General features: G+C 45.9%; 3 protein-coding genes across 4 annotated transcripts in view; 1 reads left to right on the top strand and 2 right to left on the bottom strand.

Moving 5' to 3' along the window:
- The first annotated feature begins 5,200 nt into the window (after window positions 1-5,200).
- Window positions 5,201-28,067, top strand: CYTH2 (cytohesin 2). 2 transcript variants are annotated; one of them, XM_081837450.1, is made up of 12 exons: window positions 5,201-5,643; window positions 9,404-9,551; window positions 11,202-11,268; window positions 12,089-12,207; window positions 12,451-12,531; window positions 13,495-13,607; window positions 14,663-14,811; window positions 15,151-15,263; window positions 19,834-19,912; window positions 20,662-20,733; window positions 21,408-21,562; window positions 24,373-28,067. In XM_081837450.1, coding segments are annotated over exons 1-12 (1,185 nt in total). In that variant the 5' UTR covers window positions 5,201-5,642; the 3' UTR covers window positions 24,461-28,067. The 2 variants fall into 2 exon arrangements, with proteins under 2 accessions (XP_081693576.1, XP_081693575.1); XM_081837449.1 differs by having other exon boundaries at window positions 5,205-5,706; window positions 15,151-15,262; window positions 19,836-19,912.
- A 3,830-nt stretch (window positions 28,068-31,897) lies between these two features.
- Window positions 31,898-51,443, bottom strand: LOC309327845 (neuronal pentraxin-1-like). Its single transcript, XM_081837419.1, has 5 exons — window positions 50,181-51,443; window positions 40,413-40,593; window positions 38,129-38,376; window positions 34,273-34,452; window positions 31,898-33,626 (listed from the first exon to the last, which is right to left on the bottom strand). The coding sequence occupies exons 1-5, from the start codon at window positions 50,937-50,939 to the stop codon at window positions 33,417-33,419; spliced, it is 1,578 nt and encodes a 525-aa protein (XP_081693545.1). The 5' UTR covers window positions 50,940-51,443; the 3' UTR covers window positions 31,898-33,416.
- Window positions 51,444-54,145: 2,702 nt separating this feature from the next.
- Window positions 54,146-56,863, bottom strand: part of LOC309327823 (uncharacterized protein) — a 4,773-nt gene continuing 2,055 nt past the window's right edge. Inside the window, exons 1-2 of the mRNA XM_081837353.1 lie at window positions 56,076-56,863; window positions 54,146-55,046 (exon numbers count right to left, since the gene is read on the bottom strand). The exon at window positions 56,076-56,863 is cut by the window's right edge and continues 2,055 nt beyond it. Coding sequence (XP_081693479.1) covers window positions 54,884-55,046; window positions 56,076-56,863 — 951 coding nt within the window. The 3' untranslated portion in view covers window positions 54,146-54,883. The remainder of the gene's footprint in view (window positions 55,047-56,075) is intronic.

Here is a 56,863-nt window from a genome sequence, read left to right as displayed (position 1 = left end):
ATTCCCAGACCATCCGTGGGCCGGATTGAGAAGGCGATTAGTTTGCCTACCCCTGGCCTAAGGAGTAAAACCAACACAAACTCAGAGTCCTTATGACAGTAGGATGGTGCTTGTTGTACGCCTCCTTTCAGCAACTCCTCCAACCAAGCTGGCACCAAATGTGTTGCTCTGCTTTCCTTTGAACCACAACAGCGAGGCCGGGGTGGGGTGGGGCGCGTCTTGTCATCTGTGCAGCCCAGGACCTCCATACACACCACCCAACCTTGCACTGCAGGGAAGGCACTTGGGTGCTGCTAACACAGCGGTTTTGACTTCACCCCTGGAGGTCACATGTGTGAAAACAAACATAGGTGCAAAGGCAGCTCAACTGTTGAAGAGATGGGATACATAACTGGGCAGAGAGTTGCCAGGTCTCCTGACGCTCATCAGAATCGAGAAGAAGTGGTGGAGCCTAGGAGAAAAGGGATGGAGCCTTAAGGCACCTGGGGTACCTAGCCACCAGGCAAAATGTCTGCATCGTGGAGAGGGGAGATGGCAGAGCAAAAGGCAAAACCTCTCGAGCCAAGCAGAAAATAATTTCTCCCATGTGTTCAGTACCTTCACTTACACTGGAGACCCTAAAAAAAGCACTGGAACAACAGGTCAAACCCTGAGACCTAGTAACTTTAGCTATAGAGAGGCTTGTGAGTAGTTAGATTTTCAGCATCCCTGCTCCTCCATCAACTCCAATAGCTTTGGTGATGCCAAGCGCCTTTATTCCCCTCCCCAGATTAAGCACATTGGTGTTGTGTCGCATTAATGGGCAGCTGAACCACCTCTGTCTTGCAAAGGAAGGGTCGCAAGGTGGAGAACGGCTCAGGCCCTCTATCCAAGGCACTTCCAAAACCTAAATTCAGTCCTGGGTGTCCCAGGGTGGCAAAGCTTAAGAGGCCCCCTCTTTAATTCTCTCATTCCAACTCAGCCTGAAGGTTAAAAGTACTTGTGGAAGGATTGAGCAAGAGAAGGATCAGAAATACAGATGCTCAAGAAAAAGCACAGCAAACTGTATCCCCGCCCTAAAGAATTGCTTTTGGAGGATATGTAAATACATGTGGGGCAAGGAAGAAAATTAAGGCCCGGGGGGAAGGGTGTGGATTTGCTCCATCTCCACCCTGTGTTAGCACTAAATCCATTGCTGGTAAACTTGCTTGGCCTCCATCCAACTAATCAGCATCCACAGAGCAACTTATTAGAGACAGATGGCTCACAAATGACTCTTTGCCCTGACCTGCCAGCTGCCCCTTGACACTTGAGCCTCAGCCTCAAAGAGTCAAGACTCACACACAGGATAATATTCAGTCAGTCAGTTCCCCTTCAGATCTGTCAGCACCCCCATGAGAGTAACCCACAGCAGCCTGCTGATCACCTGCATTTATTCCCCATCCCTCTGTTTGGAGAAGTGTAGGGTTTAATATAATTATCTTAGCACCCCCTCTGGTGTCCACAGCTGGAATAGCAAGGTCATATATATGTATGTATGGGACGCTGGTGGCGGTGTGGTCTAAACCACAGAGCCTAGGGCTTGCCGATCAGAAGGTCGGCGGTTCGAATCCCTGCGATGGGGTGATCTCCTGTTGTTCAGTCTCAGCTCCTGCCCACCTAGCAGTTTGAAAGCACGTCAGTAGATAAATAGGTACCTCTCCGGCGGGAAGGTAAGCGGCGTTTCCGTGCGCTGCTCTGGTTCGCCAGAAGCGGCTTAGTCATGCTGGCCACATGACCCGGAAGCTGTACGCCGGCTCCCTCGGCCAGTAAAGCGAGATGAGCGCCGCAACCCCAGAGTTATTCACAACTGGACTCAACGGTCAGGGTTCCTTTACCTTTATGTTAATATAAGAACCCTGAATGTAGCCCAGGAGCACATCAGCAGCCCATGCAGATATTTTAGCAGAGACACCACATGCTGTCAGCTGTCAGCTCCCATCAGCTGCTGCAGTTTGCACTGGCTAAACTTTCAGATCAGGCCTAAGGGCAGTCACACATAGAGCACATTGCAGAAATCCAGACTGAAGGTCACCAATGCATGGACTACATTATTAGGGATACATACCCCTATTTTCTTGTCTGCCCCGATAAATCATGGTCCCTGCATTGTTCCTACTTTTGCCCTTTAAGGATGCCTTGTTAAAACATTGTTAATTGGAGTTGCTAGATCTGCCCATTCTTCAGGTTTCTGCATGTGCATGGGCAACAAGGCACCATATTGGGTACAGAGAGTATCATTTCCCACACAGGGAAATCACATTTTGAACCACTGATAACAGATTTTAGGGCAACTATGTTTCTCCAACATATGTTTAACCAAAGCAGCAAACACCAAATAAGTCTCCACTCCTATGCTCACTTACTTAGTAGTAAGTCCCACTGAACTTAAGGGAATTTACTTCTGAACCTGCATGAGATTTCATTTATTATTTTTGAACAGGAATATTGGAGAACAAATCTATATACAGAGCAAAGTGTTCAACAAGAGGAAGAGCCATTGCTCAGTGGTAGGGCACCTGCTTGCATGCAGAAAGTCCCATCTTTAATCCTCAGCATCTCCAAGTAGGATTAGGAATGTCTTCTGTTTGAAACTCTGGAGTGTCTCAGTCAATCAGTTTTATCTGGGTGGACCAATGATCTGACTCAGTAAAAGGCAGCTTCCTATGTTCCTATGCGGAATAATAGGAGTGTTGAGGCAGGACTCAGAGATCCTTGGTATGAAAATAGGGGTGACAACTGTGTGTATATTTTTACACATTCACATATTAGTAATGTAAATGTGCTAATTTAGAATCATGCTGTATATATATATCTCACTCTCCACCACCACCCCCATTAAGCTTTGAGAGCAAGAAAGAAGGGAGCTGGATTATGGAGAAAGACAACTCTAGCACACTTGCCTACAATGCTAACAATATTATTGAAGTTATTCACAAATCTGGGAGAGATCATATCAGAAATACATTTGTCCACGGTAAACAGGGATACTTAGTTGGGGGAGTGCATGCCCTCATACAAAAATGAACATGAAAAACCATTAGAGTTATGAGATCGTAATTATGGTGCTAGTGGTGAAATCATTTTCCAAATTATTATTTGGGAGAGAACATTGCTTCCACAAATATATTCAAACAAATTTCTCCCTCAGTGCCCAGCTTTATCAGATATTATAAGATTCTATCTAGAGAGAGTAATTTTCTTGAAGAGGTGATGGAAAATTTGGCTTTTATTGTAAATCTTATGAGGACTGGCACCTATTAAATCAGTGACACTTCAATATACAGTGAACATGTTGTAACTGAAAGCCAGATTAATGCCATCTTGAACCAGGCAGACACCATTTTGATTTTGATTTTTGTTGTTGCCATCATGCAAGTTTTAAGAGAGGAACCAAGAAAGAACAGAGAAGTGTGTAAATGAAAGATATAGACATGTGCAAGGGCTTGACCTTTAGATGTATAAACAGGAAAATGCCTAGATAGCTCTAGTGTGGAAACACCTGTATTTGCAGTTAGCATGAGCTGTTACACCATACCAATGAGTGCTTTGCACGTCTAGTCTGTATTGCTGTATAAACTATGTGTGAATGAAGATTGAGGTTCTAGCCTCTGATAGTTTTCTTGATTGTTTGCTGTAACCTTTTCTACACATGTAAGAAATAAAATGTTATGTACTGAGTTGAATAGGATCCAAACTGCAGCAGTCTGATTGGTCCTAGAACAATAGGATCCAAACTCCAACAGTCTGATTGGTCCTAGAACAATAGGATTCAGAATGCAGCAGTCTGATTGGTCCTAGAACAATGCAGCAGTATGATTGGTTGGCAGGAACCACCCAATCATGCTCCAGATATAAGTGAATCCACAACCTGATTGGCTTACAGTAGAATTCCAGAATTAGCCAATCATGTGCAGCCCATTGTGTAAATAATGTATATAAAGCAGATACTTTGAGGGGACTTTCATTCATTCCTCCTCACCACTATGAGCTGAATAAAGAGCATGAAATCACTTTGCGACTCTGAGTATATTTCATAAAACTTTGCTTCTTGGAGAATTTTCAGGTGTCACTTGTCATTGCTGGTGAGTAAAAGGGACTTGGCTGTACAATGGGCCTCAAGAGGAGTTTTCCCACATCACCAGCAACTGAGGATATTGACTTCGTGCCCATGATGCAGTGGGCTGTGTGGTCCACAAAAGCTCATGCCTAAATACTGTATGTGTGTTAGTCTTTAAGGTACAGCACGACTTTTTGTATTTTTAATATTCATAAAGAGGCCTGCTTTACCCAACTGAATTACTAGGTAAGGCTGCTGGGGTCTATGGCAACCGCCTAGGCCCCTCTTAGCAACAGCGTGTTCCCTTTCTAGTCCGCTCCGTTGGCCATGCGTCAGGCAGAGCCTTCTCTCACTCTCTTATTGGCTTCTTTGCACATCACTCGCCATGACTGACAATAAAGCAACGAGGGCGGGACACCAAGGGTCTCTTTTGGAGTGCATAGACTTGTGTCGTATAGACTCTCAAACGGATATCGGATTTCCGGGTTTAAAACTGGAATAATATTCTTCCTACCCTCGGGCAGAAGCGAGAGCTGCCAAGAGGAAACAAACGGAGACATCGAGGATTCTAGCATACTTGAGACTGGGCGTGTCCTCCCACGGGGGAAAAATGTCGTGCTCTTTTTTTCTTTAACCCTGATCGTTGGCAGGGTGGATGTGGATAGGGATTTTACATAAAGCCGCAGCACTGCTGCATGGAAGTCAGTGGGGCGTCGTTGCAGTTATGCAACCGAGAACTGGATTCTGGCAGGAAGGCTTAAGGGGGAATTCGACGACCAAGTGTTTTGCATGGGGAATTTGGGGCCGCAAATCCAAACCACCCCGGCCTATAACATAATATGAACAATAGGCTACATTGCAGGGCTGTCGTAAACCTCTACCCCCCCCCCCCCGCTGCGGCCACCTATACATAATCAAACCAACCAGTGATGTGGGAATGGGCTGGACTTGCGCCGCTGCCAGTGTGGATTTTGTGTTTCCAAACGTTTAAAAGCTATACACGCGTTATCTTTATCGCGTGAAATAAGGGCTGAGATATAAAGGGCACGACGGATTTCTCTCTCTGGCGCTGCCTTTTGTTTGGCTGTCCTACTGCATAATCAATGGTCCACGAAAAGGCTCGCGTTCTTCGTGGTTTCCCACGGATGGAAACAGCGTGGAAAGGAACCAGGAAGCGCCCTCTCAGACATCGTGAGTTATAACTCTGCTTTCTAGGTAAGCGTATAGGGTGGGACAGCTGAAAGTCTATAGCGTCGACTGCATATCCACAGAAGGATATCGGGCGGGCTGTTAGGAGAAGTCCCAGATTTCATTGAATAGCTCCCCTGTCAATATCATCAGGGAGGTGCCTATTGGTTGAAATGGACGTACATCCCAATTCTGAGGAAAAGCACGCCATGTCTATTGGCTCCCTCTCCGAGCTGTCAAGTGGCCTTCCGCGGGGTCTCTCTTTTCCTATTGGCTACGCCCTTCGCACGGGGCGGAACGTTCCTTTCAGTGCAGGACCAGGCTGCTGCGGGAGGAAGGCGCAGCCGTTGGGAGCCCCGAAGAGAGACACGGAGAAAGTGAGGAGCTCTCATTTCTCCCCTTTAGGGGCACTCTGGCCACCATGGAGGACGGCATCTATGGTAGGGACCCCTGAGACCCGGCCACGGGGAAGCCTAAAGAAGGGCGAGGCAGGCGGAAGGGAGCATTGTGAGACCGTCCAGTAACTACAATGGGAAAAGCGGGTAGGCGGGCCGAGCCATTCTGAGCGAGAAGACTAGGGGGCGGGGCCGATCCCTTACAAAGAGGGGTGGGGCTGGGCTGAACCATACCAGTGACAGGGGGGAGATGAGCGAGTGGGCCATCTAATTTTATTTAAGGGGGAGACATGGAAATTGTATGGATCTGGTGACGTGAGCCATACCCGATGTACAGCATTCGATTGTCAGGGCGGAGGTGTCTTTTTTTAAGGCTGTACCATTCTAGTGGCGGGAGGGGGATTGGGATGTACCATTGCCGTGAGCAGCTGGGAGTACCTATTACAATGTAAGGAGGGGGCGTGTGGGTCGGACCAATTGGCTGAGTGGCCGGGGGGGTGGCGTTAACCGGCAGAGCCATTTCAGTTGGCGGAGGAGGGAAGACTAAATAATAAAATTACAATAATTTAAATAATGGTCTGTACCATTTCTCTCTTTGGGAGGAGGGGTGTCTGTGTCCCGGGGCTAAACATTCTGCGGGGGTGGAGGAATATTTGGAAAATGAGTCAGAGAGGATCTTATCTCTTGGAGGGGCTGCCTTTTATTTGCAGTGCACAGGAAGGTCAGGCATCATTATTACCAATAACAAATTGGTAAATAAATTGATTATTATTTTATTTTATTTATTTATTTATTTTGAAGTTGCTTTGTGAGCCCAGTGCTGGATGAAAGCTCAGTGTGAGCACAATTAATTAATTATTAGTGCCGCCGATTAATTGCGCTCAGGAGTTTATATAAGTGCTTCAGAACTTGTGTCATCTCAGGTTCCCCTGCAAAGCATTTCTTCCCTCACCTCCAGCAGCTCCTGAGAGATAAGGAACATATCCTTTTCATTAAAATGAATTTAATTTAAAATTCGAAGCACAGTTTGCAAACACAGAGGGAGAAAGTGGGGAAAGCTTAGTTTTACTGCATTTAAGAATAAGAACAACCCAATCTCAAAAGGCTATCTGTGGCATACACACCGCTATTCTGCAAAAGCTGCTGTTCCAAGTGTATCTCCCTTGCTCTGAAGGTCCTCACCAAGGCCACATCCCCACCACACATTTATGATTTATGATGCCACTTTAAACAGTCATGGCCTCCTGCAAGGAATCTTGGGAAGTGTAGTTTGCTGGTGTGCTGGGAGTTGTTAGGAAATCTCCCATAATCCCCTCACAAAGCAACAGAACCCAGCAACTCATTCCCTCTTCACAGGGAACTCTGGTCATTGTCACTCAGCAAGGGAAATATGGAGATCCCTGGACCAGTGTTTCCCAACCTTGGGCCTCCAGATGTTTTTGGCCTACAACTCCCATCATCCCTGGCTAGCAAGACCAGTGGTCAGGGATGATGGGAATTGTAGTTCAAAAACAGCTGGAGGCCCAAGGTTGGGAAACACTGCCCTGGACAACTCTCAGCAACCCTCAACAAACTACACTTCCCAGGGTTGTTTGTGGGAAGCCATGGCTGTTTAAAGTAGCATCGCATTGCTTTACATGTGTGGGGTGACTGTAACCCAAGTTAAGTGAGGCTACTCAGGAGAGCCGTCTCCTTGGTAATGGTGCCCTGGTTGTGGGGTAGCCTCTACAGAGAAGCCCGCCTGACACCTTCCTTATGGTTTCTTCAGAACTAGATGAGGGACTTTTTATCCTCCCAGGCTTTTTAAACCCGCGGTCTTGCTTTATCCCACTGCTTTCATGGTGTGTCGTGCCTCAGCTTTGCTTTTAGGTCTTTCTCTCCTGGAAAGGTTTACGCTGCAGCTGTTTTTTATGATAGTTTCATCTTTATATTTTTGAGATACCCAGAGAACTACGTTATTGAGCAGCCAATATAATTAAGATAAATAAGTAAATGTTGCAAAGGAAGCCATCTTGGAGGAAGCCGCTCAGGCAAAGCTTATTTATTTATTTAATATCCTATCTTCCCATCAAGGGACTTGAGGCAGCCTACCTCGTTCTCTTTCTTTCTTTTTTTTTTTCTCGCATAATTTTTATTGTTTTTTAAATTACCTCGTTCTCTTTCACATGCACCTATTTTCACCTTTGTAGGTAGGTTAGGCTGAGAGATAGTAAGTGGCCCAAAGTCACCCAGGGAGTGACCTAGATCTCTTAGTCCTAGTGTGGCGTGTTAACCGCAACACCATGCTGTCTCATCTGAGGACAGTTAATTTTGCCACATCTGGGTATTGGGAGTGTTTGGATGATCCAGTCACACCCAACTGCGAGACCGAGAAGAGTTACTAACTTCTTTCCCTGATTACCCCTAGAGGCTGATTAGAAAGGAGACAGGCCCAGAGGGGTGAATCATGCACTGGCCACCCCCTTTTGTGGTTTGATACTTTAGACCTACAGGCAGCAACAGGCCTTGCAACTATCTTGCGTGCAACTATCTGTCCTCATATTGAAGACTGGAGGCTGAGGGAGATTCACAAGTCTGTCTCTTGATTGCTACACCACATTATAAAACTGGAAGCACCATCACCCTCCACATCCAGATGTTTGCAGCCACTAACTCAGATCACACTTCGCTCCTCAGTCCTCACTGAATGGGGATCATTATTAATGTGATGGGGGTGGTGTGGTAGTAAATTAATTGAATGTGTGTTCTCCAGTGTACAAGCTTTGTCCGACCCAGAGAATACTCTTGGAGGTTTAGGATTATTAAATCCATACATCTCTTCCTACTGAAGTAATCCCAAAGAATTTTACAGCCAAAGTAAAAATACAATGATAAAATTGCATCAACGTTATTTAAAAAAGATGTAACAGTAAAATGTATCATTGGTGCTGTCCGCTGCCTGGTGCTGAAACAATAACAAGGTTGGCTGCAGGCAGGTTTCCCTGGGGAGAGCATTTCATAAATGGGGGACTGCTGCAGAAAAGGCCCATTTTCTTGTCACCATACTATAAACCTCCCCTGGAAGTGGCATGCAAAGAAGGGTCTGGGCAGGTTCAAATAGGGAAAAGCCATCCTTTGCCTGAGAATCCTATCTGGAAGGCTGCAGTCCTATCTGGAAGTTAACTTACCAGTGAACTCACTGCCACTTCCGAGTAAGATTTATTTATGTGCTGCTTATATGTCAAAGGGGTTTCTGTAAGATAGGATTGTACAGTAGACATAGAAATGGAAATCCCACCTTCTTCAGCTTTCCCCATTCACTCTGCTTCAGGGGCAGTTCTTCCTTCTTCGCCAATCCCATGAACCATCTAAAGTATTAGTTACCCCTAACCTGCCACATGGAACCCCCTTTCTATGCTTTTTCTATTTCTTTACCATGCTTATCTGCCTCCGACCCTATCCAGGCATTCTGATCCCTCCCACAATGAGGGATAGCGGTGGGGGGCAGGGAATACACTGACTCTGCACCCCATCGCCCTCTGCAAGTTGGAGAGAGCAGTTCGGAACCTTTCTCGACTTGCATAGGCTCCCTGCTTGATTTATAACACTGGTCTTCCAGGGTGCAAAGCTGACTCTGTGCCCATTGTATCCTCTGACTTGGTGCCCACCTCCATGCTGCAACTTCCATTGCCACCAGCAGAGTAGTGTGATCAAAATGGCTAGAATATTACACTTCTTCCCATCTTCTCTCCCCCTGCCCCAGTGCCTCCAGACCTGACGCCAGAGGAGAGGCTAGAGTTGGACAACATCCGCCGGCGGAAGCAGGAGCTCCTGGTGGAAATCCAGCGGCTGCGAGATGAGCTCAGCGAAGCCATGAATGAGGTGGAGGGGCTGGAAGCCAACGAGGGAAGGTGAGGGATTCCCTTCTTGTACAGGTGGCAGCTTACTGGTAGAGCATCTCACTTTGGTGCTAAAGGTCCCTTGCCCCCAGTGTCTCCAGATAGGGCTGGGAAAGACTCACTGCCTGAAGCCCTGGAGAGCTGCTGCCAGTCAGTGTAGACAGTACTGAGCAAGATGGATCAATGGTCTGGCTGTATGAAGCAGTCTCCTGTGTACTTGGACATGGCCCTGCCTTGGCCACTGGTCAGAGATTCCTTAACAATATGTGTGGGGAACCTGTGGCACTCCAGATCCTACAGGACTACAACTTGCATCATCACTGACCATCGGCAACATTGACTGAAGCTGATGGGAGTTGGAGTGCAATAACATCTGGAGGGCTGCAGTATAGAGTGTGGCCGCTTCCAGAATGTTGTTTATATCATGGTGCCAAGACAAGCCTTTCTGGCAGCAACTAACCTCATTCCTGCAGCATCTTTCAAGCTCAGAATGTGCTAATCCCAATACCTCCTTGCCTGCCATTCTTTGATTGCCTGGGATTTTCTTGCAGCATTTAATCCATTAATCAGTTAGATTACTCCATGTTGGAAAAAACAAACTGTCAGCTGACCAAAAGGATGTCCCTTAGGAATCAGGCAGCATATATTTAAGTGTGTGTGAATACAAGAGGTTTTAAAAAACATCTTAAAAGAAAGCTTTCCTCCACTCACACGTACATCTTTGCCTCAGAAATAATTGTTTCTCCCCATATGCAAATGTGATTGAAAGCTTAGTCAATTAATCAGCCCAAACTCAGGTGATTAATGGATTAAAATGACTTTGATTAGGTTGCAGCCCTAATTGAAACCAGGAGTGGAGAAGCCTCCAGGTGTGCAGAAATACATTTACTGAGCTCCACAAACATAAATGTATGTTTATATTATATTGAAAAGGGATTCCTATTAATTCAAAATACTAGCTTCAATAAATACTTGTTTGTGTAGGAGATTTCCTCTCTTCTTTTCCAACAGCTGCTAGAGACCATGGTAAACTATCAGAGAAATATCCCAGAAAACCTTGTGCTACAGTCCCCTTTGTATGCAAGGTACATGATGGGGAAAATGTAGCTCCTTGTAGAGTGCCCCATAGAACCTCATGCTGACCATGCTGTGAACACATCCTGATTCCTCCCATGTCAATGCCAGCCTCAAGTTAGAACTTCCCTGCTTAATGAGTAACATAGGGTAAACAAATGAGTTCTCTGGTTCCATTTTGCTGTTTACAAGTGCTTGTGAACTTCACCACTTTTACAAGGGCTTGTGAACTGCCAGGCAGACAGTGTTGGAAACCAGGTCCTGGCCGTAATGGATCTTTGGTTGGCTGTGGCACGAGGCTGTTCTTACCACTTATTTCAATTTTCCAAAGAATGTTCAGTGTCTGCTACCGTGCCTGTCATGGTGAAGAGTGTCACCTCTGATAATCCATCGTTCAGAGCCAGGTTGGCCGCTTAGGGGTAAGCATGTGATACAGTCCTTCTGAGACTGGCAGTACCATTTTTGGAGTGCAGGTGGGAAGTAGCATGTACATTTCCCCAGAGTTTCCATTTGCTTCTAGAGGTTTGCAGCCCCTTTGTTCTTTCAAGGGCCAAAGGACTGATGGGTGCGCTTCCTTGTCTTGTACAGTAAAACGCTTCAGAGAAACCGGAAGATGGGGATGGGCCGCAAGAAATTCAACATGGATCCCAAAAAAGTAGGTGGCTGGGGTGTGGGTGTGTGCATGCAGTGACTGTTTCTGGTACCAAATATATGTAGCACCTTCAGCCATCCACCTGGAACAGGCGGAACACAGTTCCCCTCCCCACCCCACCCCCCGGCTGTGGTGATAGTTATTGTTCTCATGCACCAGTTGGATTCTGACATTGATCAGGCATTACAGTTGGCAGGTGGGTGGGGGCTAAACTCTCAGGAACTGCATGATAAGTGAGGGCAGGGCTAGAGTCACAAGTGGGATGGAATCCCTTCTCTTCCCCCCGCCACCACCTCCGCTATCTTTCTGTCGCCGCCTCCCTTTCTTTCCCCCTCTCCTGTCCTTTCCTCCCTCCTCAGTGGATTGACAGAAAATGGACACTTGACAGAGGTCAGAACTGACTGCTTTTGAAATTAGGCCAAGGGGTGCAGGTTGTCTGCTTCTGTTCTGGGGTTTGTGGCATAGGAAACGTGTGGCCCTTTGTATGTTGCTGAACTACAGCTCCCATCATCCCTGGCCATTGGCAATGCTTGCAGGGACTGATGGGAGTTGGAGTCCAACAGCATCTGGAAGGCCAACTGTTCCCACCCCTGTCAAAAGGTAGCGGAAACTTCTTTTCTTTTTGCTGGACAGGAGAATTGTGAATCCTGAGTTCTCTGCAATTGCCTCAGAATTGCAATTTAGTGGGTTAGGGAGCCAGTCCTCCCAAGTACTCTCTGGGAAGTATCTCTATGACTTAAATGTTTTGTTAGGTTGGGGGCATGCTTGAGCTCTGGATCCTACGGTTCTCAGCTTCTCTGTTTTGTTTTTTTTTTTTTTGCAGGGAATCCAGTTCCTGGTGGAAAATGAACTGCTGCGCTCCACCCCCGAGGACATTGCCCGCTTCCTCTACAAAGGGGAAGGACTCAACAAGACGGCCATTGGCGACTACCTGGGCGAGCGGTGAGAAGGATTGGGGAATGTGGGAGGAATAGCCTCACAGAAGTGAGCATTTATACCCCACCATGGTGGTGGAGCTTTGGAGTCTCCAGGACCTGGGAAAGGATCATAGGGATGGGATGACAAGTAGCTTTGCCTAGCAGAGGGAGTGTAGTCAGCAGGAGAGAGACAAGGGTGTGGGCCTTGCTGAGTGAGGTGGGTTCAAAGGGGAGGTCTTAACTGTAGCTCTCTCCACCTTTTATTCAGGGAGGAGTTTAATATCGCAGTACTCCACGCCTTTGTCGATTTGCATGAATTTACTGACCTCAACCTTGTGCAGGCACTCAGGTGAGTCTGGGAATACTCAGCCCCTCCTCTAGAATAGAAAGCCCTGGCCTGCTGGAATAGGTCTCCCAGTCTTTTAGCTGCATGTTCTCGCCTTCTCCCTTCCTGTGCTGGGTGGGAGAGAGGCGGGAATGGCACCAGCAAAGTGGCATTTTCCTCAGCCAGTGATGGGCACTCTTGGCTCTTTTCCTCTGCCTCAAAAATCCATCCGAGTCTTGAAGTGTAATGGTTGCCTTCCCACAGACACACCACATGCCACAAGCAAAGAAGACATGGTGGGGTCCTTGTATGCTCAGGCTTCGTACACAACATACATTTAAAGCACATGACTTCCCTCAAGAATGCTTGGGGACTGTAGCTTACCCCTCACAGAGCTACGATTCCAGGCACCCTTAACAAACTACAGTTCCCAGCATTCCTTGAGGGAGAGAGAGAAACCTCCTGTGCAGTCACATGTCCTTCCCGTTCTCCTTGAGCACAGCTTTTTTATACCCAGTACACAGAATTCTGTTAGCTGCATGTGTATATTTCTTGTGTAAATGTGACTATATCGGTCACCTTCATTGGAAAGCTGCTTCTCCACAGGAAAGCAGCAAATGAAAGGCACCATAAGGAGGCTTTCAGGCATTTCTTTTCAACAACAATGTTTTCCTCCACACACACACAAAAATCAGAGTAATAGAGCTAGAAAGGGATTAGAAAGTCATCAGTTACAACACTGTCCTAGAGGTCTGTTCTGTTACATTTGCATTAACTTGCATGACCAAAATTACGAAATATTACATACAGAGAATAAGTATAGGCACAGTGTTTACGGAGTAGGCATAAAAGCATAGAATTGTAGAGTTGGAAGGGTCGTCTAGTCCGACCTCCTGCAATGCAGGAATCTTTTTTGCCCGACATGGGGCTCAAACCCACAACCTTTAAATCATTATTTTCTCTGTCTTCCCTCTAAACCCAATCTAGGCAATTCCTGTGGAGTTTCCGACTGCCAGGAGAAGCCCAGAAAATTGACCGTATGATGGAGGCCTTTGCCCAGCGGTATTGCCTGTGCAACCCGGGAGTCTTTCAGTCCACAGGTACTGGGTTCTCTGGAAAAGGGAATGCGACTCTTATCTGGTGCTGGGAATTGTGGGGCTCCTGTGTTCTCCGGGATGGAAAATAAATTCAGTTCTGTCGATCACATTCAGGCAATCCTACCTTGGTTTAATAAGACAAGAGAGGAACGAGCCTCCTTCACCTACCTGCCTGCTGCTGCTTTGCTTCTCTCTTTGCAAAAGCTGGGAAACAAACCAAACCAAAGCCAAACAAATCCAAACAAAGGAAACTCTGGCTGAAGGCGGAAGTAGAACCATCCGCAATTGCACTGCCTCCTCTGTATTTTGTAGGATCAGCACAGAAATCAGTCAGAAAACTGTTAGAGCTGCAGAGCAATCAGCTTTAATTGACACCCCTCACAAATATTTCATAGAATTAAAGCTTTTATTACTGCAAAGTCAGAGAGTCTTGGCAGACTACTTAAAAGATTTTTCTGCCTGTGGTAGCAATTGTAACAAGATGTTCTAGATGCTGCACAGTTTTTAATTCTTATTGCTTCATTTATTTCGTATTGTATTTTATCATCTTCTATTTTGCTCAGATTGAAGAAATGCGGTATACAAGAAATGAAGGAAGCCACAAACATACAATTAAAAATCTGCACAAATAGTTGTTTGTGCTGTTTTAATTATCTATACAGTGGTACCTCGGGTTACATACACTTCAGGTTACATACGCTTCAGGTTACAGACTCTGCTAACCCAGAAATAGTGCTTCAGGTTAAGAACTTTGCTTTGGGATGAGAACAAAAATTGTGTGGCGGCAGCAGGAGGCCCCATTAGCTAAAGTGGTTCTTCAGGTTAAGAACAGTTTCAGGTTAAGAACGGACCTCCGGAACGAATTAAGTACTTAACCCGAGGAACCACTGTATATTTTGCCGCTTCAACCTAAATGAGCAGGGCTTTGGCGGGGGAGCAAGGCAGCCTGGCTGCTAGCCCCCCCCCTCCCCCCAAAGCAGAATTAGCTGCACAAGATGGACATGCCAAGACAGGTACTGAGTTCTTTTCCTCTGTTCCTCCCCCCCCCCCCGCTGCAGATACCTGCTACGTCCTCTCCTTCGCAGTGATCATGCTCAACACCAGCCTCCACAATCCCAACGTCCGCGACAAGCCCACTGTTGAGAGGTTCATCACCATGAACCGCGGCATCAACGACGGAGGGGACCTGCCTGAGGAGCTGCTGCGGGTGAGAGGCCTGCCGGAGGGGAAGGGGAGGCCGGGGGGGGGGGGTTCAGTGGGCCTGCTGCTTTGTTCTTTGGGCGTTCTTCTGGGAGAGGGGGAGGCTGTCGTAGTCGTCTTCACCACTCAGGAATCCTCCGCCGGCTCGTGAGACGCTTTGACCTCCTTGATTTCAAAAAAATGCCCTTCGTCGTGAGCACTTTTTCTATCTGGTGTTTTGTCTTCTCTGCTGTATCTATGGTGGTCTCCGTGCTGTACTGAAAACACGAACACACACCCTTTCTCTCTGCCTTGGGAAGGGCTGTATCCTGCCTGTAACTCCTCCCCTTCCTCCCCATCCCCCCAGAATCTGTACGACAGCATCCGCAACGAGCCCTTCAAGATCCCTGAGGACGATGGGAACGACCTGACCCACACGTTCTTTAACCCTGACCGCGAGGGCTGGCTCCTCAAGCTGGGTGAGAGGTGGCCCCCACCCCCCACTTCCCTTTAAATACTGTGGTCTCTTTCCTCCCCCCTTCCGTTCCCCGCTGCCCTTCCCCTTGCCCTCCCCCTACCACCACCGCTACCCGCTCCCCCCCCCCGCGATCTTTGCACGTCTCTGCGCTCTCCTCTCTTCCCCCCCACCCGCCTGTTGTGTCATTTAAAGCATGACCTCTCTCTTCATCAGATCAAAGGGATCCTCCTGAAATCCACCCCAATAGCCCTTCCCCCACCCACCAGCAAATACATCATGACCCGTTTGGACCCACTGCTCATCGGATTGCAAGGATTTGGCGGAAACCGGGATCCTCCCTCCTCTTCCCTTCCCCCTCCCCAGCTCCTCATTGAGGTGGATCTCCTCTGAAGGATGATGAGAGGGGTCTGCTGGGATTTCGGAATCCCTATAAAAGTAGGGAGACATCAGCTACTGAAATGTCTCTTAACCCTCCTCTCTGGCGTCTTAATATTTCGCCAGTGGCTGTGGATAAGTTTTCAAGCCAACCTGAAGCGCTTGAAAGTGGCCTTCTTAAACAAAACCAAAAAAACCCCACCACCACTATGGGATTTGCAGAATGTTGAAGCCTAAATCTGGTCCCATATTCAGTGTCTGACGTTCATCTGCTCCTTAATCATAATAAGTTCCCAGAATCGAGTTAGGGGTTACTAGTGAAATTCCCACTGGAATAACTTCTGCCAGAAAACCATCACATCTCTGTAGTTCCAAGACACACTGTTTGCTGGATCTGTTGCCTCGGGCATCTTCCCAAGTACTGTGCTGTCTGTGGGTGAGGTGCTCCCAAAACGCTGATGCCATTGCAGAGCTTGAATTGTAGAACATGGGTGTCACTGTCCAAGCAGCCCTGTAATAGATGTGCTGCCACAAATGGGCAAGGATTGCGTTTCAGAGCAACAGATGGGTCAGAAACGGGGTTCTTTATCTAAGGGAGGGAAAGGAACTTGCACCGTATCCTCACACCAGAAACAAGTAACTCAGATGGAAGACTCCAAGGCCAGGGCTTTAATAGGCCCGGTGAGGCTGCAGTTGGTCCTTGAGATGATTTAAGTGTCCAGAATAGGCTGCTACTGCTGTCCAGAAGCATAATGTGGCAGCTTTGCGGTGGCAAGGCATAGGAGTGAGTTATTGGGTCCTGACTTGTGGGAGCCCTTATTCAAGAGCTCCATCTGTTGTCCTCCACAGGGGTATTGGCATGAGGGTGGCCATGCTTGACACTGCTCTTCTAAAGTTAGAGCAGCTTCAGTGAGGGCAGACCTTCCACCTCAGCCACCTCCTGTTCAGCGTAGAGGGCAACATGGAAGCCAAGTTTCATTACCACCACATCCTCCTTTCTGCCCTTAAGGGGGGGGGTGTCACCAGTACAATCCGGTTGCCCATTGGCTGCCCTTGGCTTGGAGGCGAGCCAATCAAGAGCAAAGAGGAGGAGTGTTAGGAGGCTGAATCAGCATGGCTTCAAGATGGAGGCATCTGAAGAAAGCAGTGTTATATTTTTTTTGAACCCCCTCACTCCCCACACAAAAGTAGGGAGCATAACACCTTTTTTTTAAAAAAAAAAGAGGAAGTGGACTTGGAACCCCGATCCCTGGCCTGGTTAAGATGTCAAGATTCACCACAGCTTTTCCACAGCTCCCTGCGGAGGCTGATGTTTTGGAAAACCATTGCTACAGTCGCTACTGCCAACCTCATCTACACTTTTAGCAATAGGTTTTCTTGTGACGTGCCAGAGTTTAGGGGTCTACGTTATTTAGCCAAGTGATGCCCATCACCTTACATCCACCCCAATAAAATTTTAAACCCTTCCTCCCTGTGCCTGCCCCTCCCACCCCACTCCTGATGCCCCCAAATGCCTGTGTCTGTGTCGGAGGATTTTTGATTTGACCATGTACTTCTACCTTATGTTGATGTAACTTGTTCTCCTTTCTCTCTCTCTCTTTCTCTCTCCTTCTTTTCCTCTCTCTCTCTCTTGCTCTCTCTCTCTCTTTCTCACCCCCATTCTCTCTATCCTGACTCCCCGGTCCCCACCTCTCTTTCTCCCCTCTTTCCCCACCACTGCTGCCCTGACCCCCCTCTCTCCTCCACCGTCCCACGGCGCGGACTACATTTGTTCCACTGTCTGAATTCTGCCCCCCAACCCAGGAGGTAGGTGAGAAGAGGGGGGCATGTTTTGCTTTGCCACCGAGAGCTGGTTTGCCTGGTGCTCTTTGGAGGGGAGGCGGGGGGGGGGGTTGGAAATGAATTGTGCTGGGTGCTCAGGGACAGATTCAGTGGGCTAGGAATGGAAGACTAAATATGGAACTTAGATTCCTTTGTTGACTGGAAGGAGTACACATCTTCATGCATTCATCTTCAGCCAGTCGATCAAATGGGTCACACTATGACCTATAGTGGGTTTCAGTAGTAGTATCCTGACAGAGAGAAAATCAGAGAGAGGGTGACCAGATGCAATGGAGGACAGGTATACCATACCTTTTAATACAGTGTTTCTCAAACCTGGGGCCCCTGCTGTTGATGGACTACAACACCCATCATCCCTGGCTACTGGTCCTGCTAGCTGGGGATGGTGGAAGTTGTAGTCCAACAACAGCTGGGGTCTTAAGTTTGAGAAACACTGTTAGCTGAGGATCTTAGGTAATAAATTGGAAATGAAGCTGCCAGTATCATAAAGGCTTCATATAAATCTGTGCTTCCACTGCCCTTGGAAGGCTGGGTGTAATTCTAGTCACTGCACCTCAGAAAGTATATTATGGTGCTGAGAAAGGGCAGCTCTAATTTTCAAGAACTAGTGTGCTCGTGTCCTACCTGTGGAAACAGAATGCTGGGCTATCCCAAAGGCCCCGCTAGCCCAACATCCTGGCCTGATAACGGCAGAACTCTTGTTATGTACTTGTTAAAGAAGATGACTGTGAGCAACCTGGAGGCACAGAAGCAAAACGCCCACCGCTGGAGAGCAAGAGCAAGAGAAGGCTGTGGCTTTCAAGCCCTGCTCAAGGGCTCCCCAGAGGCATCTGATTGGCCATGGTGGAAAAGCAGGATGTGGGGTCAGATGGGCTCCAGTAGCACTTTTCTGAGGGTCCCTAAGAGGGAAGGAATATCTGCAGCCCATAGCCTAATCCGTGAAGGCATGGGAGAAAGCAAGGGAAATTGAGAAATTTCACACACACCCAGTTTTTCAGAAACAAACAGGGGTGGGGAAATGGAAGGGCAATTTGTCCAGGGTTTTTTTCCAGGCCTTCACATCCCTAGCTGAAATACCCTCTTCGTAACTGTTAAAAGCAGAGGAGCCCTCCCCACTCTTGCATCTGGTCACCCTAGAGAGAAGCAGGAAAGTGGGAGATGTTTATTAAAAAGAAAAAGAAGAAAACAATGGAGAGTGGGTCCCATGTTAACAGGGGGTCCTGAATCTGAAAGACAGAGGACTACTCTCTTAATGGGTAAGGTGGGAGGAGCAGAATGAAAGGAAGTGTGTGTTTGTTTTGGATCGAAATGGGGAGCTTAAAAGGGGGGGTCCAGAATGAACTGAATTCTTTCCAAAATTAGCGTCCCCCAAGGGCTGAAACATTTGCCCAGCGGCATATATGAGACACCTCCAGCTAGACGTACAGACATGCGAGCATATTCACCTTGCCTGAAGCCAGGAATGTCTGTTGGCTTTGTGGAAGCATCTGGGAGTAAGAATTTGGGGATAAGTCTGAGCTTTGTAGAAGTAGTTGGCCTTCAAGCCTGTAGCAACCACTTGCCTTGCATGCTGAAACTGGTGGCGGTTCCCTGGAGATCCATATCATGAGGAGTCCTTTTACTGAATATGTGAAGTGGTGTTTATTCAGGAAAACCCAGTTCATCAGCAAAATCTGCCTCCCATAGAGGTTGAAAACGCATTAGAAGCATCCTAAGCTGGCAAGTCCTCTCCCTCCTCTCCCGGAAGAACCTTGCCTAGAGGCAGAAATGCCTTTTTCAAATTGCAGCTCTGTTTTCTTTTTGAAGGGGGTGGGAGGGGTCACCACAAGGCTATTCCTGCCCCCCCACCCCCCCACCCCCAGTTGCAGAACAGCAGGACATAACTTGCTGGGAGGCTGCCTTAGAGGATGCTAAACGAGGCACAAGCCCTCCACTGGTCACTTTCATCTCAAAGTAGCCTGCTGGGATACCCAGTGCTTGCAAAGCAAAACCCACACAAGGATGAAAGAGAGAATATATCCCACAGACTCCCATTCTACAGGAACTTCCTCCCACACTTGCAGTTGTGCTTTGTGGTTACTTTGAGTGTTTGCTGCCAGTTTCCTTCTTCCCACCCTGGGGTGCCATTTTCAGATTCCCCTTTGTCGTTTGCCTCCCCTCGTCAGCTTTTTGTTTGTTTATTTTGTTTCCTTTTCTTTTCACACTTCTGCTGAATCTTTTTCGTTGCGTCGGCTCTGTCCGTCAGCATGGCTTCCCACCCCCCGAGGCTCCACGGGTGGGGAAGGGTTAAGTGGCGGAAAGAAAATGCATCAATGCGAGCACAAATCCCTCCCCCCTCCCTCCTCTTTTGCTTTCAGGAGGGCGAGTGAAGACGTGGAAGAGACGCTGGTTCATCTTGACTGACAACTGCCTCTATTACTTTGAATACACAACAGTTAGTACAGTTTCTCTCCCCGCCTGCTCCCATCCCATGCTCCCACCCTTAGCCAGCAACCTGGCACCCAAGAGACCCAGCCCAGGGCGGTATCTGCCGCCCAAGAGTCCCAAACGGCCAGGGTCGGGAGGAACAGCCACCGAGGAGGGCACTGGAGGAAGCTGCCTTATACGGAATCGGACCTTGTGGTCCACCTAGATCACTGTTGTCTACAGTGATTGGCAGGGGCTCTCCAGGGTCCCAGATAGGGGACATCCCCAGCCCTGCCCTGGAGATAACCAGGGAATGAACCTGAGGCCTTCTGCCTGCAAAGCAGATAAATGCTCTGCGGCTGAACTTTTGGCCATTCCCAAACCCGGAGCACGGCAGCTCCTCCAGAGTTCTTTGCTTGGGGCAGAGAGGGCAGGACACGGGGAATAGTCCTGCAAGTTCAGCCCTGTCTGGGTCAACAGAACCAGCAACAAACACACCACCCTTCACATCCCCCCCCCAAAAAAAAAGCTTGGCCACAAATAAAAGAATGGGAGTGCCATCTGGCATGCCAAGTGCTGCAAAGCTTGAAGAAGGTGCCAGGCCTGCTTGTTTGCAGCAGTGGCAGAGGGCTGAAGCTGGAGGAGCCCTGAGGTCTGAGCTGCACCCTTCCCCCAAGTCTTCTTGGATCAGGCCCTTGTCCTCCTCTCCATTCCCTTCCCAGCTCAGGTTTCAGGCACCTTCCATTTCAGCTCCATCTCTCTTTGATCCGCTGACAGGACAAGGAACCAAGAGGAATTATCCCTCTGGAGAACCTGAGCATTCGGGAAGTGGAAGACCCTCGGAAACCAGTGAGTTGGTGCTGCCGTATGCTGTTTTTGCATCTTGGCTGTGATTCTTTTATTGGATGCCCCATGTAAATCAGCATAACTACTGGGTTGCAGCACTGCAATTGTTATTCATTCCTCTTCTGTTTTTTCGTTGTTGTTGTTTTTTAAAATCCAAAAGATTCCTTTAAATTTCATGCATTTAAGCTACATTAGGAATTATCCCAGGAACTGCACTAAGATATAGCCAAATACATTCCTAGAAATTCCCAATGCTTCTTTTATATGGCACTCAAGTTCCAGTTATTTAAGAATCCTATGTGGTTTTCATTATTATTTTTTAACTCTCTCATTAATTTAACAATGTTACCAAATTGCTGCTTTAACGTTTCCTTTGTTTGGTGGGGGAGGAACTTCCATTCCGCCTTTCTGCTGTCACAGAAGATGGTGAGGAGCTCTTAATAGTAACAGCAGCAATTTTTGAAAACACAAAATGTTAATCCCATGATGTTTTCCTGCCCACTTGCTGGTTGCGAGATCCCGTGCGGTCAGCCTCCCCACCTGCCTTCTTCCTCCTGTGTCCTGCCCAGCCCTCTTTCTGAACTGCTGGAGAGGCGCAGGGGGTGAGGCTGCTCAGAGACACCTGCCATTCTCAGGAATTTCTCTCTCTCTCTCTCCTCCCTTTTCTTTGTTATTAGAATTGCTTTGAGCTCTACATTCCCAACAACAAGGGCCAGCTTATCAAAGCCTGCAAGACGGAGGCAGACGGGCGCGTGGTTGAGGGGAACCACATGGTCTACCGCATTTCGGCGCCAACGCAGGAGGAGAAGGATGAATGGATCAAATCCATCAAGTGAGGATAAGGCACCATTCCATTCGGGGGGTGGGGGGTCCTAGGAATCCTACCCCCATCAACAGCATTTTCTTCCTCCATCTCTAGCCAAGGAATGGAGAACCTGTGGTCCTCTAGAGGTTGCTGGACGTACAACTACCATCACTCCTGGTCATTGGCTGTGCTGGCTGGGGCTGATGAGAGCTGAGCATCCAGAGATACCTGGAGGGGGCCATAGTTTCTGCAACCCTTCTTAAAACCTTAAGATACCACACTCACTTCCGGAGAATTTGACACACCACCTTCAGATTTCTAGACCTCACTTATCCTAGGGCATCTCTCTTTAGGCTCCCCAGGCCCATCCTTAACCTCAACCTGAAATATACCTTGATCTTTTAATTCAGCCTTTTGGGGAACTGCTTTAATTTAAAAATACATTGGGGGACCACCACCCCCCATTTTTTCTTTTTCTTTTTTTACTACTTGTTTTTATTCCTTTATTGTTAGACTCATCTCTCGCCCTTCATAAGATCTCAGGGCGGTTCACAAGGTAAAAATATAAGGTAAAAGTACAAATAAATAGTTGAAACAAAAACAACCCAACAATCCCCCCCCCAAAAAATAAACACATTTAAAAGGCTATGTGGCGATCACGCAGGGTCCTCGGACGTTGATCCCTGTGCCACCACTGTGATTGCCTCCTCGCTGCCACCAACCCGTTTCTCTCGGGTACACACGGAGTCCAGACAGTTGTTAACATTAACAAATAATCAAGTTTATTTTATAAGCATGAACACTTTTTCCCTCCTAAAAAGTAAGGGGAAATGTGTGTGCGTCTTATGGAGCGAATGCAGGCTGCGCAGCTATCCCAGAAGCCAGAACAGCAAGAGGGATTGCTGCTTTCACTGCGCAGCAATCCCTCTTGCTGTTCTGGCTTCTGAGATTCAGAATATTTTTTTTCTTGTTTTCCTCCTCCAAAAACTAGGTGCGTCTTGTGGTCTGGTGCATCTTATAGAGCGAAAAATACGGTATATCTTCCTTGTCCAGTTTTTTACTTTCTCTCTCCAGCTTTTTCAGGGCACATCTGGCATTGTGGACATGCTGGTTTATGAGATGCCTTTTCCCTAAGAAAGCCTGGGATATGATGCTCAGGGGAGGCAAAGCTGCTGCAGATCTTACATTCCCAGCGAGCGTAGGCAAGCTGCCTTATACTGAACCAGACCATTGGTCTATCTAGCTCTGTACGGCCTGCACTGACTGGCAGCGGCTATCCAGGGTTTCAGGCAGGAAGTCTCTCCCAGCCTTATCTGGAGTTGCCAGGAATTGAACCCAACACCTTCTGCATGCAAAGCAGAGCTTCTGCCCCTGAGCTGCGGCCCTTCTGCAAGGATTCCTAGGAGTTGATGGGCAGGGAGGGAGAAGGCCATCGCAGTTGAGCAAGTTAGAACTGGTACATTTCGGGGAGACCCTGGGGCTATGAACCGAGAGCTGCTCCCAAGGCTGGCACATTCATTTAAATTTCCTTTGCTCATTTCCCCCCAGCCATTGAGATCGGGAATCGGACAAAGCTTTTAAATGATGGTAAAACTATTTTTTTTCTCAGATGAAAATGAAATTAAAGCATCTCCCTCAGAAATCTGACCAGCAGCATTGCAGGAAAACTTGGGGTTGATCGGATGAGAATTAAGTAGATTTGTCAGTTTGAGAAGAGTTGTGTTAAGAGTGTAGCTGTGACACCTCTTTTCTTAAGAGGGTGGGTGGTGTAACAGCTGCGGTCAGAGTGTGATGCGGCTGCGGAGCTTAGGTGTGATGCATTTGCTGTTTTGGAAAAAGCGACACAGATAGTGAGTCACCCATTCTAACCCTTACTTGGAAAACCCCCCAACTTCACAGGCTCCCTTTCTCATTACACTAAAGATTTCTCAAAATGTTCCTCTTTTGCTCTGACCACAACAAATATAATTTCACCCTCTCTCTTTTTTTTCCCTTCCCCTGCCCCAGCTTTCTACTCCTTTTAAGCAAATGTTTCTATACTACTCTTACTACGTAACTTAGGCCAATCCCATGTTACTAGCTGCAGACCACTGACCTGGAGCAGATACAGTGACTCTCTGGCCCTCCAGAAGTTGCTGAACTACAGTTCCCATCAGCCACAGCAAGCAGGGCCAGTGGCCAGCGTTGATGGTGTTGCAATTTCAGCAACATCTAGAGAGTCAAAGGTTCATCAGGCCTAACCTAGAGAATCCAGGAATCCTGGCTCTCCGGACTTCCTTATTTCTTCTGTTGAATCACAGTCCTCTTCCAAGAAGGGAATAGACCAGAAGTCTTGCGTCCTAGCTATGGCAGGGACCATTCCCACCATCAGGAGCAGGTGTGCAGTTTCCTGCTTCTCCCTGCTTTCCCCAAATGACACATGTCCAGCCTGTGTTCTGATTTCCTCTTCATCCCATCTCCTACACTTCAGGCAGTCTGTGTCTCCCCCACCCCACCCCCTGCTTAAGTGTTTATCATGCTTACCTTGTCAAAGATCCATAAGTTACCTGATTTTGTTCCTTATGGGCTGCATGGAATGCAAGCAAGGAGACAGACAGGTTGCTGGCAGCAGACCAAGGCTAGGGCAGTGCTTGGTTCTTCCTGATGAACCAGACTCCACCAATCCCAGAACTCCTTGACCCATCCAAAACAAGGTGTGCTGTGCCACACCAGCTGTGACAGAGCAAAGTGCCATGCAATGCCAGAGGCTTTCCCCCCAGGCACACACATCCCTCCTGACCTGGCAACTCCCTGATTGGTGGCTGACCTGTCCCCATTCCTCCCTTTGCCCCTCCCAGGGCTGCTGTGAGCGTGGATCCGTTTTACGAGATGCTGGCCGCCCGCAAGAAACGGATCTCGGTGAAGCAGAAGCAGGAGCAGGCATGAAGCCCCTCCTCCTCCCTCCCTGCGCTGTACCTTCCTGCATCCCCTCTAGGACCTGCCGACAAACCCACCTGCGTTGAGCTCCATGAAACCAACCAGCCAACCCCCTGTCCCCTTACCCTTTGGATCGTTGGACCACCATGCAACTCTGCCAGCCTGATGGCATGCCAGCACACCCGGCGCCCTCTGCCCGCCTTCCCCTAGTTCAAGTCTCCAGAGCTTCCACTTGGCCTTCTGGGATTTGCCTACAGGGGCATGAACTTTGCGCCAGGGACTCTGCAAGAGTCTGAAGTGGGCCTTCCTGTTTGGGGGGGGGGCAGCTTCTCCCTCTCTGAGCAGTTTCTTGTCTTAGGCCCCCCAGCAGACTCAGGCAGATGCCTTTGAAGCCCCCTCTGCAGCTTGACCCCACCTGGACTGAGAGGGCGACACGCTGGGACTACATTAAGGGAAGGTTCCCCACCTGATTGGACCTTCAGACTATACCTGTTTATGCTTCCCCAATTTAGAGCCAGTCTACATGCTCAGAATAATAAGGAGATGGGAAAGCTCTCTCAGGACTGTACCACTTCAGAATGCAGGCGGGAAATTGCACGTTTCCCCTGGCCAGCTGCATACAAACAGCACCCTGCACACCTAAGCAGAGCATGTGCAAGAGTAAGCTAGTGTGTCTCTCTGATACGCTAGTTTTCTCTGTAGGGGGAAGTTTTTTTTATTTTTGTTTTTACTGCAGGGGAATATTCGGTCCCCTGATTTCCCCCACCTTCATTCTAGTGCTGGTACAGTCCAGGGAGAGCTGTTCCACACCCATTTCCCTGAAGGTGTAGGCCACCCCTTAGAGTCTGTTGCCAAACCAGCTACACTGTGTCTCCCCATATTCCAGCTCTGAGCCTCTAGTGGGTACCAAGGGCTGTGCTGCTACACCCCGTTAAGTTGGCATTTGCGAAAGGAAGTGAACATAACTGACAGCCACGAGGGGGAAGCAGAGAGCCAGGCAGACCAATGCGCACACTGACACAATTTCAAACACTACCCAGTTCCTCTACAGCAGGAATAGCCAGCACATTTGTGTGACTTGACAGCTCTTGATTCTTCACAGCCAGGGGACAGGGTCGGAAGAAACCTTCAGTCCCTCTTTACTGCCGTCACTGCCATTTCCAAGAAACTGAGCTGCTACTCACAAACCTTTGCAGAGGCAACTGGACCTTTGTCTGCAAAATCAGTTCTGCTTTTCCCCGCTCCAAAGTCCTTCTCTTTTCAAAGACTTTGATGCTCAAAGACTACCATCAAGAAATCTGGGGCTTCCCTCTGGAGTTTTGTCCCAAATGTCTCCATACCTTTGAAAGAGGAATCTGATAGGGAACTTTGACTTCAGACCAGCGATCTCTGTAAGAAGGCATCTCCTGTGCTGAGGCGACACAACACGGTGGAAGTGGTTGATGCCAAAGTTCTGCCTGGAATGAACTGAAATTTGAAGCAACACCCTCTTCTCTTTCTCTCCCCCCCCAATCCCATCCCATCCCTACCTAAACAGTTTACTTCAAGGTTAGGACTCCTGTATAAAACCAAAAGGCTCTTCCATAACGCAAAACAGATGAGCATTCCCTGAACACACTTTGACCTCTCGTGGCTGAAAAAATCGGGATGGTTCAATGTTGGATATTCCCCACCTTCCCCAATACCTGCCGCAGTCAAACCCAAATAAGTGATTGATGAGGTCAGAAGCCAGGATGTGATGTTTCCATATAAATTAACCCAGAGTAAAAGAGAGTGACCTTTTGAATGTGCTGAAGATCTAGCTTCTGCAGCTTCTAACCAGATAAAGCTCTAAATTATTGGGTGGGACATTGTACCTCCACGTCCCACAACTTTCTAACTAGAAATCTCGTCTTCCACCACTTAACTTGCCTCAGGCAAACCCTTGGGTATGGCAGCTGGGGTCCTGCAGGACTTATTACGGTCCTGAGGTGTGATTGCTAGAGCCACATGAAGCGCTTTTCAACAAAAGTTTATAAACTCCTTTGCGAAGACGTGGTGAGATTTGCTGCAAAGTGCTTGTAAGCCTGCAAAGGTCTTTGACTGCAACAGGAGTGTGGCCTTGTCTTTTTCTGTTGGGAGCATTTTAAACTTCCCATTACCCGCAAGCCAGGGATGAAGTGCATTTTTTTAGGACAGCGGCCATTTTAAATCTTGTTTAGTTGAAACTTGAAGCATAGGTAGATCTGGTTTGAGACATCCTGGATTTAAAAGGGATGTAGTTTGGTCTCAGTCGCAGTGAGATCCACTCTTTCCATATGGAAGGAAGGCAAAAGGATTCGAGGCAGGACAAGGAAAAGAAAACTGTTTGGTATTAATTTTCAGTTAATATGGGTGTGAGAGAGAGCGCTATTCGGTTTGGGTGTAACTGACATGGTAAGGGCCAAGTTTAATTAGAACTTAATAGAAATTATGTGTCATTGACTGACTGAATCTGGTCACTTGATATGAAAGATGGCAAACCAGCCGTCTTTATTCTCTCAATTCAACTTTTCCAAATTTATGGGAAGCATATATTTACAATTATTCTGCTGAACAGGCATTCCCCTTGCGCAATTAAATTATTTCATTGCTCCCAAAGCGCCTGGAAATTTTGATCCTAGCAGCTGTCATCAGTCACCCACTCTTCCCCGAAATCCTAGAAGCCTGTATTCTATACTACTAGAACCCAATTCTAGGAAATTCCAAGTTTACAGCCCTTTTCCTGTTAGATCTCACTCCCTTGCCATAGTCCCTTTTTAGTTCTGAGAAAAACTCCTGACTTTAAATGTGCCTGCATTGAACAGGCACATTTTTCTAAATGCAAATATCAGCTACTCTGGAGTGGGGTGCTGATAATTATCAGGATTGCAGCAGGGAGGGAGGGGGAGTTTGACACATCACCTGGCAAAAAATTGTGCCTCCCAAGCTGCTGTTTGCATTCGGATGGCAGCTCCCATTGCACATTTTAATGACTACAGCAAGAAAAGGAAAATATTCAATTCCTCCTCCTGCCCTACTGCGATCTTAATAATTATTCGCCACAATCACCGTGGCTGTTTGCATTTTTTAAAGAGTGCATATTAATTATAAAGGTGCATTTAATGTCACTGATAGTTTGGCTCTGAGTCCCAGTTTTTCTCTCTGGCCATTTGTAGCTAGTTTTCTCTCCAGCATCATTTGCAGAAGGCTTCTCTCTCTTCCCCTTCTTCATCCCACCTCCAAATCATCTCATTTTTTGACTTTTACAAGAAGCTATTCACATGGTAGCTCTGGCAACGCCCAGAATTGGTGCAATTGAAAGATGAGGACTAGTTCTACAGCAATATCAATGGTAAAATTTTACTCTTACCACCCCTCCCATGGCAAACTTCTCATTGTGGATTTGTATACCTGTGTTGCTGGAGTGGGGGCAATATAGCAGCCTCCACCTGTTCCAGAACAAGAAAGAAAGAAAAGTGGGCATTTTTTCTTGTTTTTAAATCCCATTTCCTTTTATGATACGATGTCTCTTTTTTAAAAAAGAAAAAAATGTTAATTATTATTTAAATTTTAATGTATGCATCGTTGGATGATATGTAAACACTGCAGACTTGTCTATGTGTTGCAGGAGTCTTTATTATTAGTATTAATTGAACCTGAAAGAGCCAAAATGGAGCAATTGCACACAGTTGGGGGGAAACTGAATCATTTTTCCCAATTTGGGGAATGGTGAGTACAGCTAAATGTGGGCTGGACTGGGGGACCTGTGGCCCCACAGGATATCATTGAGTTTCACCTCTCGTCAGCCTCTGCCAGCATTGCCAATGGTCTAGAGATGATGGGGGTTGGAAGTCCAGCAACATCATGGTTTCCCACCCTTGAATCAAAGGTTGAGAGAACAAGGTCTTCCTTTGGGATCTAACTGAGGAAGTAAGCTGGTTTTGGGGGCCCAGCAAATGTACAACCTCACCCCCTCTCTGGCGTAGTGATAGGTGAGCTCCACTCTCTTCCCCATTCCAAAAAAAATGGGGAATACAGTGGTACCTCAGGTTACATATGCTTCAGGTTACAGACTCTGCTAACCCAGAAATGGTGCTTCGGGTTAAGAACTTTGCTTCAGGATGAGAACAGAAATCGTGCTCTGGCAGCACAGCGGCAGCAGGAGGCCCCATTAGCTAAAGTGGTACTTCAGGTTAAGAACAGTTTCAGGTTAAGAACGGACCTCCGGAACGAATTAAGTACTTAACCCGAGGTACCACTGTAGCTCATCTTATTTCCAAATCCAAATTTGGAGTGAGTCTCCTATGTATCAACCCAGTCCTCTTCACATCCATCCACTGATCTCTTCCCTCCATCCTCTCTTATGAAGACTGGTGCTTTGAAGTACTCCAGTAGCAACAAATGGGGAGAAAGGAGGGAAATCTCTCCTACCTCCCTGCTGTGAAGCAGCCTCTGAGAAACAGCCATTCCAGGGTTTACTTTCAGCCAGATGTTGGCCCTCTGCATAGCAACGCATCAGGCAAAAGGATGGGGGACTTTCACAGAGCACCAGCTCTGTGCAATATGGTTCAAGGGTGTGGCCCATGAGTGGGGACACGGATTCCTCTCTGGATCAGATTGAACTTTCTCCAGCTCAGTTGAAAATCTGAGCCAGAGAAGAACCATGTGTACTGCTCACTTTGCATTTGAGCTGAGCCTTTTGGGTCCAGACATTGTATTGATTTGGGAAAGCAAAAGGGAAAATGTCAGATAATATCTAGGGTGGGCATCAACTACAGCTCCTGAGACCAGCCTGCTGTGGAGAAGCAGAAGGAAGATACTGCCTTTCTCCCCACCCCCTGCCCTGCTTCCTGGAGCCAGACTAGATCTCTCTATTGGCCTCGGGGTCACTAATGCATCCTTCCTGAAGCTATTAATACTTTGCTGCTCTGCTGACCTTGCATGTCCATCCCACAGCTGAGGGGCCAGATCTGGCCTGAGCCACTGCTAATGAGATCAAGAACAAGTGAATGACCTGCCTGGACACGAGCCAAAGCAATGCTGAAATCACTTTTCTCCAAATGAAATTCTCAGGTTTTCCCCTTGAGAATTTTGATGCAAGATATCCACTGGATATTCTCTGAACATTATTAGCAGTTGCTCATAATACCCTTATTCTTCCCTCCATAGCAATTCACACATGTTCCTGGAACATCTCCCATCTGCTCAGCGGACAGGGTCAAAAACTGCTAAGCTCTCTGCATTGCGTTGCCAAACGTTGACTGAATATTTCATATCTCTGTTCAGTACATCTTAGCTGACGGTATATGAGGGATGGTATTCAGTATTTGATAGCTGAAATGCAATTAGGACTGCATACACTCTTCTCTCCCTGAAAGGTAGTCAACTGTCAAACTCCGTAAATGACATTCAGTAGTTAAAAGCATGAGCTGTAAATCTGGGTGGGAGCTCAAATCTCCCTTTGGTCATAATCTTACTTGTGTGTCCGTGTCCAGTTCTTACTTGCAGCCTCCATACCCACAATATAGGGATAACATATTCCCCCAATAATTTTGTCATTTAAAAAAACTTGAAAATCAGCCTCGGAGGCAGCAAAAGCAAGTTGAAAAGTAAAAAAGAAGCCTCAGAGGCTGCAACTGAGAACAGCAGAATGGGGGGGGGGTGCTTAACCCTTTCCAGCTGGGTTTCTGGTCAATCCCTGCCCACTTACTCCACCTGATTTTCCATCAACAAGAGAAAAACCAGAGGTTTCCCTTCACTCTTAAGAACTATTTTAAGAGCACCATATTGGGGAGGGGTATTTTGAGGTTGGAAAATAATTCCTGGAGGAAAAACGCAGCATCTCCCCCACCCTGAGTGGTAGTCAGCCTAGCAGCCCTGCTAAAACTGCTTGTACAGTGGTACCTTGGTTCTCAAATGACTTAGTATTCAAACAACTTGGAACCCAAACACCGCAAACCCAGAAGTAAGTGTTCCGGTTTGTGAACTTTTTTCAGAAACCGAATTTGCTCCGTTTTGAGTGTTACACTTCCGCTTTGAATGTTACGCTGAGGTCTGTTTTTGCTATTTTGTGTTTTTGTTTTTGTGGCTTTTTTGTTTTGTTTTTGTGACTGTGTGGAACCCAGTTCAGCTACTGATTGATTGATTGATTGATTGATTGATTGTGTGACTGCAGTACATTGTTTATTGCTTTCATTTCATGGATCAATGGTCTCGTTAGATGGTAAAATTCATGTTAAATTGCTGTTTTAGAGTTTTTTTTAAAAAAAGTCTGGAATGGATTAATCTATGGGAAAGCACATCTTGGTTTTGGAATGAACTTCTGGAACAGATTAAGTTTGAGAACCAAAGTACCACTGTATTTAAAAGAAATGTGTAGGAAAGTCAAGGTCTAGTTTGATCATGAGCTAATATCTGGGGTCTTGGACAAGTGCTATCTAGATGCAATGTGTGTTATGAAAGAAACATTTGGAGTCTTAAAAGCAAAGACCAAAAAGCATGTGGGAAAGGGTTGCAGTTTCTTTGGCAGGTTTATTGCATCCAGTTTGAAGTATGAAAATTCAAGACAATTAACATCATACCCCCATGTTGCTACGCCCATTCCACAAATGAACGCTATCAAAGCCCAGGAAAAAAACAGTATTTACAAAGAGAGAGAGTGTGTGATAGAAAAACCTATGCTAAGTTTTTATATATATATATATGTACACACATACACAAGAGAAGACATTTGGTGTTTATTTGGAGCAAACATTAAAACTCTGGTCTGCATCCTTCACTGATTCCAAGAAACCTAGGATTTCTGGCTTCTAGGCCCCTCCCTTGAAAGCCAAAACAGATGTGATGTGAGAGATCCCTGATCTGCTGTTACTGTAGATCTACAATGGATAAAGCTAGCTGCTTCAAAATGATTTAATTCCAACATCACATCTGTTTCCGCCCTTTCTCCCTTGCAGTCCCAATCAGGTGTGGGGAATCTTTGCTGCTCCTGATTCTACTGAACTACAACTCCCATCTGCCCCAGCAAGCATGGTCAATGGCCAGGGGTGATGGGAGTCGTAGTTCACCAGTATTGGGGTGGGGAGGCAAAGGTTCTCCACACCTGGTGTAGGCAGCCACCCAGTGTCTCCTCCAGAGATTTTGGACATCCTTTCTTCTAGGCACACCTGCTCTCTTGCACTGGACCTCACTTTTATACTCTTATCCACAACGTAGTTGTATTCCTCTTTCTATTTATAATGGAGGGGTCCAATATATTGCCCTACATTTACTAAAATGACAATACAGATCCGTACAACCATTTTGCCATTGTTTTTCTCCAGCACATACTGTGTTTTTGCAGTTAATCTGTGTCGAATGTGTGTATGAGACTAGTTCATGGCATTCTCCATGCGACCAAGCACTTATTTTCTACCTGGTCTGTGTCTTCCATCATCCTGTAACTGTAATGAAGGTTGAGAATGTGAAGCACTGAACTGGGGTTTGTATATATGAGCAAATGTAGCAACCAGGCATTCCCTTTGTCGCAGCACATCAAAATCTGAGCTGCCACCAACAACAAAATATGCTTTTATGGTGATGTTCATTATGGATTTATGGTGTTTGCAGAATCTGACCAAATCCCACCAACCCACATATCAGCTTGCTTCTAGACTTTGGCCCATGGCTTTTGTGTTTCATTCAGCCCATGTCCACGTTACACATTTGGACTAATTTCCCCCAAACAGTTGATTTTCTTGATATTGATGAACATATCTTGAAATATTTACAAATTAGCCTAAGATACGCAGACTAGTGGAACTGGGTTAAAAACCTTTAGAAAAATGGTCATGTCAATCCACCTAAGCAGAGAAGCAACAGTGTAGAGGCACACGTTTTATACATATTGACAAAGAGAGCAAAATATTCCTACAGGTCCTCCCCAAATCTTATAGGAAGGCCTAGATCCTGGAAGTTGTTCCCAACGAGCGGAAAGGAGATGTTAAAATCAACAATGGTTCCAGAAGCAGGCTCCACCAAGTTTTGGGATAACTCATGGACGGGCTAAGATTGATACACAGAACTTTAACTCTCCTAATAGGATGTGTAGGGTGTATTTAATTGGTCAGTATCTTTGGGATGAAGGACGGAGGTCTTCCTGTTTAGAGGAAGCAGATAAGCTGAGGTTTGAGTTCACAAATGGCTATTTAGTTTAGTAAAAAACAGCAACACAGGATCTTGTCTTCTGAACTGAGGAGGGAGTGTTAGAGATCTCCAAGACCAAAAAAAAAAAAAGGACCTAACTGTCCCTCCAATTCCTGCCAAGCATATTTCACAAAGGCAACAGAAGAAAGCTACTATTTAAAAACAGATTTAGAGATGGCTGGGAAACTCAGTTTGCCAGAGATTGGATAATCTGACTATTTCCAATCATCTTCGCGATGAACCAATGCTGTGTTATTAAGGCCTTACAAAAGACCTCCATATGCAGTCTCCTCTATTTTACATGCATCTACCTTTATGTTCCACCATGAGAATGCTGTTTCCATTTACTTCACATATTAAGGAAGTGCTCCATTCCAAAACATGATGGCGCCATTTTACAGTTGGGACAAAAGTCCCTCACCTCGACAGAACAGACATCAATGCTCCAAATGTTTGCTTGCTTTTTAAAGGTAAAATTTTGATCAGGCACCCTTGTTGAAAATCCAGGCATGCTAGATTCCAGATCCGAAGATCTCCCTACACAAAACTTGGCTACATGCATCCCACCCTCTCCTAAGAGATCCAGGAGTACCCTTGTCCCAAATGGAAAGGTCCCCATTATTTTCCAAACCCTAACCTCTTTTATAAAAAAACCAAAAAAAAAAAACCCACTAGGTATCTTTGTCTCTCCAGAAAATCCTGGGGGGCTTGTGCCCAGCCCCACCCTCTAGATTTCACTCTCCTCTCGAGAACCCAGAAGTCCCTCTTCCTTCGTAGCCTCTCAGTGGCAGGCATTAAATGGTAGCTTGACTACTCCTCCGTGAAGCTCCATGGAGGCTTCGGCCCAGTTGATGATGTCACCACCGGTGTAGCTGGTGCAGGTAGCCATCTTGTAAACCTCACCTGGTGTCAGGATGTGGCCCCACATGTTGAAATCTGAGATTTCCCCAATGAAGGCTTGAGTGGCGTCAAAGCGGCCACCCAGAGTGTCCTGTAGGAAGAGAAGTGGGGAAAGAGAATGAACACACAGCAGGGGAAGAGAATCTGTGGCCCTCCATGTGGTGCTGGACTCCATAAGAACATAAGAAGAGTCTGCTGAGCCAGGCCAAGGGCCCATCCAGTCCAGCTTCCAGTTCTCACACTGGCCAACCAAATGCTTCTGGAAAGCACACAAACAGGACCTGAGTGCAGAAGTAGTGTCCCCTTCAGTGGTTTCCAGCAAGTGATATTCAGAAGCATTTACTGCCTCTGAGAATGGAGGTAGAACATAGCCTTCAGGGATCGTGACCTTCTCCTCCATGAATTTGACTCTGGCTCTCATTAGCCCTAGCTGGCATGGCCAAATGTCAAGGATGAAAACACACCTTCCAACATCTCAAGACCCCAAACCAGGACACACGTCTTTCTGCTTGTGCTCCTGCGTGAGTCACATGACCTGCGTGAGATCACATGACCCATTTGAGATCACACAACCCAGAATAGACACTTTTTTCTGAGCCATGCTTGCACAGAACCCAAAAATGCACGTTTTGGGGCACCGCATAATTCAGCAACACTTAGAGGGCTTTGTGTTCCCCACCCCAGATTTAGAGGAACCAGAAATGGCTCTCTATAAGTAATAATTGAGGGGTATTTACCTGCTCCTGGCCCAGTACGAAAACACCCCCAGGCTTCACCGGATGCCAGGGAGCCAGGTTCTCTCCGCTCCCTCTGCGGACTCCATCCTGGTAAGACTCCCAAATGCCATCCCGGGTTGACCAGGTTACACAGATGTGGTGCCACTTAGCATCATTAATGGTCAGTGGTAATGTGGCGGCCTGCAGAGAAAAAATGTTAAAGTGGGGTGAGCAAACATGCTGAGCCCTAAGAGTATTGCTGCAATAAGTATATCATGATCTGAATGGCACCAGCTATGTTGAACCTGCACAGCCTTGGACCAAGAAGAAGCAGGTTATAGCTGATATCCAGATAGCTATAAAGCCTTGGGAATATCTCTCTATGCTGCACCTCCAATGTTTTTGGGAGGGAGATCAATACAGTGGGAGAGGATAGGCAGGATGGAGCACAACATATTTTGCCGATCCAGTCTCAACGGAATCCAGAGGCATGCCTCAATATCCCTTCTGAGGTCTTTGCTGAAGGCTGTGGCCAAAGGACAAGCTGAAATTCAAGACACGTAAAAGGCAAAGGTTGTCAAAAAGAAACCAAGTCCATAGTGGGGTAAATTCTTAATAGGGCCAACCAAAAATTCACAGCAATGTGGCAACTTCTGAGTTCTCCAGAACACTTCATCAGGCAATATAGGATGGTGGGGTGAAGATTTTTATCTAAAACTAAGCTAGCTGTGTAGCTTGCAATCTGCATCTTGGAAATGGCAACCTTGTGGCTACAACATCTAGTTGTGTACTTTTTGTTTCAAACTTTTCCTTGTCTCTTTGTGTGATATCCCATCTGGTGAAGAGCTATGGAGAAGCTCAAAACATTGCCACATGTCTGGGACTTTTTGGCTGGTTCCAATAAAGACACAATGTGGCTGTGGACTTTAGAGTTGTAGCTGTAGGACTTCCGGGTTAGCGCCTCCGGCAATGGCGGAGCTCCTCCGATCGGGAGGGACCGGCTCCGTGAAAAACAGGGTCTGACCGCCACAGCGAAGGCGGAGACCCTCAGAAATCACAGATGGAAGATGTCTGTGAACCTGGGATTCGGCTGGCACCTTCTGCGCCCCCCCTACTCACGGGGAGACCCGGTATCGGGAATCCAGAGCGACGTGGGGTGAGAGGCGCGGTGCTTTGAATCGACCGCTTATTTCACGGAGCGAAGCTGCATTGCTGCTGTCGGAGAGCGCTGACTTTTTTCCTGTGGACAATTGGATTCTAAACAACAACCCGTGAGTAGAACGGGAAATTGAGCTTTTAAATAATTTAATTTGGCACCGAACGGGGAAGGTTCAAACAGGAAGTCCACCTTCCCTTTCTGTAAATAGACTGAAGCAAAGTAGTTCTTAACTAAGGTTTTGGAAAGTCTTACGTAAAGGATTAAAACTCCACTGATTGAAACTATTGATTTAGACCAAGTGAACTTGCAGGAGAAGGTGAAAAATTAAAAATCGAAGCATCACGTCTCTGAACCTGGGAACGGCTTGCAAAAAGTCCATCGACGGTAAACAGGACAAATTTGACAGCTAGCTTTAAAACAGGACAAATTTGACAGCTAGCTTTAAAAGAAAGACACTGTTTCTACTGTCCGCTTCTGCACTTAAAAAGAAGAAAAGGTAACTAGAAACTGTTACTAATTTACTTTTGGAATTGTGCTGGGAAGGATTGATACAAATGGAGACTGTCTTCCTCTAGAGGGAGTTTTGGGACATTGTTACAAGAGTGCAGCTGGGAAATCAGCCTTAAGATAAAGACTGTGAGAAACTAGTTTTGACCTTGAACATCTTAAGAATGTCAGCAAAGGAAGAAGTAGTGTCTGTACTGAATAGGACAATCTATCTGTTGGGAAAGCTGCATAAACAGATAGATGTCATGGCTACTAATATTGATATTTTGGGAACAAAAGTGGGTATCAGCATAGAAGTCGACAAGAACCCGGCACAGGAATCTTTCTTAACTGAACAAATTGATGAATTAGAGGAGAAAGTTGCTGTTGTTGAGTATAAAGCGAAACAAGGGTGAGCCTTAACCCTAAAGAGGCAAATGGAGGATTACAACTTGAGGCCTTATATGACTGTAATTAGAAGAAGCCAGTTTTTGAAGATGGGTGCCTGGCCTGATCTGGAAAAGGAAAGGTGGAGAGATCCCCTTATGCAGGGATCAAATGACTTTTGGAATATGAATTTGAGCCAGGAGGAGATTGGAGCTTTGGGGGCCTTTGGACTTGGAAGAATTGTGAAACAAGATTTGGAATACTTTATGGGCCCTAGCTTTAACTATGGAAATCTGGCAGACCTGTCAAGAAGGAATATAAGCATCGTTGGGTTGGAGCTCCCCCGAGATCTGCTTTTTAGCACCAAAGACTATCAAGAAGATCAGCAGAAGGGAAGTGAAGAAGAGTTAAGAGCCTCGGATATAAGATCTCCAGGTTGATGGACGCTGGGAGGTTGATGGAACTGACGGCAGGGGCCGAGACCGGGGAGGGGAGACAGTGGAAGAAAATTGGGAATTTAAAGTGTATATATGGAGATTAAAAAAAAAAAAATTAATGAGAGATGGAAAAATCGTGGAATGAAATTTTTATGACCCTAGGGGAAATGTTTTAAGAGATTAAGTTCAAATATATTAGTTTTAATGAGAAATAAGATTAAACAAAGTAAAAATGGATGATTAATTGGTGAAAGAAGAGAATGTTAAATTACAGTATATTAAGATAAATTATTAGGTTAAAAACAAAGATGAAGGATTTGCTGAAATATCTAACTGAACCAGAATACAAAGAGGGGAGGTGTGAGGAGGTCAAGGAAATAAGCTAAAGAAAGAAAGTTATGTAAAGGTTTGATTTGTTTTTTTTTTTTTTTTTTTTTACTGTATGCATTTTTTTCTTTTTTGTCTGTTTTCCTTTTTTATCTTTTTTCTTTGATGGGACTTGTTTTTATGTATTGTTTTGCTTTCTTTTTTGGTTTAATTGGTGTTTTTCTGCTGTTATTTTTTTATTACTCATGTAACCTTTAAAATTTTAATAAAAATCTATTAAAAAAAAAATAGAGTTGTAGCTGTAATTGTGAATGAATGGATGTTTGTCGATCAAGGTTTGTTCAATTGACACAATTTATTCCAAAACCAGAATTAGGTATGGGAGGATGTAGATCACAGAATATTCTAATGCAAAAGTCAAGGTATCTATAGCTACTGTACATCTCTCGTTTTCAGCAAATCTTTGGTCAAGATTTCTTAATCCCCTGTCTGTGTCCCCTTTTGTCTACCTTGTGAATAATTCATGTTGTGCTCTATATCCCAGAACCCTGGTCCAGAAGGCTTGAAATGGCAAACAAGGCAGGCTTCTGTCTCTTTAATTTATTGTTGGGCCCTCTTCGGATTTGGTAGGACATCACTGAATTGTTCCAGCCCAAGTGATCATAAAAAAACTGTTTTTGTTTTTTTTATTTATTGTAACCCAAAAGGCAGACGAGACAGAGAAAAGCATGAACATGGTGGCCATTCTTCAAACATATTTGATTATTTGATTTCTAGACCACTTCATATATTTATAAAATATCTCTAAGCGGTGTACAGAAAACTGAAACAACAAAAGAAAGCTTCGACAAAATATTACAAAAATACACTGTTACCTATAAAAACGTTACATCAATACAAAGTTACTAATATAAGTACCGGTAAATCAATATCAGTTCATTTTCCTTCTGACACATCCTCCCCTCTACCTCCAGGTTGTCACCCAGGGTCCAAACTCTTAGCTCACCCACAAAAGTCTCACGACATATCTGACCGCCGCCACCCAGCTCAAGAAGCTACCAGATTGGCCTTTCTCCCGTACCTTGTCATTGATCAGCAGTTCCATGGGGTTATTTCCCCATTCGATGAGCACCACTTCGTTGGCCTGGCCTGGCACAGAGTAGGAGAAAGGGGTGCCCATTCCCGGTGCGGAACTGGATTTGAGCCAGAGGCAGATGGAGAAGGCAAAGATCTCGTGATGGAGCGTACGCTTCACCTTGACATACATGTAGTTAGTGCGGAGGGGGAAGCCCACCCGGAAGTCCTCAGACTCCTTCTCCACCTTGTTTCCTGGAGGACAGAGGGGATCAGAGATGTGGGACTGAGCTGCCAACACAGAGAAATGGAGGGGAATTGGGTTTGTCCATTCATCGGCTGCTAACTGCCCAGATTATCTACCAAGCATCCGCCCCCCAAAGACTCTTTTTATCCATTCCCATCTTCCCCCCACCAACTGTAGCTAAGTCTGATCACCAGAAATATCATGCACAATTTCCTAGTTGACTCCTCCATCTACTTTCTCTGTGGACTTCCTTGTACTAGGTTATTACACTGTTATACACTCCTAGGGGCAGGTACCTCTTCTTTGTAAAGCCCCATGCGCACTGATGGTGCAACTGAAATAATATTAATGGACAACAACAGCATTCATCCATCACACTCTGCTGTCTGTCTGTTTAGCTGTCCATCTCCATTCATCATGGTCTATCCAGTCATATCTGTTCACACGGCTGCTAAAGTTTCCTTCCACCTATAAAGCAGATGGACAAGCGGATTCTGAGAGCCCCAAAAATGGGCATACACACCAAACATTTGAAGCACACACACCCTCTCCTGAGAAGCTGTCGTTTCTTAAGAGTGCTGAGAATTGTACTTCTGTGAGGCCAAAACTACAGGTCCCAGGATTCGTTGCAGGGGATGTGCCTTAAATGTATGCTATGGGCACAGCCTTATACTATAAGGTTCGAAGGACAAGCCTCCAGCAGATATTACTCGGTGGTTTGAAGATCTTACTGTCATTTCTGTGTTTGAAAGAATGGCTTGTAATTGCCAGTCTCATTTTAGGTATCTGTCTGTGCATACGGACTATGTATATTGATCCACACATTTAATTTAGGATTGATGGAATATATTATTGACAATGTCAGCTGGCATTTAAAAAAAAATTCTATGTTTCTTTTTGTTGTATTTGCCAATGAGTCACATATGACTGCTTTTATCTACCAAGCCATGTTTTCAATGTTCTGTCACTGAGCCATCCATCCCCACATCTTTCATTCTGCCTCCCCATGGATCTACCAATCTACAAATCCACTGTGTTGTCATTCCTTCCACACATCCTTCCACCTGTCTCTCTTCTGACTGGATCATGATTCATCCCATTAAATAATGACATCCACTTATTCCACGGTCCACATGCTGATAAATTTATTTGCCTAAGAAATTAATTTTAGAGCAGGAACCTTTGGCCCTCCAGATGTCACTGAATAACAACTCCCATCACCCCCAGCAAACATCGTCAGTGAGCAAAGGTGATGGGGCGTTGAAGTTCAGCAACATCTGGAGTGCCAGAGATTGCCCACTCACACACACTTGATTCAGAGCCAGCATGGCTCTGAAGCAGGGTTTGCCAGTGCAGTGGTGACCTCCACATGTTTTTGTTAGAATTCCTGCTCCATGATTGCAGTCATGGGATTGTTGTCTATCACATGACGGTATATGTTTTGAGTCCACAGAGTGGGAAGTGACGGTGAAAGGATGTTTGTGTTACTGTGTTCTGTGAAGTGGGACTATTGTCCTTTGTTCGTTTTCTCTTTGCTGTATGATGCTAGAGAGAGAGGGAGCCATGTTGCAGTGCTCCGTGTGTGTTTATATGTAAATAAAGTAGATTAGCCAAAATGATGAGTTGCTGAGGTCTGTCATGCAAGCTGCGAAGACTCTGTGGATCTCTAAGTGTGCCGATGTCTGTTGGCATCGTTCGCTGTGATGTTCGGGCTGAAGAAAGCTTCTGAAGCTCCCGAACGATTGACCAGGAGGGAGAGAACATGCCAGTCGGGCATGTGTCTCTGCCAGAGTCCTACTTTTTAGATTCCAATTCCCAGTCAGCATGGACAGTGGTCAGGGGGAATTATGGGAGTTGTACTCCAATAACATTGACTACCCTTTCTCTGGAGCAACAGAAAAAGAATTTATTCTATGACAGCCCTTCAGATACTTGAAGATGACTTCCTTCCTTCCTTCCTTCCATCTCCACCCCACTGTCTCAAGACCAAACTCCCTCTCCCAACCCTGACCCTGGCAACACCTGGTGTGTGACTGCCACTCACCTTTCTCAACACTGTGCCCATGAGAGACGTGCTTGTGCCTGAGCCCTGCTGCTGTTGGCACACCCACCGTGTGATGCTCAGAGGTGTTTGATTTCTCGTGGATCTGATGCTCCAAGATGCTTATCTTTTTCTGGAGAGCATCACGCAGGGACGTGGAGAAGACAGAGCTGTTCCGATTGTGCTGGTGAAGGCAAGACGGGCACACATGTCAACCATTAATTCTATAACTATGCCTCAAAACCCCAGAACCTCCTACCAGGACACTTCTGTTGCCTCTCTCATCTTTCTTCTCCTGAAAGCTACTTTTTTGTGAAACCTTCTTCACGATCTATTAGTTCTCATCTGCTGAACGTATAACCAAACTAAACACATGGCCTTCCTGTGACTTTCGCCTCCATCTTCTTTGTGTTGAATTTTAGATTGTTAAGTGCCACAGAGAAGGAACCTGTGTTGCTTGTTCGTTGTTATTTAAATGACTTTGGCTGTATAAACACCATACATTTAAGCTTTAAATTTTAAAGCACACTTAAATAACATTCTTTCCCTAAAAAAGATTATGGGAACTGCAGTTTGTTAAGGGTGCTGGGACTTACAGCTCTGTTGGGGGTAAAATACAGTTCCCAGGATTCTTGTGTACATTTGTGCTTTAAATGTATGTTGTGTACGCAATCATACACTCTAGTGACTAATAATAATAATAATAATAATAATAATAATGCATCAGGCCTTGTCTAAGACACAGCCTACATAAAACAAGCAGTTCGTTACTGTTCAGTCCTGCATGTGTCTACTCAAAAGTAAGCCTTATTGAGTTCAATGGAACTTATTCCCAGGTCAACAGATCTGTGGCACTAGCTACCTGGAGCCAGCCCTGCTGCACAGCAAGTGTGACAAACTGCTTCAGGCAACACCAAGAGGGGGACAAGAAGTGGTGTCTGACTGATGCAGCAAGACTTTCTCAGGTGTTTTGTTTTCTCGAGCGGGGCCAGGGGCTGGGAGGTAGACATTTGGGTTCTGTTTCTGGAAGCAAAATATATTGAACTACTACTGCCAATTCCCACAGTCCCTTCCCTGCCCACAGGCCTGAACTGGGAGACCCACCAACTTTGATACTGTACCCCCACCTCCAGTTTGGTGTGTTCCTGGATATCTAATTCTTGCTTACGTATTAAGAAGGGGGAAAGCGAGGGAAAAGGGCAGCAGAATTATTTTTAGTCACTGCACTCAGGTTAACACCTCAGATGCTCTAGTAATCTCTATTCCCACCCACAGTGGTGGCAGCAGAACTGTCCTGTGCCTCCTTTCAAGGCTTCTTCGGTAAAAGCCATCACGTACAAAGCAGAATCATAAAACCACGTACAAGGGTGCTATTCAGAACATATTTTGAAGGCTTCCGCTCTTTTTGAGAAACAAAATATCTTGGATTTCTTAGCTTCTGGGCACTCCAGCTCCACAGAAAAAACTGAACATTTTAAGAGAAAACACAGGAATCCTGTTTCGCATTCCTCCCTTCATTCCACCAAAAAAACCACAAAAAAATGGCCAATAGAGAGATGCGTGGGAAAGGGCCTTCTCAGTGGTGGCCCCTTGATCAATGTTTCTCAACCTTGGGTTGCCAGATTAGTTGAGACCACAATTCTCATCATCCCCAGCAAGCTTAGCCAATGGTCAGTTGTAGTCCAAGGACACCTAGAGCCCCCAAGTTGAAGAAAATGGGCTCAGGCCAGTGGTTCTCAAAGAGTGTGGCAGAAAAGGATAGCAAGTGTGGCAGGAAGATTCAAGGACAACCTAAGAAATGTTTAAACATTTCAGTATAGTATAGTTTAGTTTAGTATAGTATAGTATAGTATAGTATAGTAATCAATATATACTTTTTTATTTGCAGAATATTTGCATTGTTTTATACTTTCTGGATGCCCCGTGATCATATTAGAAAGTATTTTGTTCTCTGTGTCAAGCACTGCTAGGAGTCGTTTCTTTTTGTTTTCCAGTGTATTTCTTATCAATTTTAAAAAAATACCAGTGTGGCAATGAGCAATTATTTTATTCTGAAAATGTGTCCCAGAGAAAAAAGTTTGAGAACCACTGGCTTAGGCTATGAAATTACCTGCCTCAGGACAGAGATCTCTCTATGCCTGAAGTATCAGTTGAAAACAATATTGTTCTGATATGCATTTCAGTAGGAAATTCTTACATGCTTTATATTAGTTATCAAGCAATTTGGGTGTGGGATTTATTTTTTTTGTAGGGTGTCATTATTGTTTTTTTAATCATGGTTTTATGATAGCTGTTTCCCAGATTATGGGTCTTGTAAATATGAGTTGTAATTTTTTTTATAAATATAAAACAAATAGTAATAATAGTAATAATAATAATTTATTATTTATACCCTGATCATCTGGCTGGGTTTCCCCAGCCACTCTGGGCGGCTTCCAACAAAATATTAAAATACAATAGTCTGTCAAACATTAAAAGCTTCCCTAAACAGGGCTGCCTTCAGATGTCTTCTAAAAGTCTGGTAGTTGTTTTTCTCTTTGACATCTGGTGGGAGGGCGTTCCACAGGGCGGGTGCCACTACCGAGAAGGCCCTCTGCCTGGTTCCCTGTAACGCAGCTTCTTGCAGCAAGGGAACTGCTGGACCTCAGTGTCCAGACAGAACGATGGGGGTGGAGACACTCCTTCAGGTATACTGGACCGAGGCCGTTTAGGGCTTTAAAGGTCAGCACCAAGACTTTGATAGGAACACTCTGATAGCAACAAATAGCAACACAACAGAAGCTGCTTCCATACCTCAGGGACTTTGGCTTCTATCCTGATTTGCAAGTGCAATTCTAGCCCAGCAGCCTAGGTTCAGGATATCTAAAAGACCACTTTCTACCATTTGTAGCTGCCCATCAATTGGATGTTCACCTGAGACCCTCTTCCCAATAGCCCTGCCCTTTGGAGGTTAGGGCCTCCACTGTGGAAAAACCTCTCCTATAGAATTACCTCCCTAAACAAATGTCCCATGTCCTGTTAGCTCTTGTCAATGTATGTCTGGTGTTTTACACGGTTTCAATGGGAGCGACAAATCTCTTTGAGGTTTGTTACACTGGAAAGTCAGGATAAAGATCTTTTAAATATTCACAACAACACTAGCAATTAGAGCTGTCATCCACTTAAAGAAGCCTTAGGCTGTGTACACACTATACCTTTAAAGCACATTAGAAGCACATTTCTGTCCCCCTCCCCATCAATAATTCTGGGCACCGTAGTTTGCTAAAGGTTGCTGGGAACGGGCAACTCTTTAAGGAGTAAACTTCAGTGCCCAGAATTCTTTGGGGAAAATAAATGTGCATGGGACGTGCTTCAGAGGTCATCGTGTGTACCTCATTCCCAGCCCTACCTGAAGATGCCAAGAATTGAACATGGGGGCATCTCCATGCAACGCAGGTGCTCTAGTACTACTGAGCCTCAGGTTGTACAGGGTTGCCAAAGCTGGCAGTGCCCATGAAAAATGCCCAGAACGACCTCTCAGTTATTTGCTGCTTTGCTGCCAAACCTGTCAGTCCTGTCCTACTTGAGTTCTGGGGAAAGATTTTGGATGCATTTTTCTTATTTGAAAACAATAAAGGAAAGTTCTAACCAAATAAAAACGTCATCCTGTTTTGAAATGGACTCCTTACAGCTAGAAGAAGAAGAGGAAGAAGAGGAAGAAGAGGAAGAGGAAGAAGAAGAAGAAGAAGAAGAAGAAGAAGAAGAAGACGACTTATCGTGTTCATAATATTTGTAGCACTTGGCCACTTGGTAGTGTCACCTCAAAGTACAGCTGTGTTCTATTTCTATCTAGAGCAAATCACATTGAACTGGAAGTTGAAAAATAAGCAGACTAACAGAAAATCATTTTGTAGCTTGTGCGAAACCTGCACAATTTGGCGGGGTGCAGGGGAGAGAGTGGAGACACGTTGCTTCACCCCCGCCCCTTAGTTCCCTATAGACAATACGCTCCAGAAACAGAGCTACTGAGCTAAGCTTGGTGCCCACCTTCCACTCAGTTCCCAGGGTAAGTAAGCCCAGACACCCAACCCAGTTGACCCTACTGGACAACTAGGGTGGGATAGTTACGGTCTTTCCTTCCATGATTGGTTGGACGTTGCAAGGGAGGCATGGTTCCTTTGGTCTGTAACCTAGTGAGCTTTATGGCTATGTAGGGACTTCAATCTCTCTCCCTGGTTCTTGTATGACTCTCCCACCTGTACCCGACTGAGTCCAGATAAATAACAGGTAAACTATCTCCACCTTCACCCCCACCCCACCCAGTGTAAGCTGTGTGGCACTAGAGTAGCTTGATTGTCTATTTCAGGGATGGGAATCCCATAGCCCATAGATACTGTTGGACTCCAATTCCCATCAGCTCCTGCTAGCATGGCCAATGGTCAGGAATGACAGGAACATCATCCTCCAGGAACAACATCTGGAGGGCCATAGGCCCCCCATCCATAGTCTATATTATCCTGCCATGTCCCAGGAAGAATTTTTACCACGTATCAGATTCAGCTGTACAGAAAAATGTGTGGTGGAATTATTATTATTAGTAGTAGTAGTATTTATTGAATTAATATGCCACCCTATACCCAGAGGTCTCAGGGCAGTTCACTGTATTGTTATTGTTCTGTGCTTTTACTATTTTTGTACACTGCTTTGTGTAATTTTCTTTCAGGGTAGTTCACAGCAAAATAAACATTTTCTTATTAAAATCAATGCAGTAAAATACAACAATATCTGCAAAAGCTTGGTATTAGTCACTATCAAATGCATGAGCCAGCACGTAGATCTTAAATGCCAAAAACTCATCAGATTTAGCACTTTCCATTATTAGTATTATTTTCTGATTAAACCTCTCTGTCCAGGAAATGAAGGAAACCTGCCATCTAAGTTACCCCCATATGATTTTACTGGAGCTGGACCATAAAGAAGGCTGATCGCTGAAGAATTGATGCTTTTGAACTGTGGTGCTGGAGGAGACTCTTGAGAGTCCCATGGACTGCAAGAAGATCAAACCTCTCCATTCTGAAGGAAATCAGCCCTGAGTGCTCACTGGAAGGACAGATCGTGAAGCTGAGGTTCCAATACTTTGGCCACTTCATGAGAAGAGAAGACTCCCTGGAAAAGACCCTGATGTTGGGAAAGATGGAGGGCTTCCTATCTGAAAGGTCCATTGTCTAAAATAAAACCAGTCAATTCCCACCACCCACCACCCCTTATGAAGGCTTAATTAATCCTGTTTCCCACTTAGGCTGCAAAAAGACCATACATTTAAAACACACCTAAATCCAACTACTTCTCCCAAATAATCCTGGGAACTGTAGTTTTGTTAAGGGTGTTGGGAATTGTAGATTCTGTGATAAGTAAAGTACAATTCCCAGGATTCTTTGGGTGGGTGGAGGCGAATGTCCTTTAAATGTATGGTGTGTATGTGTCCACATATAACCCCAGACAGAATGAGAGCCATAATGTGAGAATCCGGATATGCACAGGAGAAAAAAGGGGCAGGACCTGTACAGGAATGGCCTCCGAAGGATAATTAACAGGTGGTGTGTGAGGGGAAAGCTATGAAGGTGAAGAGAGAAGGCATGGAAAGGTGTGGAGCACAGCATGAGAGGCAGGTCAGATTGCCAGGTAGGCAAGTGCGAAGGGGACATGAAGAGAATAGGCAGCACATAGTCTTCAATGGAAGTGCCATTCTGTGGTGTTTTCAAGACCCATTCTGCCATCTTAAATGACTCCTGATCTGTCCCTGAAGAGGAGGAGGGTGCTCTCTCAGATCATATAAACATTATTATTTATGTGCCCCTAATGACCTCCTGCGTTCCTTTTTGCAGTGGGGGCCTGAGTGTTACATCTGCCAGTCCTTCATTCCATCTCATCTTTTCTTCCATCCTCCTTTGTCTCATCTATCCTGCTTTCCTTCCAACCTTCCTATGCATCTAATAATCCATCGATCCACCTCTGCGTTTCACGAATCCATTTGCATGTTTCCTCTCTCCTAGTTTCCTGGCCTATTTGTTATCCCTCGTCCGTCAGCCGTTTTGGGAGATCTCGCAGTTGCTCCACACGAGGGGACGAATTGTAAGGTATGGGACATGCAACGTGGACCGAGGTGAGAGAGAGGCCCAATTTAACATGGTCGGTACAGGCTTTACCTTCATCACGTTTTATTATTGTTCGTCTCAACAACCCTGCGAGGAAGGTGAGGTGAGGAATAGCCTTTGAGAGGAAAGGACGGTCAGAAAGAATTCCTAAGGCCTAGATGAGTGATGCCGCCACCCTGGCAGTAGTTTTGGCTGTTGTCAGAAGAAGGAAGGATGGGGAGGGAAAGGAAAACTTTGATCTTCATTAAAAACTTATGGTGATCCATAAGGGGGAAAAACACTCCAAAATCATCAGGCAATATGTTGCTTGTGCAATGGGACTTTCTCCCCTCTCCTCCTCCTATACACCCCATAATATTGTTTTAGGGGATTGAAGGAACCCTCAGAACAGTGCATGGGGTAACAGTGGGGTCGTTCCATCTTGCATGCTGCCATGCTTGTTATAGTGCAACACTGAATTCCACCAAGTTCTCAGTTTTTAAAACGCTGAGAAAAGAAAGTTCCTATTTCCCATGCCTCTTCTCTCTTTGTACAACATCTGGAAAACTAAAAGTCTTGTGGTAAGTCCCCAGTAAAGGTTTCACCCAGCTGTCGATTTTGGAGCTTGGTCAACAGGTTATTCCTTTCTTGGGAGGTGTGGTAGGCCTCAGGGTGGTGGCTTGTGTGATATGCACTTTGGGAAATCAAAATTTGTGTGTTGGGGTGTGGGGGAATAAAGGCTCGTGAAGACCATTTTCCCGCTGAGACCAAAATGCCTCTAAAAGGACCTGCTCATTTGCAGGTATTGAGATAGCTGAGTGCTATCCTGTATGGATAGACTGAGCTTGTAAAAAGAAATGAATTGACTTCAACTGGAACCAGAAAACTGACTTCAACTGGAATCATTGTTTGTGCTGTATCATGTGCAAGTGTTGGTTCTGTTACACCAACCTCACTTTTGTAAAAGCAAAACAAGATGATTTTCTGTCTCTGGTTATATATGGCCATAGGGAGGGAGGGAAATAGACAGACAGACAGAGTACATGTGAGTGAGTTGTCATTTGTTTGGATTTGATATCCCGCTTTATCACTACCCGAAGGAGTCTCAAAGCGGCTAACATTCTCCTTTCCCTTCCTTCCCCACAACAAACACTCTGTGAGGTGAGTGGGGCTGAGAGACTTCACAGAAGTGTCACTGGCCCAAGGTCACCCAGCAGCTGCATGTGGAGGAGCGGGGAATCAAACCTGGTTCACCAGATTACGAGTCCACCGCTCTTAACCACTACACCACACTGGCTCTCAAATTTGTGATAAGTTCAGGAGGCAAAGGGCTGAGAGACCACTGACACCAAACCATTACGGAGTCCTAATGAAGATTTCACCTACATTTATCCCTCCGGTTAGGAAAAGGAGTTCCAAGAAACCATGTGAACTATCCTCCTTACTGAAGGAGATACATCGGCAGCTGAGATAGATATGTTGATGGGAGAGACAAGGAATATAGGGTGTTTGTGGAAAGAGGGGTGGAAGGAAAAAGTGGGAGGTGGACATGAGGGCAGGAAAGCAACATGACACCCAAACGTTTAGAAAGTGTGTTAGTCAGTATGAAGAAAGGTAAAGGAAACTGTGTATGTTTAGACTAGGGAAAAGAAGATTAAAAGGGGACTCAGTTGCAATCTCTGCCTATTTTTAGAGAGTTTAATACAAAGGTGGCAGAAGGAAATCTTTTCTCTCTTGCAACAGAGACTGGGACAGGGACAATGGGTTTACACCACACTATAGTTTTAGAGCAGCTCCCATCAGCCCCAGCCAGCCCAATGGTCAGGGATAATGGGATCTGCAGCCCAACAACATCTGGAGTGCCAGATGTTGGCTCCATCAAGGGATAGGAACATAGGGTGTGGGGTGGATCACTTCTTAAATGAAGGAATGGGGGCCAACCGTATGTGATAAAGCCAGAAACACATGCTCTTCACTTGATGACTGCAACAAGAAGTGATGACTGAGATATAAATCCACCTAGAGAATTTTCTTAACTACAAAAATGACTTTCAGCACAATTCTTTTCAGTGGAGTCAATTCAGATATTTTTCTGCCAGGCATAAAGGGTAAAGGTGTATAGAAACTGTGATGAGAACCAAGCTACAGATGATCCAGCTCTAGAGATTTTACAGAGTGGGAAGAATCAGGACCTGATCAATATGGCTTAAGCAGGAGATATACTGCCTTATGACGGAGAATATCCTCCTTTATCCACTGCTTTGTGCAGCATCTTGCCTGATGGAGGCCTCTGTTACAGAAGATGGATGAATAGACATGTAGGTAGGTTGATCGGTCTGCAATGGCGTCCTTAAGAAATGAGATCCAAAATATTTCATAGAATCATAGAATTGTAGAGTTGGAAGGGACCTTGAGCTTCATCTAATCCAACCCCCTTCTCTGCTAGGTATCAGCCATGAAAGATGGTCACTCAACCTCTGCTTAAAAACCTCCAAGGAAGGAAAGTCCACACCTTCCAAGGGAGTCCATTCCACTGTTGAACACCTCTTACTGTCAGAAAGTTCTTTCTTGTAACCTGAAGCCATTGATTTGGGTCCTACCCTCCAGAGCAGGACAAAACAAGCTTGCTCCATCTTCCATGTGTGACAGCCCTTTAGATATTTTAAGATGGCTATCCTATCTCCTCTCAATCTCCTCTTTTCCAGGCCAAAGATACCCAACTCCCTCAACCATCCTCATAAGGCTTGGTTTCCAGACCCTTGACGATCTTGGTCATCCTCCTCTGCACATGTTCCAGCTTGTCAACATCCTTCTTTAATTGTGGCACCCAGAACTGGACACAGCACTCTAGGTGGGGGCTCTGACCAAGACAGAAGTCCTATTACTTCTCTTGATCTGGACACCATACTTCTGTTGATGCAGCCTAGAATAGCATTAGCTTTTTGTGCTGCTGCATCACACTGTTGACTCATGTTAAACCTGTGGTCTACTAAGACCCCTAGATCCTTTTCGCGTGTACTACAGGCAAGCTAGGTGTCCCCTGGGAGTACTGACTGGCCTTAATTTGTGGTTTTCCCCATTCAGATATTGTTGGTAGTGATGGGGTAGCTTCATAGGCCGTGTCTTCACTATAGCTTTAAAGCACCTCTCAAAGTATTCTGGGCACTGTTGTTTGTTAAGGGTTGCTGGGAATTGTAACTCTGTGAGGGGTAAACTAAAGTGCCCAGAATTCTTTGAGCGAAATAATGTGTTTCAAATATTAAATTTTGCTTCTCACATGCAATGTCCAAAAATCATCCCTATGGCTAAGACAACTTAGCCGTGTGAATCTATTTGTGCATTTCACAGATGTGAAGAGGAAGCAGGAAAGCTTGATGCGAGAAAGTGTATCTGGCAAGATGGGAAATGTTTTTGGACATTTGATTTATAGAGGGTTGTGTTTTAAATAAGGGGGGGGGGGGTTAACCAGGGATAAAGAGCATTGCCTGCCATTGTTTACTGTCATCCTGTTAAAGGAGGGAGGGATGGGAGGCAAACTTGGGTGGTGAATATTTGGGTAGACAAGGAACAGATGGACAAATCTGAGAAGAAAGCATAACTGGGAAAGATAAGGGATAGTTTTCTGGAGAAGAGGTGGCTGATGCACAAGACTTGGTACCTGAAGATGCTCCAGTCTCTCCTTGAGGGATTCCAGCATCCTCTCCATCTGGTTCACCCCAGATGTCTCCTTGGGTGGGTCCTCCATGGTGTTGGCAGCGGCAGCCCCCTTGCGAAAGGCATCGTGGTTGCTGTGCCCCACCTGTAGTTCATGGTGCTCCCGTTGCCCAAAATGATGGTACTCGTTCTCCCGGGCATGGATGCCTTCATGGGGATCTCGGTGCCCAGCCTCATGGTGTCCCCTGTGACTTTCTTCATGGTGGCCCTGATGCCCATCCTCGCGGTGGCCTTGGTGTGCATTCTCATGATGTCCCCTGTGACCATCCTCATGGTGGGTCCGATGCCCACCCTCGTGGTGGCCTCTGTGGACTCCCTCGTGATGCCCATGCCCATGGCTGTGGTTCTCTTCATGGTGACCACCATGGTGCTCCCCAACATGTCTCCGGGAATGGGCTTCGCAGCGGCTCAGCTTGGCCGTCAACTCCCGCACCGTCTCCCGCTGGTCCAAGATCGTCTCCTTCTGGTGCACCACGGTCTCCCGCAGGTGCAGGATGGTTTCCTTGGCTTCCTCAAGAGTCCCTACCCAGTGCCCATTTCCCGCGCTGTTAGCCCCTGCTCCGTGTCGTTGCTGGCTGGCTGACTGGCAGCCGTTGTCCATATCCAGAGGCATAGGGCTGCAGATGAATTTGGGCAAGCCGTATTCAGTGGCTGGCATCAGTGGGGAGAAGATGAGGCAGAGCAACGCCCAATGCAAGGCCATTTCCACAGCTGCGATGGCTCTGGCGGATGGGAAAGGGATGGGGGTAGGGAGAGCAGTCCAGAATGGGTTTTGCAGCCAAGGAAGGAGAATCGAGGTGATCCTAGATAGAGGCCGGTGGTCTAGATATTATGGACGTTGCCGCACAACAGATTTAGATGCAACCTCGATCATCTAGGCCCTCTTTTAGGAGGCCAACGAAAATCCCAAGGGGCCACCTCAGAGGCCTCTGTTAGGAAGGTGATCCGAAGGTCTTGATGGAAAAGTGGACGTTAATTCCAGCCGGAGCGTACAATGGAGGGAGTCAGGTTGGGCCCGCCAAGTCACCAAACACGAATCAGGTCTTGCCCTCCCCAGAAATCTGGTAGCGTTGCCTCAGCCATCAGCGCCTTTTCTCCTTTGCCGGCATCTGCGCTTTACTACCCAGCGGAACCGAGCTGCCAGCAGGTATCCCAACACTGTAGGCAGGCAGGATTTGTGCTTTTCCTGCCTCTCCTTCCTTCTCAATTTGCCAAATCCGTTGGTGATGCGGAGAGAAGCATCGTCTCCCCTGGCGACCGAGAAATTAATGGGCTTAAGGTGTCACGGCAGAGCTTTTTCCTTCACCCTTGCCCATCCTCCTCCCACCCCTGTTGCTAAGGCCTCTGCCTGGAAGCCTTTATAGAGCCCCTCCTCATGCCACTGCCCTCCTCCTCCTCTACCCCCCCCAGCAGATAAGAGACTTGCAAAGCTAAAACTCCACTCAGAAGAATTAAGTTACCAGTGAGAGACACAGAAGCTAAGTCTCAGCTTTGAACTAATTCACTGGTTTCTCATCTAATGAAAATTACTTACATGGGGCCCATTATTCGCAGGTAGAATAAGAGGACATAAGGCGAGCCAGGGTGTCAAGTAGGCCATGGGGGTGTGGATAGCAAGACAGTGGGAATATCTGTGAAAGATATATCAATACATCCTACCTTTCCACACAAGGGCCTGGTGGAGCGATCAAAAACAGAGGAAAAGCACAAAACAATTCAGTGCAGTGCATAAATATTAAGACGAAACAACCACATTAAAAACACCAGGGGCAATTATCATTTTAACCATTTGATCCCAATTCCCTAAGCACTGGAAATTTCAGAACAGCCTCAATATTATTCCCACCCCTCCAAGAAGCGAAAGTACTTCTAGTGCACTTAGGGGGGAAATATTAGACATATATTCCAAAAGCACAAACAGTATCCCCCCTCCCGCCAGTATTCAAACTCATGGCTTATAATCATCAATTTCATTTTGATATCTCTGGATATTTGGACTGCCTATACTGTATTTAATTTATATGTTTAAATTATGGAATAGTCTTATTGTTAATGTCAGCTAGCAATGGTGTTATTATTATTATTAGTAGTAGTAGTAGTAGTAGTAATAATAATATTTTTTATTTATACCCCGCCCTCCCCAGCCAAGGCCGGGCTCAGAGCGGCTTACAAACAATAATAAAAACAAGAAGAATGATTACAACTTAAAAACAAAAATAAAATACAACATTAAAATAATAGAACATTAAAATATTAAAATGTAGCCTCGTCGCAGGAGGAGAAGGAAAAGAAAGAAAAAGAGAGAGAGAGAGAGGGAGGGAGAGGGAGGGAGGGAATCAAATTGGCTCCAAGCCAAAGGCCAGGCGGAACAACTCTGTCTTACAGGCCCTGCGGAAAGAAATCAGATCCTGCAGGGCCCTGGTCTCATGAGGCAGAGCGTTCCACCAGACCGGAGCCAGAGTTGAAAAGGCCCTGGCTCTGGTGGAAGCCAGTCTAACTTCCTTAGGGCCCGGGACCACTAAGGTGTTGCTATTTATGGACCTTGAGGCTCTCCGTGGGGCATGCCGGGAGAGGCGGTCCCGTAGGTACGAGGGTCCTAGGCCGTGAAGGGCTTTAAAGGTCAAAAGCAGCACCTTAAATCTGACCCTGTACTCCACTGGGAGCCAGTGCAGCTTGAAAAGCACTGGGTGAATAGGCTCCCATGGCAGAGACCCCGTGAGGAGCCTCGCTGCAGCATTCTGTACCCGCTGGAGTTTCTGGGACAGCTTCAAGGGCAGCCCCGCATAGAGCGAATTACAGTAGTCAAGCCTGGAGATGACCGTCGCATGGATCACTGTGGCCAAGTCGGGGCGGGAAAGGTAAGGGACCAACTGCTTGATGCGGCGAAGGTGGAAAAATGTCGCCTTGGCTGTTGCTGTAAACTGCGCCTCCATGGAAAGGGAGTAGTAGTATCTTCTTTCTTTCTGTTAGATTTGCATTTTTTAAAAAGTAAAAATCTGATTGAGATTATGGTAAACTTCAGACATAGCCCAAGGGCAGAGGTACTGGAGGCCCAGAGCTCAGATAGGGATGGAAACATCTGTCCATTTGGGGTTTCTGTTTCTCATTTTTTCCAATCTTAAACCGAGTTCTCCACACTTCTGCAGCAGTTTGCAGGGGTGGGGATTAAATCCTCATGAAAATTCGTGCAACTTTCTCCTAAACACATTTTCCCCCCCAAAAAAAAAATTTTGAGGATGAATGTGTTTTGATTTTCACATTGTTTTTGAAAAATGCACATATGATATATTTGGTCCTGAATAGCATCTCCTCCATCCCTAGCCTCAGAGCACAACAGGTTGGTTCTGACAAGTCTTGATTTCACATATCTTGCCAGAACACTTTTACATGATTGGGTTTTCCCCTTACAGCCCCCAAATCTAACAGCATTTATAACTGGGAATATTATATCCATTGTAGCAGGCATTTTACATTTTAGCACATTGGGTTGTGCTAACGAGGCTAAGCTTGCTGCACTCAGTTCACACTGAAATCAATAGGATTTACTTTTCCCATTGATTTCAGTGGGGTTAAGTGCAATTAATTTACGTGTCTGCAATGGATTCAGCCCAGTTACTCTTTTGGGATCGAAGTCATTGTACTAACCATCTATAATTACATACAGACAAGAAGCAGGTGTCAAGAAGAGCTATTTCAACTAGCAACCCATAAAAGCGTATCGTTCAGGATACAGACAACATTTCAAACAAATCTGAGGGAATTATATAATTTTGCCATTAGAATTTCGAGCCTTTTAGACAACAATCCTAATAACCGCAGTTATTGATATTAACAATGTTTCTAAAGCTCTTCAACACACAGTCATCACACAGCAGCAATAAACCTTGAGCACATGCTCAGAATGTATTCCCCCCCCCCCAAATTTGATTAATCCCCAACTGGTTTTTTTAAAAAACTCAATTTAATTCTTTTCTTTTAATGAATTTTAAGGCAATACTGTAAGGCATCAGCTTACTAGATTCAATACTTCTATACTCCCCTCCCCCCCAGATAGTTAATGTGAGCCCCACAAGTCCCTGTCCAATTTCAGGCAGCATCGTTTATAAAACATTCTGTCATCCAGAGATAGAAAGTGCCATGGCATCCTTTGTTGGTGGCGGCAATCGCAGTAGATGTTCTTCCTTCTGCTTCATGTCATTCTAGGTTAGTGTTTCTTAGCCAGTGGGGCTCCGCCACCCCAGAGGCTTGTATAAAGATCTCAAGGGAGGGGATGTCTTCCTTCCTTCCTTCCTTCCTTCCTTCCTTCCTTCCTTCCTTCCTTCCTTCCTTCCTTTTTTTTGGGGGGGGGGGATGTATTTCTAAAAAATATATTCCAAGCTAAGTAAAAACAACATTATTTATCTATAAAAGTATGAAATACGTTCATTTCTATTATTAAACACAAAATGCTATTTACAATTAAAAGTCACAACATTCCATTTTTTTATTTTTGGAAATTCAAATAAACTTATAAGAGGAGCCAGGTTTGAAGGGGGTATGTGTGTGGGATTTTTATGTTGGCTAAAAGGCCGCACAGTTGAGAAGCACTGTTGTAGGTTAACCAATACCAGGAAGACTAGTCACAGTGTTTTGCTTTGTGGCCGTCACCTAACAAGTCACGCCAAATTGCGTAGTGTTTTGCTCTGGCTCTCCACAGCTCAAGGCCTCGTGCAGTTTGGTCCAGAACACATTCTCAGCCTCAGGGTCCTCAGGCCATGTGAGGTAGCTCTCTTGCTTCATCAGTTTCCTTAGGCGATGATAGGGAGACAACCTAGGAAGGAAAGAAAGCAGGGCTGAGGTTTCCCATTCCTTAGCACACTGACCATACTCCACACCCAAACGTACTCAACGGGGCTCTCAAGAAGTGTCCCGCTGGAGCAGACAAAGGCTGAATCTAAGCAAAACATCCTGCTTCCCTTGGTGGCCAACCAACTGGGGGATGCAACATACGCAGTCAAGTACAACACTTCCTGTTTGCCTAGAGTGGACATGCGGGGGGGGGGGTTACTCCACAGCTAGGAGGACTTCCTGTCACACCTGGTCTGGAGCTTCCTCCCCCTGCATGTGACCCTGGGAGACCCCATAAAAGGGGCTGGTCACGCAGCCACCTCCCTTCTTCTTTCTCTTGATGCCATGCTCTCTTGATACTGATGTATTTTGCTGTCTGCTGGCTCTCAGTCACCAGGACATGGGCTCATTCCCATATGGGATAAACTCAAACCCTCTTCTGTAACTCTAAGCTAAAGCCTGCCTTCAGGAATCCAACTGTGAACTGAATGTGAGTAAAATTCTTGTTACTTTTAAAAGAAGCTTCTTGTGTCTTTATTATTATTATTTTTTAGGAGGGATAAAAAGGGGACTTATCAGGAACAAAATCCAATCTGAACAAAGCCAGATTGGATTGCTTAAGTAAAGAGATTCAAACGAATCTACCAACTAGCTTCCTGCTATATATTGGGGAATGTCGCTCTGCTGCTGACTCACAAGTGTGAGTTCGGAAGGATACTATTAAATCAATATATCCTCTCCTAGTACCTACAACATTCCCACACCAGCTGCATATGGGAAGCCCACAAGCAAGGGCGCGAAGGCAGTGGCCTTCCCCAGCGTTTCTGAACATGGGTGTTAATATTAAATTGTGGTTTTATTATGATTTGTGGAATTGTACCCTCCTCCGGGGTTATTTTAAACAAAGGATAAGAAATGTTCAAAACAGAAGGAATGAATGAAATAAGATCTCCTGCCTTGGCACCCAATATTCCTGTCTCACCTTTGCGGCTGATGAGCTATCCTCACTCACCTGTAGTTAGGGATTTCCTCCATAAAGACCACAACCAGAGGGTCCTCCCTCTGGTAGTAGATCTTGGAACAAGCAAGTTGGATTTCCAGTGAACACCACTCACTTTCCAAGTAATTTTCGCTCACCACACACAAGGTCTTGCGGCTCTGGCTTATTCCATTCTGAACGTTGTCTATGTAATATTCTCCAGGCGCAAAATCTCTAGGCCCGAAGCAGAGCCGCAAGCTGGGTTCTCCTTGCACTTCCAGCTTTTCCAGAACATTGTTCACCACCCATTCATGGTCCTGACTACAACAAGAAATGTAGGCATCATACTGGTATTCCTGTCCCTTTTGGCGCAGGCGCTTGAAGCCCCAGCCCCTCAGCAGGTAGTAGCCATGTCTGAGGGTCCAACCAAATTTGGCATAGACTAAAACAGTAAACAGGAAGCAAAGGGTGATCACAGTGGTGGCAATGAAGAAGTATATTCCCCTAGTCTCAAAGCAGAAGGAGAAGTCTTCATAAGCAAAGAGACGGTCAGTCGTGCCAGGGCCAAAGCAATGATATGAGCCCAGCATGGACACCTGGATATTTGGTTCCGACACAGACCAGTTTTGAAACCAGGCATTATCACAGGAGCATGTCAGGGGATTCCCAGACACATCCAGGTATTTCAAGGAGGACAGCCCACCAAGTGTTTTTTTGCTGATGTTCCTCAGGTCATTCTTGCTCAGGGAGAGTTGCTCTAGTGATGTCAAACCAGAAAATATTTGTTCAGGCAAGTCCTTGATGGCACTGTCATCTATCCA

Source organism: Podarcis erhardii (assembly GCF_964252035.2).
Source record: "Podarcis erhardii genome assembly, chromosome: 13".
Classification (NCBI taxonomy): Eukaryota; Metazoa; Chordata; class Lepidosauria; order Squamata; family Lacertidae; genus Podarcis; species Podarcis erhardii.
Note: the sequence above shows the minus strand (reverse complement) of the source record. Positions and strands in the feature narration are given on the sequence as shown.

Bases quoted from the DNA above. Each gene is read 5' to 3' on its own strand.
- CYTH2 (XM_081837449.1), top strand. The intron at 13,608-14,662 runs GTACTGGGTTCT...CCCCCGCTGCAG, and splicing joins GGGAGTCTTTCAGTCCACAG to ATACCTGCTACGTCCTCTCC. The intron at 20,734-21,407 runs GTGAGTTGGTGC...CTTTGTTATTAG, and splicing joins TGGAAGACCCTCGGAAACCA to AATTGCTTTGAGCTCTACAT.
- LOC309327845 (XM_081837419.1), bottom strand. From the start codon at position 50,939: ATGGCCTTGCATTGGGCGTTGCTCTGCCTCATCTTCTCCCCACTGATG. The intron at 34,453-38,128 runs GTACGGGAGAAA...TTTTCTCTGCAG, and splicing joins AACTGCTGATCAATGACAAG to GCCGCCACATTACCACTGAC. The intron at 33,627-34,272 runs GTAAATACCCCT...CTCTTCCTACAG, and splicing joins TCGTACTGGGCCAGGAGCAG to GACACTCTGGGTGGCCGCTT.